This window comes from Bidens hawaiensis, unplaced genomic scaffold (assembly GCF_021521415.1).
Source record: "Bidens hawaiensis isolate Kalapana, Puna unplaced genomic scaffold, B.hawaiensis_p1.1 tig00050938_1, whole genome shotgun sequence".
NCBI classification, from domain to species: domain Eukaryota; kingdom Viridiplantae; phylum Streptophyta; class Magnoliopsida; order Asterales; family Asteraceae; genus Bidens; species Bidens hawaiensis.
In genome coordinates, this window is record NW_027499144.1 from 1 (window position 1) to 72,089 (window position 72,089).

General features: G+C 37.1%; 3 protein-coding genes and 1 pseudogene across 4 annotated transcripts; 1 reads left to right on the top strand and 3 right to left on the bottom strand.

Annotated features, from left to right (window-relative positions):
* Positions 1 to 4,492: 4,492 nt before the first annotated feature.
* On the bottom strand, positions 4,493 to 11,373 carry LOC143598848 (uncharacterized). The gene is made up of 12 exons (XM_077076958.1): positions 11,263 to 11,373; positions 9,952 to 10,080; positions 9,566 to 9,760; positions 9,395 to 9,442; positions 9,181 to 9,309; positions 8,943 to 9,067; positions 8,494 to 8,604; positions 7,656 to 7,764; positions 7,056 to 7,174; positions 6,807 to 6,960; positions 5,616 to 5,760; positions 4,493 to 4,611 (listed from the first exon to the last, which is right to left on the bottom strand). Exons 1-12 carry the CDS (start codon positions 11,371 to 11,373, stop codon positions 4,547 to 4,549), a joined length of 1,440 nt encoding a protein of 479 aa, XP_076933073.1. The 3' UTR covers positions 4,493 to 4,546.
* A 5,725-nt stretch (positions 11,374 to 17,098) lies between these two features.
* Positions 17,099 to 17,632, bottom strand: LOC143598850 (uncharacterized). The gene has a single exon (XM_077076961.1). It carries the CDS (start codon positions 17,630 to 17,632, stop codon positions 17,099 to 17,101), a length of 534 nt encoding a protein of 177 aa, XP_076933076.1.
* Positions 17,633 to 43,524: 25,892 nt separating this feature from the next.
* On the top strand, positions 43,525 to 48,497 carry LOC143598849 (elongator complex protein 3). Its single transcript, XM_077076959.1, has 9 exons — positions 43,525 to 44,015; positions 44,692 to 44,761; positions 44,843 to 45,015; positions 45,148 to 45,322; positions 45,429 to 45,595; positions 46,738 to 46,957; positions 47,738 to 47,842; positions 47,921 to 48,073; positions 48,172 to 48,497. The coding sequence occupies exons 1-9, from the start codon at positions 43,543 to 43,545 to the stop codon at positions 48,328 to 48,330; spliced, it is 1,695 nt and encodes a 564-aa protein (XP_076933074.1). The 5' UTR covers positions 43,525 to 43,542; the 3' UTR covers positions 48,331 to 48,497.
* Positions 48,498 to 52,874: 4,377 nt separating this feature from the next.
* LOC143598852 (phosphopantothenoylcysteine decarboxylase HAL3-like) lies at positions 52,875 to 69,520 on the bottom strand (annotated as a pseudogene). Its single transcript, XR_013147196.1, has 6 exons — positions 69,444 to 69,520; positions 64,432 to 64,763; positions 63,220 to 63,477; positions 60,989 to 61,022; positions 54,416 to 54,723; positions 52,875 to 53,416 (listed from the first exon to the last, which is right to left on the bottom strand). The product of XR_013147196.1 is annotated as a phosphopantothenoylcysteine decarboxylase HAL3-like (transcript).
* Between the last annotated feature and the right edge of the window lie 2,569 nt (positions 69,521 to 72,089).

A 72,089-nucleotide genomic window follows, 5' to 3' on the forward strand; every position in this document is an offset into this window, starting at 1 on the left:
CAATACAATAGTGCAACTTGGTTTTAAGTTATAATCTTAAAAATATCTTTTACATTAGCCAAAATATCAAAAATAGTTAATATATATTACAACATCTCTTATTAAGATGTTTTAATAGTTAAAAAAAAGGAGGATGCCATGTGGTTTGTATATTATTATGACATTTAGACTATAAAGCCATCTTATGATCACACTTGATTCAACACATAGGCGTATATGAATGATTTTGGTTGACATGGAGGGAAAATTCAAGTGTGAGTTTATCAGGGTCAAGTGTGACTGCATGTTACTTTTAGTGTTATCAAAAATAATGACAACCTCGTCGTGTATTAATATGAGTACACTAATGATAATTATAGAGTATGCTTAACCAAATTACATCTTATGACTATGGTAGTTATATAGCAATAAAACCTTTCTAATATATTCTCCTTAAATAGTGTCTAGCATTTATGTGTAATATGTGAAGTGCAATCCCAATCACTACATCAAAAATGCTCTTGTAAATAAAAATTATAGGTCAATCGTGCTAAGCGTATCTTTTTTATGGTTTACAACTTAACTCCCGAAACAAATAATTACAGCACAATTAGTTCTGATCTATTGTTTTGCTGAACTACTACAACTAAGAAAGACTAGAAAGTTTTAAATAGAAATTATAAATACTTAGATTTGTTTAGACAAATGATTGAAGATGAAAACCAAAAACAAAAACTCATAAATCAAAATATAATAATAATAATAATAATAATAATAACATATGCATCATTATAATTATAATATAAGAATAAAGAACTAATTTGCAACCAAATAATGGTACATTGATTTACCCCAAGCACATGATCCATCAATCGAATCCAACTCTAGAAAATAAATGCATAGTTCCAAAAGGGCAGTAAGGTAACTTCACCCCGAAGCATAGTTAGCCTCATTGGCTATATAAACCCATTGGATGCTTTTCCACATGCACTAATACATCGAATCCTCAAATATTTTCGAAAAAAAAAATTAAGGTTTTGAGAAGATGGTTTCAAAGGTAGAGCAAGCAAAGGAAACACAACATAAAGCTAAAAATCACCACCACCGGCAACCAGTGATCCAGAAAGAGATGATAATGCAATATAACAAAGGCAACACCGCAAAGTTCAAGAGAAGCACGTCTCATCTTGAAAATGATGGTGTTTCTTCTGCGATTCTCTTGCTAGCTTGCATTGCGTGTAGCCCGTGATAAGATTATGTGAATTCCAGATAAAATAAAATGTTCAATTTATAGTCCTCCTTCCTTTTGTAGTTACATCATATCTTATAGTTTTATAGAGATTTCATATTATTTGTTATAACAATAAATAAAATTTCACGATAATTGGTTTGCACCTCACTTCTAAGAACGTCAACGTCTAATATTGCGAATATGACTTTATATGTATCTACTTTATTTGTTTTAGAAAACTATATTAAAAACAAGTTATTAAGTTGTATTAAAATCCCAAGTTTTTTTAAAATATTTAAGATAATAAATTATATAAATCCATATTCCATAATCAAACATGCGTGTTTTATTGCTGAATTATATGTTGGCAAATTTGATAATGGTCATAAAAACACTATGATATAGTATTTTCCTTATCTTTTTGGGGGTATATTTGTAAGTAATGTTTATTTAAATAAAATTTTATACTTGCAAACCACGTGAAAACCTTTGCGTATTCAATAGTCAATATGAATGTCTTGGAATGTATAAACTTGCCTCACTTTGTACTTGCAAAATATTCATGTACTTAACAAAAATGTTGTGAACTGTAACAAAAAAAAAGGTTGTTTAGTAAGTATATATAAAAAGAAGGTAAACATGAATTAATCCACGAAAATATAGTAGATACGTGATATTTCTGTGTACAGAAACACAAAGTTAGCGTGGCATGTATAGATATGTTCGAATGACGTGGATGGTTGAGGTCGAGAGGAGTAGGCAAGGGATCGAGTTGGAACAATAGAGGTAATTAGCAAAGTGTAATGATTATAGGGTTCTTGGTAATTAGATCCGAAAATATGTATTTAAACGTATTTCTAGTTTATATTTAACAATAAACCTTTTAAAGTATTGTTGGAACAACGATAATGTGGGACATCAAGATGAGCGGGTGAGGTTTATGTTTCATATTGAATCAATGTTGTGAAAATAGAAAACATGTTCCTTTTTTCTTTAATAGTTCAGATAGGCCAAATACAACGGCACATCTACATGGCCAATACGCAAACATCAAGCTAAGTGGATGTATCTACATTCTATACAAGTCCCACAATATATTATGATGTGATTTTGGCTACGTTATACTGGACTCGTACTCGTATTATGCCACACGTTCCCTTTCAGTTTGTTTCCTTTTTATCAAGAGTATGTGGCTATGCAACTCTCAAACTTTTGTGTTTGATATCAATGTAAAAATACTCATATGGTGTGGATGCTAGTTGTCTAGATAATTTGTTGCGTAGTTGGAATACCGAAAACACATATAAGAATTTTACATGATTAGTTGGTGGTCTAATGGCTTTTCGTGATTGAAGGTTGTATCACTTATGCACATTGTTTTGAAAGACGCACCAGTTATCAAATCGAATGATCTAACGATTCATTGGTTAGACCAGTCGAGCCGGTTGAACTTAAAATTGGATAACATCATAACCAATTTAAAAAAACAAAAAGAAACATAAAGAGTACATATATAAAACAACTTCAAACATCAATATAATAAAAGTAGTCATCATTTAATTAAAGCTAACAACCAAATAATTGCTTAGGGATGTTTATCAGTTTTAGTTTTCCGTTTATTCTGTTCCAGTTATTCGGTTGGAAATATATGTCTGCTTCGGAATTAAAACTGTTTTACAAGTACATTGAATAATTTGGAAAGCAAGGTAGAACATGGGGCACGTGGTGAATCCAGTAACTCACGTGCCACTGTTTTAGGGTAGTGAAAAAACAAACAAACAAACAAACGCACACCTATTGTGGGCTACATGCAATGCATTTAGTAAATGGTCTACATGCATGGTGCATTGGTGCGTCTACAAGTTCGCCATGTGCTCCTGTTTTGAGGAGGCTCAAACCAACAAAACCGTTATGGGCTACATTACCTGCTTTCAATGGACCCTAATCAATGTATCATCATGTGGTTAAAAAATTTAACATGCACAACAATAAATACCTAAATGTTGATCGACAATCAGTACAAGATAAATTGCTATTATGATTTATGAATAAAGGGGCATGGCCCCCTTTCATGCTTCTCTTGAATGGCAGGAGTACCCCAATAGCAGATGAAAAATAGACAACTCCTTTCTTGGTTGACCTTTTTTAGTTGATATAAAAAAAAAGAAAAAAGAACAAAAGGGGACTGAGAATTGAGTGGGGGCCTTTAATTAAATATATAAGGGCCTAATGTTTTTTGGGCCAACTCTTTTACAGAAAGTATATGGTTGGGTTTAGAGGTGTACATGCTGGTTAACCGGTTTTATAAACATTGGTGACAAACTGTAACCAGTTTTGGTCAAATGGTCAAAAGATATTTCCGGTAACCGGTTATGGTTTATAACTGATTTTTGGGTTGAAAATTCTTAACCTATGTAACCGGTTAGGTTAACAGAACCAGTTAACCCCTAGCCGGTTGAAAAACCAGCTTTAAATACCGGCTTTAAATTTTAATAATAATCAGTTAAATTCTAGAAATATAAATAGATACTTTTTTTTTATTTATTTTTGAAATTTAAAATTAACAAAACATAATCTCCAAAAAAAAAATAATAAAAACAAAAAAACATTGCAAATCAAGAATGCTTTTAAATGGTCAAAAATTAAACGGTCATAATTGGGTATATAGCCGTTTCCCACCTGTCAAAAACGGACGCTTCCCATTCTAATGGTAATAACCGGTTTCAAACCTATTATAAAGATCGGTCTCGGTTGGCCAGTTTCAACTTGGTTATTAGGTCAGTTTCAAACCGGTTTCTGGTTGGCTTCGATTCGTTTAACAATTAGGATATATCATCTAGTTGGGTTGATCTAAAGTGGGCATGGCCTCCCCTCTGTGCTTGTCTTGAATGTTGAAACCTACAGGCTACATGTATGACTATTTTAAAGTTCCACAATACCCTTTTTGTTTTGTAAAAGTGCATATTAACCCTCCTACTTCTATTTGAATAATACTAAACCTCAAATTTAAGTTACATAAATCACTTGATCAAAGCTTAATATTTAGTTAATGTATTAGCAAAAGACACCTACAAGTACGACCTCCAAAAATTTATAGACATAAATTCATTTATCAATTATTTATTTATTTTTATCATTTTATATATAAAAAATGTACTGTTTTGACCCGATATTCACTTGTTTCAACTTGTTACAAGAATGACAAGTGACAATATCCTTTTAAACATTAATAAAGAGATCTCCTAAATTTGTTGAAATAAGAACGCAAATACAAAATGTAGCTACAAGGTCACAAATAAATGGTAGGATTATATCATAACCAATTAACCCGTCACTTTACCGCCAAAATACTCTTCTCAAAAACCCACGTTTGCGTCGTTCTCTTGTCTTCATATCCTCAGCTAAAACGAGTATAAACAAGTAACTCGGTGATTAGAGATGACAATTTCAACCCGATTTATAAATAGGCTTATTTGGGTAGTGTTTTATTTATAAGGGTCAAATTAAAAGATTTAATTCCAGAGAAAACATGTCAAAACACATTAAAAGTCACCCAAAGTGTCAGTCAATATTTCTAGACCGGTTTATAAGTTTAGGGGTGTGATCAAGCTGCGCACAAGCTTTGCTCATTTCGAGCTTTATATTTATAGCTTAAGCTCGGCTTGTTTATAACTAATTAATTACTTTAAATATATACATACATATTTGTATAGGGTCGGGATCATTTCAAAATTTCCAAATAATTGAAGAATTTGAAAACTTTTAACCAATCATTTCTTTTATCCATTTTATATATTTAATATTATTTGAGGGTATTTTTGTCATTAATTATATGTAGATTTATGACTGCAATCACACAATTATATATAATAAATGACAAAACTACCCTCAAAATTAAGTACAAAAATAAATAGATAAAATACTTATCACATAGTAATAATAATATTATTTAGTTACATATAAATATATTTTATTATATGATAATTATTTTATATATTAAATAAAAATATAATATATAAATGATAGGCTCGCTTAGCATCGCGAGCCTGCAACCTCGTTCACTAAATGAGCTTCTTATAGGTTGGAGCTTAGACTCGTCTATTAAACGAGCTTCTTTTAGGCTCGGACTCAATCTCGTTTAAGATCGGCTCGATTTGAGCTTTTAGCAAGCTGGTCTTGAGCAGCTAACATGTGGCCCAACTCATTTACACTCCTAGTGTATATAACAGAAAATTAAATGTCAGATTTTAAATATTGTAATTATACTTAACCACTAATTAATTCAAAAATATGGCAAAAAGGTGACAGCGGGTCATCAAAAAGTTACAATTTTGACCCGCATGCGTTCCGGCCCGTTACCCGACCCGCATTATTTGAAAATGATACTTATCAAGAACCGAATCACCTTTTAGTCTGCCAGCAAGATATAAAGCTTCTTCAGCAATGGGTCTCCATTGCTCCGCACACGAATAGTTGATTCCTAAACCCACACTAAGCCCTCTTAATAATTGCACTGTACGGAGAATCGAAAAAAGCTCCTCCGGGAACGTCTACCAAAAGATTTAATAAAATTTAGGACATTGTTTTTAATGTTAAATGAAATCGTGAAAAAAAAATGTGTAACATCATTTATTTGATGTGATGTCTAGAGGTGGTCGCATGGGTGGCTTGGATAACGGGTCAAAATAGTTTTAGAACGGGTCAAAATAGATGTTGAAAAGGGTTGAAGTCTACATTTATTCTATATATATTTATTTGTGATTTTTTGTTTGTAGATAGTTATTTGAGATGGAGGAATAATGTGTTAAAATAAATACAAACTTTGGGCAACTCTCAATCCGTTTGACCCGTTCCCTATTTTCCTAAATTTTCTTTTTATTTGGCCCGCTTGAAATATAAATAAACAACACAAATCAACCCGTCTATAATTAAATGGATCAACATTACCACATCTAAATAAAAATATATATAAAGAGTTTATGCATTAAATTCAGACTGTAAACGACTTCTCAACCCGTTTGACCCGTTCTCCATTTTACCTAGTGTTTTATCTGACCCGGTTGGGATTTAAGAAAACAACCCAAACCAACCCATTTATAAGTAAATGGATCAAGACCACCACTTCTAAATTTATTTATATAAAAAGAGATTTATGCACTGAATACAGACTTTAAACGACTTTTCAACCAGTTTAACTCGTTCTCCACTTTACCTACTTTTTTATTGAGCCCGTTTGGGATTCAAAATCAACCCATATACACCCATCCATAAGTAAATGAATCAAAATGACAACTTCTAAATAATGTATATAAATTTTTTATGCATAACATGCAGATTTTAAACAACTTCTCAAACTTTTTGACCCGTTTGGGATTTTAAAACAACCCAAACCGACCCATCAAGTAAATGAATTAAAATTACAACTTCTAAACGAAACTGTATATAAAAGGTTATGCATTAAATACAAACTTTAAACGACTTCTCAACCTGTTTGACCTGATCTTCATTTGACCCGTTTGGGATTAAAAAGCAACCCAAATCGACCCCATCCGTACATAAACGCATCAAAACTATCACTATTATTAAAAACACATACCTGAACTGCAACTTTCTTGATCGATGAATCTTCTGAAAACGGCTGCAGCACCTTAACGCCAGGTGGCAGCTTTGTATCAAACATCACCTGAGACAGCTTAAACAATTCTGCCTGTTCATCAGAGCACAAGCTTACGGTATCTATTCCAAGTTCCCTGTAATAATTATAAACATCATCACTTTTTGAATCTAATAAAATATTCAAAATCGACTTTAGGATAAATTTATTTAATTTAAATAAAGAAAATACCGGAATCCTTCTGATGCTCTTGCGTGATCATTATCAGCAATAGCAAGAACCAAATTGGCATAGCCAAGCCTCAATGTGTTTGGAAGATCTTTAACTTGTCCATAATCGAGCAGTGCAACCTAATAAGTATTAATCAGGGAAATATTATAACTTCTATATTACTAATTAATTCTAGTGAATGCGAGTAATGATCTACTTGGCTCGTGGAGGTTGCGACTTGCAAACAGATTATAATGTTCAGTAACTATTTTGGGATAATTTTTTCAGGCAACATTTTTTGGCACGGGCATTTTGTATTTTGGTTTAATGTGTATTAAGTATCATGCTTTAACAGTATCAGGCTACCATATTATGGATTGGCTAGCAACCGAGGGTGTGAATTTCTGACACGACATGAAAAATATGACACCAACCTACCACGAAAGTCGTGTGTTGTTTAGGCTGACCGGTTTAATTTTATAATTATTTTTTTAAAAGGTGGTGTGCCGTGTAACTTAACTTACTGTGTATTTTATGTTAAATCTTAGAAGATAAATAAATGAGGATAAAAATTATAATTTAAAGATAATTACTTTATATGCATGTGTATTTTTTGTTTACCTGTGAGCCATTACAAATTAGAATGTTTCCGGGGTGGGGGTCCGCATGAAAGAACCCGCTCTTGAGTATCATTTGTCCATATGCAAGAGTTAGACCTTTTAAAATGTTCCTGCATAGAAATAACTTAAATTATGATAACAGTAAAAGACAATAGCCCTTGACAACTATTTACACAAATGTCACCCAAAATTGTTAGATTAATAATAGTCCCACATAAAAAGTACATCCATTTTATCCAATAAACAATGAACAAACACTCATGAATATAAATGAATGAATGAGACATGTGTTCATGTTCGTTCATTTCACTAAATGAACAAAAAAAAATTTGTTCATGTGCGTTCGTTTATCAAATAAATGAACATAAACGAACTTCTTGCCGAACAGTTCACTGAACGTTCGGTCCATTTACAGCCCTAAAAGTGATTATTTAAGACTAAATAATCTTATAAAACAGCATATTTAAATGTTTCACAAATTCTGATTATTTAAGAAAAATGATAAAATTCACACAAGATTAAAATTTTTTATGAAAAAAGAAAGTAGAGACAGGTCGTAAATTGGAAATAAGAGTCTTGCAAATTACATTTAAAACGGATAACTAAGTAAATTTATTTAATTCAATGATCAATTTGTTGTGGTTGTAGGTGGTATGCAACCCAATATTTATCCCTAAATAATCAAAACCAGAATATGTTTATCCAAACATTAAAAGCTTAAAACAATATATTTTACATAAATAATATTGGGAATTCATCGTTTGGGGATCTGGTTTTAATTATATAAATATAAAGTGACAAATGAAATATTCATACTCTCTAAGTTCTGTGGAGCTTACTGCTTTGCTGCTGCTGCCATCTTACCGTCTGGATTTATTCCTCTATTTTTAATTTCATCTCCAAGATTCAAAATCGGGACACCGTCTATATATTCCATCATCAACACCCTCCTATGCAATTTTAAAGAAATTTAAAAAAGGAGAAAAAAAAAACAGAAACAGTATGGTTGAGTTGAGGGGTATTTTAGACTTTAAAAGTCAAGAGAATTGACTTCAAAAGACAAGAGGGTTGAGTTCAAATATGTCAAGAGATTTGACTTCAAAAGTGTCAAGAGGGTTGACTTTAAAAGTCAAGAGATTTGACTTCAAAGGTATCAAGAGGTTTAACTTCAAAGGTATTAAGAGGTTTCACTTCAAAGGTGCCAAGAGCTTTGACTTTGAAAGTGAAGAGGTTTGACTTGAAAGGTGTCAAGAGGGTTGACCTTAAAGTCAAAATTAACATGACTCACCTGGTGACTGAATTCTGTATGGCGCGTGGCACTTTAACAGGCGCCTTTCGGTTAACTTTTAGTAGAAAAGTTCTTATTCTATCCATGGCATCGGCTTCTCTTGTAAAATCGAATTCATACCCTATCTTGAATGACATGAACAAAAACAAGAATTCAAGATTAACATTTGAATTTACAAAACTACCCCTGACTTTAAACCAAATGATTATCTTATTCTGATTATGATTCTTGAGATCACCTGTTTCTCCATTTCTTTGCACACTGAAAAGAAATCAAATTTTATGTCTGTCTTTTGTACAAATAATGCAAAAGCTTTCAAGTTCCGAAGATCTGTCATCATTAAATCTTGAACACCGGGATGTTGTACCTAAAATATAGATAATATAAATATATAATTACTAAAAGGGTGATAAAAAAGACTAAAACAAAAAAGAGAGAGAATTCCGAGTTACCTTGACAACAATATCATTTTTGTCGCCTTTTAGCCTAGCTCGATGAACCTAAATTTATTATTAGAAAATGTGTAAGGCAAACATGTTAAAGAGAACTTCAAATTGATATATTGTTAGCAAGTTTGGTTCAAAATTTCATTTTTTTCTTATTTTGTGTAATAAGTGAAATACCTGAGCAATTGAAGCAGAGCCAATTGGATCCCAATCGAATCTTTCAAACATTTCATCCACATTTTTACACAATTCTTTCTCAAGAACTAGTCGAACCATGTTAGGCGGGGTTGCAGGAGCATGATCACATAGAGTAACTAACCGTCTCACCCATGCAGCCGGCGCTAAATCGGGCTTCCCGAGAATTTGAGCAATCTAACAAATTCAAACAAGTGGTCATTCAAAAAGACAAGTATTTGATTTTGATTCTTCAAGTCACAATAATCACTTGGAAAATGCAAATACATACAAGCTATTATTAAGATTGATGTAAAATTACTCTACAAAAAAGTATAAATTACAATACTCACTATATAAAGATTCAAAATCTTTAATCAAACACCAACCTTGAGAAAGAAGCCACCCATGTCAGAGCACATGGAATAAACTTTGTCCGCCGCATGTTCATGTTGTCTCTCCCACATTGCTTCCGCCTTCTTCTCATCCTTTTCAAAGTTAACTCGAACTTGAAACACCTAAAAATAGCACATCCGCAAAAGGAAGACATCAAGAAACCAAGAAAACATCAATTGGACAAAATGGACAAGAAAAGACAATGTGTCCGTGTTTGTGATTCCATATTTTAAAGTTTGAACAACTTATGTTTTGAGGGAGATAACCATCTTACTGAAAACAACTTGTTTTTGCCATAAGGGTAAAAACAACTTATTTCATCCTAAAATAAGCAATTAAGTATAATCACATTTTTAATCCAAACACTCCCAAGTGTTTATATGAAATAAGGAAACCCAAACACACACCCACAAATCCACTACAAATAATGTCAAGTAACCAAGAAGAGTTCAATCACTGACAAAGAAAAGCCATCAAGAAACAAAGAAAACCTCAAACTGGGACATGAATGGTCAAGAAAACGCTTACTAAAACATAACAATAAGAGACCAAGAAAACTAACTAAAACATAACATCAAGAAACCAAAAAACATCAAATTCGGGCAAGAATAGTCAACAAAACCCTGTACACCAGCATAACATCAAAAATCCAAGAAAAGCTCAAAATGGGACAACAATGGTCAACGAAATCCAATACACCTGCTAAAACATAACATCAAAGAAATCAAGAAAATTCAAATTGAGATATCGGACGGCCAAGAAAATACACAGGACCCACAAAAGACGAGCATAAAAAACCAAAAAAATCTAGAATTGTGATAAAAATGGGCAAGAAAACACTATACACCCTTTAAGACATAACATCAAGAAACCAAGAAAATCCAAAATTGTGATAAAAATGGTCAAGAAAACACTATGCACCCACTAAAATATAACATCAACAAACCAAGAAAACCTAAAATTGTGATAAGAATGGTCAAGTAAACACTATACACTGACACAAAAACAACATCAATAGCCCAAGAAACCTTTTTGTTTAACAAACCAACAAAAAGATAACATCAACAACCCAAAGGAAAGTTATTGAGTGAGTCAAAATCAGTATGGACGGGTGTCACATACACATACACATACACCTACTAAAAGAAATAGCATTAACAATCCAAGAAAACCCTTTATTAAATACACCTACTAAAACATAACATCAACAAACACCAACATTTCAAATTGGGATAAGAAAAGAAACACAATTCATCCACAATCAAGAAACCAAAAGGAGCCTTCAATTGTCTAATTCAAATTACCTTATAACCAGTGTAGATATCGACAGCTCGAACCCAGAACTGAAACGAGCGTTGCCATGGTCTGAAAGCGGTGGAGAATTTATCTTGAAGGTCTTTGAAATCAGGAGGCATTGTAGCTTGTGGGGGTTCCTGATAATAATAATAATAAAGTTTGGGTTTTTATTATTTTCATTGGAAGTGGATACTCTCTGATTCGATGATTTTGAGACAAACGAAGGTGGTGTGATGTATATCTATCTGCTTACGCAAAGAGTGTGGCTACGGTGGACTTCGACAGATACTGATGGGCCCAAACATTCATGTGGATTTACACATTTAGATTTAGTTAGGGGTTTTGATTATTTAATGGAGTTGTCAAATTTTATAATTAGTTTCTACACAAAGTTGAGTTTTTGGCATTTTTTTAGTTGTTTGGTCCATTATTTTCATGAGTTATGCTTAGTAGGTTATGCGTTAGCAAGTTGTAATTGGGCGTTATCCATAAGCCAAGTAGGCTTGATAACGTCCCACATGCTGAGGTTAAGCCTGTAAATGAACCGAACGTTCAATAAATTATTCGTGAACCGTTCGGCGGAAAGTTCGTTTATGTTTGTTTATTTAATAAACGAACGAACACGAACAAGATATTTGTGTTCGTTTAATTAAATGAACGAACATGAACACATGCTTCGTTCGTTCATTTGTGTTCACGAATGTTCGTTTATGTTCGTTTATTTATGTTCGTTTGTGTCTGTTTATTTATGTTCGTTTAATAATAATAGAAAATAATTAATTACTATCTGGATGAGTCATCTGATTAAAGGTTTTATATTTTTTAATTTGAGTTCATTTAAGTGTTTTCATTTATGTTTGTTTGTGATCATTTACATTTTTTCATCTATGTTCATTTATGTTTGTTTATCTTTGTTCAGTTATGTTCGTTTAGATTATAAACAAATGAACATAAATGAACACAAATGCTCGTTCTTTTTAAATAAAAGAAAATGAACATAAATATTTGTTTGATTAAGTGTCCGTATACGTTTAAAGTTAAATGAGCGAACACATTGATGAATATGTCGGTCTCAATTTCTAGGCTCTGTTGATTTTTATTTGTGTTCGCTTGTGTTCGTGAACCGTTCATGAACACATTCATTTCCTTAATGAACGAACATGAACATAAAATCTTGTTCGGTAAGTGTTCGTGAACACGTTATTTCCTTAACGAACGAACATGAACAAGGTCTTGTTCGTGTTCGTTCGGTTCGTTTACAGCCCTAGCTGAGGCGCCACAGTTAGTAAGGGTGTTATGGAGGAAGGGCATCACCCTAATAACAAGCGTGAGAGAGAGAAAGAGCTGAGACCATCCTATCGACCAATCATCATTTTTTTTATCACTTTATTTTCTTGTGGTTTCATTTAATTTAGTTAACCCACAAAGTAATAGTTAAACGTTGAGTTAGCTAAAGTTAATTGTCTAAGTAGAAGTGATGTGGCAAGATGACATGCACTTTTTAGTTAGCCCACAACATATGGCCTTAAAGAGTGTGATCATTTTTTAAGTAATGGTTATATTCTCTTCTTACCTTAATCAGCTAAACTACTTTGTTATATTTTCTGATACAATAAATAGAGTAAGTTACGCAAGTCGTCGATGTAATTTATCAAAAATTTGGCTTTCGTCTTTTAGTATAAAAAAATTATGGATTTGTCTTTGTTATTCAGTCAAACGTCACATTTATGTTGGCGGTTACCTCAAATGAGTGAAATCAAACGAGCTTCAAATCTCAAACTTTACTTTTTAAAAAAAAAAAACGGTCAAAACCAAGTCACTCGGGTACAGCTATTGATAAAACGCCATCCCGCCCACGATCGTAGATAGCAATGGTTAATAATTGAGGTAATTGAAATTTGCACTTGTGTGGTCAACATCAAAACGCAGCTTGCAACCCTGCTTTCATTTTTGGTATTTGGCACTCCGACGTCTACAAAATGATGCAACTTGAGCCAATTCGTTAAGTAAAACGATGCTTGGCTGTTAAAAAAGTGAGGACAGGGGCAAAGTCGTCTCATAAAGAATGTTCTAGTGAGTTGACAGTTGATTATTCATCATTTGGCTGATGATTTGAGAGGGAACATGTAATATCTTGATATAGTATTTTTATTTATTTATTTATTGTATAGGGTTTGGATATCTTGATGTATAGTTAATTAGAGATTTAGTGAAAACTTACTATCTACATAGTGATATTAAGAAAGTACGTAAGGCTAAATATTTTGTGTGCTTGGTGAATAAGGTTGTCACTTCCTTTAAAGAGTGAAACGATTGTATCGATGATTCATACCGTCTAGGGTGAAGACTAGCGAAGAAAGCCCTCGATCGGTGGATCAGAGAGATGGCGTAGAGTGAATTAATTAACATTCACCTGAAGCTTTATAATTTCGGATGTGTCATCTCTAACCCTTATTTTTTACTTAGCGATCCAAGAGTTTAATGTAACACCCTGGCTAAAGCGGAAACGCCTGAGTGTGACGTACAGATTGCTTAAACACACGTGACACTATTAGATGACCATAATAACATTATTTCGTTTAAATATTCATGTAGCACAAGTTTATCAAATAATACAAGTTGTAAACAGATAAATAAATGAAACGATAAGTTGTTATTTAAATATCCTATAAGCATGCTATGTGTCTTCTAACCTTCATCCTCGTATCTCTATACCTGTAGTTTATGTATAAAATAAAGTCAGCTGTGAACATAGCTGGTGTGGATCCTACAGTTTGATATAATACGTAAAAATCATACAATTCCATGAAACTTGTGAAATGAGCACATAAGGGTTCTTTACACTCGATGCAATGGACCTAAGTGTAAAGAACAAACGAAGGTCCTTTCCAGTTGGGGCTACCAATGTACTCGGATATGAGGTCCCTTTTCCACTCGATACAAATGGACCTGAGTGCAAGGGGGGGGGGGTACGATCATACTTATTGAGGTAACCACTTGAAATCCACGTATTAAACAAATAAGCAAGTAAGCACACAAGTCCATGATATGAATTGTAGTTTGTAAGCAATATTGTAAATCTTGAGGTTTGAATAGGATACATATACTAATCCCAAAATAGTAAAAGCGTTAAAAAGGGGGTGTGAAAACTCACCTTGAAATCAATGACAAACTTGTAATAAAAGCTGAAAGCACAATAACGAAACCAAAGCAACCGAATGTGTGTTAAAGAATCCGAAACGAACGATCCACATGAACTATAAATAAATAAATACAAAATTTAACGACCAATCTATCGGGATTACTATGTCTAATTTTATTGGGGATAATTATTATTTTAAAGCATGGATTAATTTAATATTATTTTTAAGTTTAACGGAATTTTAATGATTTATATCTAACTAATATATTAAAGCAACACAATTTTGTCCACATGTCCTTCACCTAGGTTGTCCACATAGGCTTCCATGTCATCAACCTTCCATAAATCTATTTTCCATGTATTCACAATAAAATTTTAATCAATGATATTGACTTTTATATTTTTGTAACTTATTAATGTGTTACAAAAATATATTACTGAGAAACTCATTAATAACATCTTAGGGCGATTATTGTTCCAAAATGTGCTGTTCCAGACACAGAAACACTGTCCGTAATTGTCCTTGACACGAGCCTCATGCATAATTACATTAATAAGTTACAAGAATATAAAAGTCAATATCATTGATTAAAATTTTATTGTGAATATGTGGAAAATGGATTTATGGAAGGTTGATGACATGGAAGCGTATGTGGACAACCTAGGTGAAGAACATGTGGACCAAATTGTGTTGTTTTAATATATTAGTTAGATTTATTTATAAAGTATTTTCTTTTTATGTTATATACATAGTTTAACATCTTTTGTAATATCTTCTGGTAAAAAACTTATGTCAAATATTTATGTTGATTGAATATGTTTTTTTACATTTGTATTGTTTCTTGATATGTTTTCCACCCGTGTGTAACACGGGTTATTATCCTAGTTATTATAATATTATAACTTTAACATTCATATGAAAATTACGAAAATTTCTAAGTACGGTTTTAAATAGGGATTTTACCTTGAATAATTATAACTATGCTATGCTATTTAATTAAAGTTGACGGAATAAAAGTTAATGAATTGAAGGTTAACTGATTAAGATTAACGAACTAAGGTTTTACAAAAAGAAATTATATTATTAAATATTAATTCAACTAATAACTATGAAAATTTTATGATACTTAGGAAGCACCGGTTTTAACTATGTAACTTTTATTTCGAAAACAATTGTGTTAGCGTTTTATAAATCTTAACGGAATATAGTATTATATTAACGGTTTTTCGCGAAAGTTTAACAAATATGAAAGTTCGGTTCTAGGTGGAGAAAAAGATAAAATTAATTTATGATTAAATTTATTCAAAAAATAATTTTAAATGATTTATAGCTAATTAATATGGTAAAAATAATTAAGGAAAGATGGTTTTAGAAAAATAACAAACAAACCACTATGACCCGGATTCGATCTTGGGTTCCTTGATTTTAAAGGAAGTAACTTAACCACTAAATCAATCCCCCATAATTGATAAATGGAATACCGAAATTAGCCTGATAATTCAGTCTAATGAAGAAGAATTCTCTAATGCTAAAATCTTGTATTATTCCCGCAGACTTATGCTCTATTAGTAATAACAAGGTTTTAGCATTAGAGAATTCTTCTTCATTAGACTGAATTATCAGGCTAATTTCGGTATTCCATTTATCAATTACCTCTTTTCTTTTTTCGAGGTCAAAGATACAGTCAATTTTTATAGTGTCAATGGCAGTAGAGCTTCCATTGTTAGCACTAGGTATTCCCTTATGATATGGCATAGAGAATTCAGCTTTTGCTTTTTTATAGCGTGTTCTACCATAACTAGTACTAGCTTGATGCATTCTAGTATTTTGTTTTGGAATTTCATCTTCTTCTGAAGAATCTTCTTCCTCTTCTGTTTTAGACTCTGGAATAACCATAGCTGTTTCTTTTGGGAAATATTTTTCGTTCAAATTTTTATTTTCAAAAAATTTTTTCTCGCATTCATCTTCACTTAAAGACAAAAGTTGAACGAGTTCATTAATTTGATCCACTGGAAGGGTATCTAATTGCTCATTAAAAACTTGTTCTAATTTTTGCGTAATAGAATTCATTTTGAATTAAGCTGTAGAAAATATAATTTCTTTTTCTTCAAGAACTTGTAAATGGTTCTTAATATCATATAAGGCTGAGAATTCTTTAGCAAGATTGTTAAGCCTTTCATGAGGATCCATATTGATGTCGTTTATCAAGTAATGAATTCTTATTTGTATGGAGTGAATGAGTATTCTATATTCATTCTTTTTAGATTGAATATTTCTAAAGGCTATTTTTAAATAATTTTTTATCATTGCCTTATTTTGACTTTTGAAGGTCTTCTTCATTAGAGTTAAAAGGCCAAGTTAGCGCGTTTGGACTTTTGGAATTTCCTAATGATGGATTTCCCACGTTGAAGTTAGGAAAAGAGTATTTCTGAGATTTTTCAGAAATTTTTTCTTTTTGCCTTACGGATGTTGAAGGCTGTGTTTTTTCGTGATTATTTCTAAGACATCTTTGATAATCTTTGCCGCAATGACTTCTAAATTTTCTTTAGTAGCCATGTTGTCTATTTTATTAATTAATTCTTTAATTAATTCTTCTATTTTTATGAGTGAACTCATATTATTCTTAGAGAATATATGTTTATTTATGCTTCAATTTCTTCTTCTAAAGCGTCTATAGTATTTAAAATTAGTTTTGAGGACATTATATCCCAATAACTTCTTTTAAAATTTCACCGTACTTATCTATCCTTTCAGACATAGACCTCATTAATTGAAGTTCACTGTTACCAGCTTCTCTTAAATGTGAAGAGGTTCCTGCATAACTATGTCTTGGTTTAGACACAAGTATTTGTTTGTTTCGAGCAATATCAATTGCCCAGTTTTCTCGTAACTGTGAAGGTTCTGAAAACTTACTTCCTTCTACGGTTCCGATTTCTGAAAATACATCTTCTATAGTTATATTCTCTTTTTCTTTATACTCAATTGAATGAGTACTATTTGTTAAAGCATATGAGATTAAATAATTAATCGTAAATACTTTATTTCCTGGTTCCATCAGGTCGGTTCTTTCACACTGATGTATGAAACTTAAAGTTTTATCGAAATCTTTTGAATCTCGATGTAAGGCAAATTTAGGATAAACAGTAAACATAAATTTACCATATGCTAAATTTCCTTGTATAGCTCCTAGGAGAGCGTCTTGTCTATTGATAATTCTATTATCAACTAAAGCCATTTTTATTGGAAAATTAATTCCATCTCTAAATTGTGCTTTTAGGAGAATTTTTACAGCTCCTATATGTACCATAGAGAGGGACTTTCTTAAATCTGGTTTTATTTGCAAAAGTCTTTTTGCAATTTCTCCCTTTGTTAGAAGTGGTAAATACACTTCTCCAGATGTATTTCTTATATCCACTGAGATTTCTTCAGTGTTGAAACAATAGAAGATTTTATTTTTTCTAGTAAAAGCTCTTGAAACAAGACTTTGTAAATTATTAGGTTGGTTAAAAACTTGCTTGGAGTTAAGCTTAAATTTAAGCTTGTTAATTTTTGATAATTGATCAGAATTAATCATGTAATCTGATGAAAAACCTTTTTCATTTTCACTGAAATTTATTATTTCAGTTGTTTGTTGTTCTGACTCTTCAGAATCTTTTGAAAACAAAAGTTTGTTTTCCATTTTTAAAGAGTTTCTATTTACTCTTATTTTTTGAAAAAGAGCAACGAGGCTCTGATACCATTATTTGCGGAATGTTTTTTGAAAAATATTTTGTTTAAGGAAAGATATATTTCTTTTGGTAAGGAGAAACATATATAGAATCTTTTGAAGTATAATAACAGCAGAAATAAATTTATACCTTTCAATCTGTAATCAATCTATCTTGCTCTTGTAAATTCTAATCTTCTGCAAGTGACCAATCCAACAACACCATGATTTCCCTAACGCCCTCTTGGCTAAACGGTACTCTCCTTGGAGGCTACATAGGATTCCAGGTTTTACAGGATGAAAACTTATTATGAAGAAGATAAAGGAATAAGATTTAAAAGGATATTTTTATTTCATAACTGTTTTTCCCGAAGGAAAAACTTCTTGATATCTACATTGTTTCTCATTTTAGGAGATTTACTCACACATGCTTCTAGAAAATCAAAAGTAAAAGAAAAGGGGCGAGTGTTGATGCCCTTAAACCTAAATCATACTTCTTTATATAGGAGAAGCAGATTTTTACAAATGACCAAAATGGCCTTCTTCTATCGTCATTGATGACGTTTTTAGTCTATATACCCATGTGTTGGGTCCAGGTCTCTGGTGTCTTCTTCCAAAAAGTAGATTCCTTCTTCAGTGGAAGAGCTGCTTTTTGTTAAAGTTGCTTTGCACCATGTGCATTGGTGGTCTTCAATAATTTCTTTTAACTTTTGGCAAAGTTTTTCTTTGGTGGTGGGGCTGACCTCCACTTTATTTTCAATAATTTGTTGTGTGAAATTATTGATGGCTGCCCGTTCGACTTGTGGAAGAGGCGTTGTGCTATAGCTTGTAATAATGCAATTATTGCTGCAATAATTTACTTTGTTAAAGCTTCCTCTCTTGATTTTATCAAGATTGTGAAAGATCCTAATAAATCTTTCTGTTCTGATTGAACTCCAGTTTTCAATGTCTTAATCATCGTTCATAATTTTTGAAGGATTGACAGTTCTTATTTTGGCTAGGCCAATTTCTAGGTGATGGTAGGCGGGAAAAGTACTTCCTTGATACCAATCGGGAAGAGTGGATGTGCATTTGACAAAGATATTTGCATCCTTTGCAGCTGCAATCTTCTTTCGAAAGTTTTTAATTGCTTTCTTCATTCATTCTGTCAATAAACTGACTTCTAGCAAATTAGACGCAGGATAAATAAACTTGATTAATCCAGCAGAAAATGCTAGAGAAACAAGTTCTGGGCTAGAGCCTGGACAAAAGACAATTAGGCTTTTAGTGGCCTTATCTTCTGTGTAGATATGTTCGGACTCAAAATCGTTTTGACTAAGGGACCTTGCTTTGGACCATATTGTCCTGAATTCATCCAGAGATATGATATCTTTTTCTTCTTTTTCTTCAAAACGTGTCATTTTTGAGAAATTTGTGGGAGCTTCTCTGAACTCTATAATTTTTTCTGGTTTCCTGGGTTTCAAAGGTTCAGGAAAAGTTATTACCTTTAGAGGTATTTCTTTTTTGCCGAATTCTGCCAAAAAACGTGTAGCTTCTTGTTGTGCTTGATACAAGGTTTTGTATTTTCTAAATGGGAAGGGATTTCCCGAGGTGTATTTGGAGACTAGAGACCAGTCTTCATAAATACCTCTGTGATCACCGTCAAAAATGACATAGAACCTAGAAGTATCTTTTTCTGGTTTGTTAGCCATTTCTGAGTAACTTGGTCTGAGAGAGACCTTTTCAGTTTTTGGCAAACTGTCAGCCATCAACGGATTTGTTGTGTCTTTACCAGAGCCGTTTGCTTCTGGACTAGATGAAGATTGTGGTTCTTCATTTACCTTATTTTTGCTTTTTTCCAAAGCAACAGGAGTTAACGGACTTGAGTGTTCTTTACCCTTAGCCGTTTGTAAGGGAATAGATTCAGATTGTATCCTTTCGGATTCCTGTTCTGAATTAACAGTTGTTGCTTTTAGACTTTTGTCATATAAAGCTATTTTTTCTTGAATGGCTTTAAGCTCAATAATCAAGAATTTTTCTTTAAGGCGTAATGCCTTTAATTCATCCATGAGAGGATTAAAAAATTTTCTTTTTATTTTCTAAATCCGAACCCCCTTTACTTAAAATTTATAAAAAGAGATATTGAATTTTGAGATGATAAATATGAGCTTGTGTGGTCCATATTTATAACCGGGTAAATAGTGATTTCAATTATTTTGAAAATCACGTGTAAGGCAATCAGCCAAGACATTTTTTGGCCCCTCAAGGTGCTCAATATCAAAAGCATATCTTGAGAACCACATTTGCCATCTGACGAGGCGTCCTTGTTTATTATCTCCAGAAATTTTTGTTTAAAGGAAATAAGTAAAATTTTTGTTATCTGTCCTGACTAGGAATTTTACAGGAGTGAGATAAATGGAAAATTTTGAGATAGTATTTTTTACCGCTAGTAATTCTTTTTCATTACTGTGATAATTTCGTTCAGCTGGTTTAAAGCTTCCCGAAGTGTATCTGCATATCTCTTCTTTTTCGGCTGTTTTAGCCTTTAGAACTCCTCCCCAAAAATCGTTTGAGGCATCTGTTTCTATAATAAGAAAATCTTTTTCTTTTGGGAGATAAAGTTTTGGAAAATCTGTTAATTTTTTCTTTATCTTTTTTATGTAATCAGTATCAGATTGTTTCCATTCCCAAACATAATCTTTCTTTAATTTTACCTGTAACGGTTTTCTAAGCTCTGCAAGCTTTGGAATATAACTTTCTGCATAAGTTAAAACGCCCAAAAATCTTTGAAGATGTTTCTTGTCTTCTAAGATATTAGGAAATTTATGCAAATTTTCTAAAATGTGTTTTTGAGGACAATGAGTCCCTTGATCAATTTCTAAGCCTAAGAAATTTATTTTTGTTTTAAAAAGATTTGCTTTCTTTTTAGATAAAATTATCCCATATTTTTCAATTGTTTTTAGAACTGAAAAAACATGAAAATAGTGCTTTTCTTCGGAGTTTGAGAAAACTATTATATCGTCAACATAGACGGTACAATATTCTTCTAATCCTCTTAAAGCGTTTTGCATATGTCGTTGAAATATGCTGGGTGCTTGTTTTAAACCAAAAGGAACTACCTTCCATTGATAATGTCCGTCTGGGCATGTAAATGCAGTTAATAACTGCGATTCTTCATCTAATAGTACCTGCCAGAAACCACTTTTGCAATCGAAACTTGAAAAAATGGTTTTGCCTCTTAAGAGGGTTAGTAGCTCTTGCATACACGGGAGATTATGGCTATCACCTTTAGTAGCTGCATTGATTGCTTTATAATTTACAACCATTCGCTTTTTTCCTCTTCTTTTTTCTGCCTCATTTTCAACTAAAAATGCAGGAGACATGTGAGGAGATTTACTTGGGACTATTAATTTAAGATCTAATAGTTCTTTGATTTGTTTTTTAAACTCTTCCCTATCCTGGGGACTATATTTCATAGGTTTTACCCTGATTACAGTTTTTGGATCAATTAACTCTATTGATGCTTTCATCCATTTTTTGGATTTTTCAGGATCTATAGGGTTTTCTGAGCATACTTTCTCAAGTATTTCTTCAATTTTTTGATACTTTCTTATTTCTAGAAAATATTTTTCTTCAGGTTTTATAACTTCTTGAGTTATATTAGTACCTGGTATTTGTTTTGTTTTTGAATCTTTTTTCATAGATTCAAGAAATCCGGGCTTTCCTAATTGAAAGGCTTTTGTTACTTTTTTAATCAAAATCATTTCCTGATTAAGATGAAAAGATATTCTATCAAGCCATTGGGTAAATGGACCATATAACTGACAGAAATTGTTTCCTAAGAGTATATCAATACCTGATTCCTGTTGATAGATTGTTGGAATAATAAAAGGTTCTCCTGAGAAATAGACAATCAGATTTCTACAGACTTTATCCAACTTAATTGTTTCTTGATTGGCGATAGTTACATCAATGCTTCTGGGAGTATTTTCCCATAATTCATCGGGTATAACATGCTTGCTTGCGAGACATAGACTTGCCCCTGTGTCTATATAATAGTGTAGAGTTATAATTTTATATCCTTTTAGGGAAATTTTTCCCTTGATATAAATTGAGTTAGGATTAGTTATGTTTGAATATACTAACTCATTTTTCTTTTGAGGAAAAAAAATGTAAAATATCTTCTTCCCAATTGATAATTATATTTTTATTCATCCTGATTCTTCGGAAGAGAAATCTTCAGAGGATGAATCACTAATTATTTTTAATGAATATACTTGCATATAATCATCAAAACTATCTTCAGAGGGAAAATATCCATCTGTTTTTGCTATAGAGATAAGCTTTGCTTTCTCTGGAAATTTTTATCTATTAGGACATTCGTTAGCATAATGCCCTTCCTCAGAGCATATCCAACATCTACATTTCTTTTTTCCTTGAGGACAAACCTTAGGTTTTTCTTTTGAGAAGTATTTACCAGGAGTAAATTTTCTCTTTTTATTTTTCCAGAATCTTTTCTTTGGTTTATACTTTTTTTTTATATTTCTTTTTGAAATATTTTTTATCTTTTGTTTGCTCACAGCCGAAAGATAACTGTGGAATTTCTGCTAATTTTCTGCAACAGTTTTTGTTGAATCTTTTTAACTGTTTTTGTTTCTTAGAGAAATCACAATATGTAGCAATTTCTTCTTTAACAATTTTAGTAGCAAACCCTAGAGAATGCATTGTTAAACCGTTTTTCTCTTTATTCCATCTTTCTTTGGCTTTTTCACCCACGATTGGAATTTTCATTAAGTAGACTTCTACCCAAGAGTGGTATTCTCCTGTACTTAATTTATATAAATTTGTATCGAATAAACAGGTGAATTCGTCTAAAAGACAGATGTCACATAACTGTGCTCTTGTTAAGTTTTGTCTTGCTTTTTCAAGCAATTTCTGGTTTTCTAGATCTTTATTAGAAAAAAAATCAAGGCCTAAAAACATAGTGTATAAGGCGTTAATAATTTGTTCAAAAAGATCAATACCATCTAAATCCTCATTCCAGGCGTTAATAATTAAAGGAAGTAACTTAACCACTAAATCAATCCCATTATTGTGTTTTATAACAAAAAAAAATATTATATATATCTATATCTATTACTCAAACTTCATCTTCCTCATCAAAAAACACCCTAGATTACAATATGTTAAATTGATCCTTGTTTGCTCAAACTATGTTAGGGGTTTTGTTACTTGGCTTGAAAGGATTCAAAAGCATGTAAATATTACCTGATATCGTTATGATTTGACGGAGAACCACGGCTCGCCGGAAAACGAAACTCGCCGGATTATTTCGCGATAAGGAACGTATGTTTGATTGATTTGGGGACTGGTACGAGTTTAGATGAAGAATTATATGTTATTTATAGGTTCAGTTGGAGCATGTTGCGTTTAATTACTCGTTAATGAATTTAGCATAAAGTCCGGCGTTTAAGTTGTAATTTACGCGAGGATTAAACGTTAATTGAACGTTTTGGACGATGATTTACGTTTGATATAACAGTATGAAGCCATTACAACAAGTCAATTGAGTTTTAAACGTGATTTGGACGAGTTGTTTGGTCGCCGGAAAAGCTTGCCTTCGCCGGAATCCCACCGGCCGGGAAAACGAGGGTGAGGGTGGCTGGGGGGGGGTTGGGTTTATTATTAAAATAATATATTTTAAACTAGTTTGAGACCCGTGTATTACACGGGGAATTAATGAAAATTCCAATATTTAAACGTTATACAAAATACAATAAATAACATAATTATCATATATTGTTAATATAATTACAACTTTCATTAAAATTACAGGAATTTCAAAGAAAAAACATTACGCCATGAGTTTACAAATAAGAAAAAATTTCCTTGTACACTATATTTGTGGTTGTATTGTTCAGATTACCTTGTTTATCAAAAATCAGAATCTTGAGCCCAAACCTGCTTGTAACTCTTGACAAGGCGACGTATAGCTGTCCATGTGGGAACACAGGTTCTTTCAAGTACAAACCAACCCTAGCTTATATGCCCGTGCGGCACACGGGTTGAAAAAATAATTTTTTAAACATTATTAAATAGAATCTATGAAATTTTAAAAATCAAAATGATATGTAACCAAGTAACTTAAACATAGCATAAAAGAAGGAAAAAATATAAAAATTTATTGCAATATTCTAGTTACTTGTATACAACATTTGATGTTGTATTTGATAAATTACCATCACTATCTAGAATAATATCTTTGAGATCGTCTTGTCTTGTGGCTCTTGATAATGCGACGTACAATTGACATTGTGTAAAAACTGGTTTTTAAAAAATAAACCAACTCCTGATACAGATTATCCTTGACTTTTGTTTATGGTCATTAGAACATACGCCAAGCACCAATTGTCTTCTTTTTAACTTAAGAGTGAAGTTTTTTTTGCCTTTTGTGTATCAAACCAATTATAGGAATATAATGACGATCACCAATGTTACTTCCCGATACAATCTCTGCTTGTAATACATCTATTCGATTTTTCAATATAATCTCTACAAACTAAGGCTAAACCAACCATCAAGAATATGGCATGCATTGGGGCTCATCATTGGCTGCAAAGTCGGGATAAGAAAACATCAGATTTTATTCTTTTAAGTAAAGAGAAAAAACATAGAATCTGAATCTGATTGGTGGTTGGAAGGAATGTTTTGGTTACCTTAACACAAAATGTGCCTAGACATGAAAATAGGGAACGCTCCTATGAATGAAATCTAGACATAAAACCATTTCCTTTAGTATAACACTAAATTAATAATTAGGTTAGTGTAACGTGGAGTGTACCTGAATTCCAAGTTATCAGTTGTTGTAGCCATGGAGATGAAGCGATGAAAGAGTAAAACTGTAATTTTGATTTCGAATTGACCAAAAGTCTTAAAATGCCCATTTGTAAAAATTTGGCACGTATCAAAATACTAACATTAAATTGCTTCTTTTAGACTCGTACCCAATATAATACTTGATCTGTTACAATGTTGAGTTATACCAAAATTGCCCTTCCGGTCAAAAACCGCAATTTGGCAAAAATAAACAGATTGCAACAAAATCTGACCCGTTAAAAAGCAATGGAAGAATTCGATCTGTGATCCTATAACTACCAATCGATCTGTAGACGTTTTCATAACATTTTCATTGCTAGATATATTTATGTATATTACTGAAGAGGTAGGTCCCAGCAGAGCCCAGTTGGACCCGCAAGACTCACCTTGAAGAGGGACGTCTGCGCAAGGACCAACTGTTTCCGCAGGACCCACCATGCTCAGAGAAGACCTTACGCGCAGTACGCCAGCTGTTCCCGCAGGGAAAGCCTCCCAATGGTGAAGTACCCCGCTTGTTCCCGCAGCTGCGGATACAAGCCATCAGGGAAGGCTACCCGCACTGATAGCAAGGCTACACGCACAAGGCACTAACTCGATACTTCGGTAATGTCACCTGAAGGAATGAGCAAGGCGGGAATACTCCCGCCCAAATTAGCCAGTCCGTATGCTTCTGGAAGATCTTTTGTACTATACCTGCCAAGGTATGGGCAAAATAGACGATCTGACCAAAACAGCCCATGAGCCAATCACAGGGTGACAGCTCACCGACAACAGTACGAGGAGGAGCACCCTCTAGTACTGTTTGTCACTATTAGCCGCTGCCTACTCACCAACCCTCACTGTGGGACGTGCGTAGCCTACAGTTGGTGGAACAGTGCAGCCGGCCTTGTCACTATCGGCCGCAGCTTATCCACCAACCAGCATGGCTTGTGCGTAACCCACTGTTGGTAGAACAGGGATACTATTCAGCCGGCTGTACCTTCTTGGAAACCTACCTTCGGCTATAAATACTCCAACACCTTGGAATGGTAAGGACATCATCTGATATCTCATTATCTTATCTTCTCTAGCAATCTCTTAATATACACTTATATTCAGAGCAATCTAGTCTGATTCTCACGCCGGAGGGTGGTCACAAGGAGGAACCCCCCCCCCTTCTCAGTGACGAGCCTACGGTGTCTGTTTTGCAGGTCACCTGAAGAACAACCTTCTTTGCTGGACCTCATCCTCGTGGGAAACATTACTTAACCCCCAGATTATCCGTAATCTGCCCAGGGTCACTTAGTGTTTCTTCATTGGCGCCATCCGTGCATAAAAGCTAGAACTAATTCTTAGTTTTTTTTCAAAATTTCTGAAGAAATGGTTAACGTTACTCCGGTCCCAAGGCCAGTAAGCGACCAAGAAACCCCGGTAACCACAGCCCCAGCAACTGGGGGGAACACCGGCGGTTATACAAATTTTACGAACACTACCCCGGTTACCCAAGCCGGGACAAGTGCAGTAAACAATATTTCACTGGGGTTCACTGATGCCCAGTTGGATAAACGGACGAGGGTCCCTCGCCAAACACTCGATCAAGTTAAGGCGTGGGCCGAAGCACGTCAGAAAGAGTTCCAAGCTGAGTTGGATGAACGCTTGCGTTCACTTCAACAGGCTGACGAATTCGGCAGTACTCGCCAACATCTCAACATGAACAGTGAGTGCGAGTACTCGGACGATGAGCGGGAAGAATCCGATACCGACGCAAACCCTCGCCATAAGGCAAAAGGGAAGCGTAAGGAAGCGGACTTCCAACCGACAAGGAATTTTGGAGAAACCTTTAAACCAACGAACGCGGGGAGAAACCCACGTGACTTCTCCAAAACCTTTAGACCAACTGCTGCAAATACAGGAAAGTCCAAGTTTGCAAGGGACATTGCGGAAGCAATCGCCCCGAGAAGTGCCAAACAAATGTCCAACATCGGCACTTACGATGGTCTATCCGACCCAGACGACCACTTGAACAGATTCATTGCGGGGGGAACCGTCAGTAACTGGAACCCACGTGGTGTTATATGTTCCAGATGACTTTGGTTGGAGCGGCCAGGGCATGGTTCGATCGTTTACCGGTCCACCACATCTATGATTGGGCGGACTTTCAGAATAAGTTCAGCCAACACTTCAGCCAACAGAGGAAATATACTGAAGAACAGTGGACGATCCTCAACTGCATTAGAGAGGAGGATGAATCTTTACTAGACTTCATCACTCGCTTCAACTCCAAAAAGCTGAGTCTGGGCAACATAAGTGAAGATCTTGTTCGCGCCGCTTTCATCCAGGGCGCCGAATACCCAGAGCTTATCCGCACATTGACGGGTAAGGACGGCATGCCGTCCACATGGGATGCCATCATGACGGCGGCCAAGCGCTTTGCCGAGACGGAGAAGCAACTGGGAAGGGATCTTCCCCAGAGTACACACCTCTACACGCAAAGGACTAGAGAAAACAATGTTCGGATCGCCCGGCAGAACAAAAAGAGGAAGCTAGGTATTTGGCAGTCAAGGGTAAACTTTGACACCTCATCCAGCTCTAGCCCTCTTGTTGGCGGAAGGGATAACACACACCCTTCAAGCCGAAAACACCGGTGGACGCCACTCACCAAAAGCGTCACGGAGATATTTGCCACCGAAAAACTACCATGGCCAAAAGCTCCAATGATCCGGCAGCGACCTAATGCGGATCAAGGAAAATCCTGTGACTTCCACGGGACAAAAAGTCATAGTACGGAGGAGTGTACATCCTTGAAGGATATTGTTGAAACATTCGTTAAGGATGGAAGACTTGCACACCTTGTGGCATCAATCAAGAAGGGATGAAGGAATGATAACCGGTACACGGGCAATGGACGAAAGCCCGTTAACATCAGCATCAACATGGTTCATGGCAACATCAGAGGAAGAAAAAGGCGAGCGACAGAACCATGCGCGTGGAAGGAAGCTGAGGTGCGCTTCCCGCGAGTGCCAGGAGGACCCAGCAAAGAAGGCCCTATTGTCATCAAAAGCCAGCTGGGGCACTACATCACTTCTCGCACTCTTGCTGATAACGGCGCCTCGTCAACGGTGATGTACAGGCAGTTCTTCGACAAGCTAGATGACGAAGACAAGGAACGCCTGGAAACGATCTACGCCTCGATGGAAGGGTTCGACGGCAGCACCAACACCCCCTGGGTATCCTATCTTTCCCCGTCACTCTTACGGACGGGAATCACTCACGCACTGAAGACGTGGATTTTGTCGTGATGAGGAAGCCACACCACACATACGACATTCTCTTCGGAAGAGACGGGATGGCAAGATTCAACGCCGTGGTATCTTCAGTCCACGGCATGATGGGATGGCCAACAGCTGAGGGTGTAGCGATGATCACCGGCATTCCCCAGGTATGCATCGCATCTGTCTCATCTAAACCCAAACCAAAGATGGCTAAACCAACCATCACCGAACCAGAAAGATGGGCCTTCAACGGCAAATACCCTGACCAGGCCGTTACCATTGGCCCAACAGTTGTTGATCCCACACGCACCTTACTCAAACGCTTACTACAGAAAAATGCTGACATCTTCGCGTGGACACCAGCTGACATGACTGGTGTACCCCGAAGTAAGGCAGAGCATAAGCTCAAGTGCGATCCGGCTGTTACGCCAGTCGTACAAAAGCGCAGAGTAATGGGGCCAGAACAAACTAACGCGTGTAGAACCCAAGTCAAGGAACTCCTTGACGCAGGCATCGTACGCGTTAGCAGATATCAAACATGGGTTGCAAATCCCGTTATGGTACCGAAGAATAACAAACAATGGCGCATGTGCATAGATTTCAAGAACTTAAACAAAGCATGCCCCAAAGATTGTTATCCGTTACCCGAAATTGATCTTAAGGTGGATTCGTTAGCACCGTTTCGCCTTAAATGCTTCTTGGATGCGTATAAGGGGTACCACCAAATCCACATGGCCATTGATGACCAGGACAAAACCGCTTTTCGGACGCCCGATGGTACATTTTGTTATCAAATGATGCCATTTGGACTTAAGAATGCCGGGTCCACATACCAACGCCTGATGGACAACCAGTTTCATGCCCAAATTGGGAGGAACTTGGAAGTCTACATGGATGACTTGGTCATCAAAAGCCCTGACGCAGAAGCGATGCTGAAAGACATCGAAGAAACTTTCAACACGCTCAGGAAGATAAACATGAAGCTCAACCCGAGCAAGTGTGCCTTTGGAATGGAAGAAGGGAAGTTCTTGGGGGTCATCGTCACTAAAGATGGCTTCAGAGCGAACCCTGAAAAGGTCGAAGCCATTATCAAAATGGAATCACCTACTACCATCAAACAGGCTTAGACACTGAATGGACGACTAGTCGCACTTAATCGCTTTTTGGCAAACCACGCGGATAAGTCGTTTCCTTTCGTGTCAACGTTGAGAAACTGTTTAAAGAAAACGCACTTCCGCTGGACACCAGAAGCGGAAGCAGCTTTTCAGGAGATTCGGTCACGCTTGATCGAACTCCCAACGCTCACGGCACCAGAAGCGGGGGAGGGGTTAATCCTGTACCTTTTCGCAACAGATAGAGCAACCGGGGCGGTCCTGCTAGTTGAACGGAAAGGCACCCAGATGCCAATCTATTATGTCAGCCGTATCCTAACAGACGTAGAAACCCGGTACTCTACCCTCGAAAAATTAGTCTTAGCACTTATACACGCTTCACGTAGGTTAAGACGATATTTCCAGGGTCACCCAATCACCATTCTCTCCAACTTCAAACTTGCAAACGTTCTACGCAAACCCGAGTTATCGGGACGCCTAGCCGAATGGGCAATTGAGTTGGGGGAATACGCGATAAAGTATAAGCCAAGACCAGCCATAAAAGGCCAGGTTTTGGCCGACTTTATTGCGGAAGTGCCTGCATCGCGGGAAAAAGAGTGCCAGGAAGAGGCTCAACCCTCTCCAGCACAGGACATCAATGATGTCTGGCGACTCTACACTGATGGAGCAGCCAGTAACGAGGGTTCAGGCGCAGGGCTGAAACTAACCAACCCAGCAGGCCAAGAATACACTTACGCTATTCGACTGGATTTTCCAAGTACGAATAACGAAGCCGAGTATGAAGCATTCTTGGCCGGGCTGAGAATTGCGCGTAAGATGGGAGTGAAACACTTGGAAGCCCACGTGGATTCCATGTTAGTAGCCAATCAAATCAACGGGACGTACACGGCCGTGAACGACAAAATGGCCCTGTACCTCGCACAAGCAAAAACCCTTATGCGCGATTTTAACGATTGCAAAGTCATACACGTCAAGCGTAGTGAAAACAAATCTGCGGATGCGTTAAGCAAGCTTGCATCATTAGCCTTCACCCACTTGGGAAAGGACATCCGCATTGAACTCCTCGAGGCACCTTCGGTCCCGCACAAGGAAATTTGTGTCATCCAAACCGGCACAGAAACGTGGATGACACCAATAATAAAATACCTTGCGGCAGGTACACTACCAGAGTCAAAAACACAGGCAAGAAAACTACGCTGTAAAGCACTGAATTATCAACTCATCGATGACATCCTTTACAGACGTAACTTTTTTGGCCCACTCTTAAGATGCGTGGACAACCAAGATGCTGACTACCTCCTATGGGAAGTACACGAAGGCATCTGTGGAGTACACGCAGGTCCACGCGCTGTTGTAGCTAAGCTAAATAACGCGGGATACTTTTGGCCGGGGATGCATACGGATGCGCTGGCATACATCAGAAAATGCAGGTCTTGTCAGCTCTACGCACCCAACACGCACCGCCCGAAGAATGAACTTGTTCCAGTCACCTCTTCATGGCCATTTCAGAAGTGGGCCATCGATGTGACAGGCCCATTTCCCACAGCAGCAGGAAATGTTCAGTTCCTAGTGGTAGCCATCGACTACTTCACCAAGTGGATAGAAGCAAAACCCTTAGCCCAAACAACCGCGAAACATATCAAAAAATTTATTTGGGAATTTATTATTTGTCGTTTTGGACTTCCACAGAATTTGGCGAGCGATAACGGCACCAACTTTGCTGACTAGAAGCTACAAAAGTGGCTGGAAGAACCTCAAATCACCCACACTTTTACCTCAGTGGCGCACCCGCAGGGTAATGGTGAGGTAGAAAGAGCAAATAAGAGCATCGTCGAAGGCATAAAGAAAAGACTCTTGGAACACAGATCCGGCTGGGTGGACGAGCTTCCGCACGTCCTTTGGGCAAATAGAACGCTGAAAAAGGCCAGTATGGGAGAAACCCCGTTCAGTCTCACTTATGGCACTGAAGCCATGGTCCCGGTCGAAATTGGTTTACCCTCACCAAGGGTCTTGATTCAGCCAGAAGACAATGATGCGGAAAGACGGTTAGACCTTATGCTAACCGAGGAACGCAGAGACTTAGCCGCAGTGCGTGAAGAGAACTACAAGCGACAAATGCAAAAGTACTACAACACGCGGGTAAAACTCTGCAACTTCAATGTAGGAGACTACATACTGCGTAACAACGAGGCTTCGAACCAACAACGCCCAGGAAAACTGGCCCCGGTCTGGGAAGGGCCATACATTATCAAAGAAGTTCTGGGAAAGGGCGCATACCGGCTCGAAAGGCTCGATGGCACTCCCATCCCAAGAACATGGAATGGAGCTCAATTACGCAAATGTTATATGTAGATCAATTCCAAACTTGTAAAGAAAAGGCCTAGAGCCACTTCTAATGGAAATGATTCTCCTTTCACAATGTGTTGATAGCCTTACCCTTATACTTATGAACTTTCCACACTGATGTGCCGGTATTCACCGCATAAATATGGGAAGAAGTAAGTCGTTACGTGTGGAAGGCGGCAAAACCCGCATAAACACAAAACGGTAAAAATTTCAAAAGTTTTAAGGAAAACCTCCACGCAGGCCAGATGTAGGCAAAGTTTAGCCATCCTACTAAGTGCAAGTGACGGTCTTACCCGCACAATCACGAACAAGGAGGCAAAACTTCAACCTATTATCTACCACGTTCAAAGGTTAACTTATTCTAAACACTTAGAAAATTTCAAAGGAAAAGATGAGGAAAACTTCCACGCAGGTCAGATATAAGTAAAGTTAAGCCATCCTACTAAGTGTAAGTGACGGTCATACCCGCACAATCATGAAGAAGGAAGCGAAACAAACTTATAATTTGCCACGTTAAAAAGTTAACTTATCTAAGTACTAAAGAAATTGCTAAGTTAAATCAAAATATGCGTAAAATAAACAAGGCAAGGAATTAACACAATCTTTATTCCATCAAAATTCAAATATTACAAAGATTGCTGGGTGCATACCCGCATAAAAAAGAAGCTATACAAAAACAAAAATCTACGCTAATGGTGGAAAGGGATCTTCAGGATCAAGCTTCAGGACCACTTCCACTTGGACCCGCACCATCAGTAGAGCGTGGCGGTTCAAGGAAAGCTTTAAGGATAGCTAGCCCATCATCAGCAGCAGCAACTTCGTTCACCATCTCCACCACCGGATGCGGGAAGGCGGCATACTGGTTCACTACTTGGTCATAAACAGCTTCAGTATCCACATCGTACAAAGGGAAGTTGGAAGGCGGGATGCCTTTCTTAACGAACCCTAGACCAAGCAGGAAGCCGGCCTTTTCCCCATCCTCATGAGAAGCGTTGAGGGCTGCGCTCATGGCATCGTCGTATGATGTGTCCGTGAAGACTCGATGCACAACCTACAAGAAAAAATACAAGTATCAAAACCTTTTCTATTTAAAAAGAAAAGCGTAAAGACATTATGAAGTTAAGCTTACCTGAGACAACGCTTCTCGAAGAAGCCATTCCTTGGTAACCAGAGCTTCCTGGAGGGTAGCTTGAGCTTGGGTACGGGCGCGTTCGGCTTCACTTTTGTTGAGGTTGGCAAGCAACACTTCTTTAGCCGCAGCCTCTTCAACGCCCTTTAGCTTCCGCTCAGTCTGGTCAAGCACCCCCCTCTGGTCCAGGATCTCTTGGAGCTTCTTCGCGTCTTCCATCGCCAAGGCATCATGAGCCTGTTGGAGCGCCTCTAGTTTGGCTTTAAGTTCCTCATTCTCGAGGCGTAGAGGCTCAGCAACAGCTTCAGCCTTGGTGGCCCTTTCAGTTGCGTTCCGAGCAGTTTCCTTAGCCAGCCGAAGTTGTTCGTTAACAGCTTGGGCAGCCTTGGAACGGGCCTCGAGACGGGCCTGAACTTCAACTTCAAGGGCCTTGAACGCCTTCTCCTTCTCCGCAGCAGCGGCGGAGAGCCTCCTATTCTCCTCCCGGACAACCCGCGCCTGAGCTACTTCTTGGATACGAGCTGCTTTTAACTTGTCGTTTTCACGACAAAGCAGCTCGACGCGCGGCTGCATCCGGGCCAGGAGAACCCGAAGCTCATTGGTTAGCCTACCCTCCTGGTAGCTAGCCATGGCTTCCCCCAACGCACCACTGGGAGCTGCGTGACGAGCCCACTCCACGCACTCCACAGGTGTGCGAAGGGTTGTTCCTCGACGGATGTTCCATCGTGGAACATACACTTCATTGGAATCCGAAACTGCAAAAAACAAAAAGCAGTTAGGAAAAGATGATATATATAAAAAAAAAGGCCAAAAGAACCCTACGCACCTGTAGGGTCAACAACAGGCCGATAGCCGCCAAACCCATCACCTGAACCCAAGGGAAATCCGTCCAAGAGGTCAGGTAGATGGGAAGGAGGCAGAGGTTGGCGAGAAGTCCCATGCATACCTGAAGGATCGGCCGTCGTTGCCGATGACGGAGGAGGCATGGTGAAGGCCGCCGCGGTAGTAGAAACCAACGGAGGTGAACTCACAACCGTGGTCGCCGCTGCGGAGTCCGCAGAAAAAGTAACCGCCGGCTCAGTGAAAGATGCGGTAAATATGGCACTGACAGCCGGCGGTGATGTCATCACAGTTGGAACAGTTGGCTCAACTGGGTGAGCAACTGAACCAACTGAAACAGGCGCAGCCGCCTGAGTCGTCGCCTCAGGTAGGCTGACCAAGCCTACCGTCATGGATCCGGAGGTACTCCTCCCCGCTCCACCCTGGAATGCGGTAGCATCCACGCCTGCACAAGGAAGATAAGTATTAATGATGGAAAGCTATGAAGTTAAAAATAAAGTTTGTACTTACGGGTTTTCTTGAGCCTAAAAGTGCGGACAGGCGGGGATGATCCCGATGGAGCCGGCCTCTTTGCGCCGCTCACCGTCGTCATCCGGGGCTCTCCGGAGGTGACAGACGTCGCAGCCTCCGGAGCAGTGGTCTTATCACCACCAGGGTTCCCCGCCACCTCCTCGCTCTCGGTCTCTGAATCAGACCGAGGCGTCGGATCGGCAGTGGAGGCTACCTTCGCTTTCCCCTTCCCGCCGGCAGCCTTCTTCTTCCGCACCAACGGAGGACCATCTGCGGATTCCTCATCAGAACACAAGATTAGAGGAATTCCTGCAGAGGTTTCAGCATTGAGGGGTCGAGGGTTGAATAACGCCTTACCTGGCCGCCTGGCACTCAGGATCTTGTGGCCTAGCGGGTAGACCTCCACGAACCGTTCCGCCGTCTGTTCAAGGATGGGCAACTCGTTCTCATCTAGAGCACGAGTACCCATCCGAGCGGGACTATCAGCCTCCCGCGGATACAGGAGCGACTGCAAGTCGTTCCCCTCTGAAATAGAAGAAAAACAGTTAGAAGACAAACCTATATAAACAAAAAAGACAGAGCATACCGTAAGGAACCGAGTTCAAACCGTATTCAAGGACAATCGGGATCTTTTGCGCCTCCGCATCCTTCCACACCCGGCTCATCCCGAGCATCACCATCCCGGACTCCGCAAAGCGGTAAACCGGAGATTGGACTCGGGATATCTTTGAGAACCATTCCGCCTCCTGGTAGTTGGAGGCGTGAAGGCTGGGGAGTGCTTGCTCATTCTTGAACTTCATGGCAAGGGGGATGGCGCGAGCGGAGATAAAAAAGAACTCTCGCTTCCATGAACGAAGACTGCGCTCGGTTGCGCAAATTTTCAAACCCTTGATCCGGTTTATCAGAGTATACCACCCCTGGATGCATCTCCAAGAGTAGAAGGTCATCAGGCGGTCGACGAAGGGCTCAACGCCCAGAATCCGGCACACCCACTCGAAGTGGCGAATCTTCGCGATCGCCATCGGGTGCACCTCGGTCAGGTGTACACCGTGCCTCTCTAGGACACGGTACACAAACTTTGTCAAAGGGAACCTAAGATTCCCATAAACAAAGAATGCGGCATATACCCCGATCTTGCCTCTGGGGGCATCATACACCGTTTGATGAGGTTCAGGAAACTCAGGCTCGAGAGACTCGAGCATGAACTTCCTGACGATGTACTGATATAGATCGACAGGCAGAGCACACTGGCACTCGCCAGCAGTACTCTTGTCATCCTTGTCGGACGTGGATGACGGGTGCTCGGCGTACACCCCAGCCTCCTGGGCTGTAGCCTCAAGATCGTGAGCATAAGACATCTTGCAGGTATGAAAAAGAGAACGATTTCAAGAGAATGCTCGACTGAAAAGATGAGTATTCGCCGGAAATCGTTTTGAAGATGAAGAGAAAAGTGAAAGTGTGGATTACAAAGGACCCTCTCCCCCTTTATATACTAATCGCAATTAATGCGATGAATTTAATGCGGAAGAGAGAGAAATCGCAGGTGCAATGAAACTATGACACGTGGCAAAAAGCAAGCTGGCAACAGCTGTTGAAAGGACGCGTGCCAGTAATTTCGCGGCCACGCGCCCGAAAAGTCGCGCCCACGCGCCTGAAAAAGCGCTTGGAATGACCATATACTGTCACGTCGCCATAACTTCCTGCACGTCCTGACACTGTCAGAAGAAACCGTCGGACGACGTTTCAATAGTTTGGACTGTTCTTATCCTTTCACCAACTCTTCGAATTTCAAAATTTCAAAAAGATTCAAAAGCGGGAAAATACCTCTTACCTTGGCAACCAAGTAACTGTAAGACGAGTGCGGGTACAGTGTCAAAGCAAAACCCTTCACATACTTAGCACCCGCAGGGAATTGACGCCAGGAATACCTTGGAAGTAAAGTAACCGTAAGACGAGTGCGGGTACAGTGTCAAGGCAAAACCCTTCACATACTTAGCGCTTCGCGGGGAATTCAAACCAAGTAGGATCTTCTGGGCCATGCTTGCGGAAACGGGAATAACATCCCCGCATAGCGGGAACGTCGAGAACTATATTGTTGGAAACTCCAAGATGGAATTGGTGGTTTTAACATAATTGATCACTATGTTCAAAACTACCAAAACCCCATGGAGAATCCTCACAAGTGGGACTCAACGCTCCTGACTTGCGAGGAGGTTACAGACCTACCCGCTTCATACCCAAAGATCAAGCAGAAAAGTCGGGAATTTCTGCGTGACATTAGGAAAACCGCGGGAAGAATCCCCACGGAAAACCTTAAAACTAAACCCTTTTCAAAACCCATTGCTAGTCCAAAAGTTCACCTCACTTATTAATAATTCATGAGAAGAACATTGGACTGGGGGGACTTGAAGAGGTAGGTCCCAGCAGAGCCCAGTTGGACCCGCAAGACTCACCTTGAAGAGGGACGTCTGCGCAAGGACCAACTGCTTCCGCAGGACCCACCATGCTCAGAGAAGACCTTACGCGCAGTACGCCAGCTGTTCCCGCAGGGAAAGCCTTCCAATGGTGAAGTACCCTGCTTGTTCCCGCAGCTGCGGATACAAGCCATCAGGGAAGGCTACCCGCACTGATAGCAAGGTTACACGCACAAGGCACTAACTCGATACTTCGGTAATGTCACCTGAAGGAATGAGTAAGGCGGGAATACTCCCGCCCAAATGAGCCAGTCCGTATGCTTCTGGAAGATCTTTTGTACTATACCTGCCAAGGTATGGGCAAAATAGACGATCTGACCAAAACAGCCCATGAGCCAATCACAGGGTGACATCTCACCGACAACAGTACGAGGAGGAGCACCCTCTAGTACTGTTTGTCACTATTAGCCGCTGCCTACTCACCAACCCTCACTGTGGGACGTGCGTAGCCTACAGTTGGTGGAACAGTGCAGCCGGCCTTGTCACTATCGGCCGCAGCTTATCCACCAACCAGCATGGCTTGTGCGTAACCCACTGTTGGTAGAACAGGGATACTATTCAGCCGGCTGTACCTTCTTGGAAACCTACCTTCGGCTATAAATACTCCAACACCTTGGAATGGTAAGGACATCATCTGATATCTCATTATCTTATCTTCTCTAGCAATCTCTTAATATACACTTATATTCAGAGCAATCTAGTCTGATTCTCACGCCGGAGGGTGGTCACAAGGAGGAACCCCCCCTTCTCAGTGACGAGCTTACGGTGTCTGTTTTGCAGGTCACCTGAAGAACAACCTTCTTTGCTGGACCTCATCCTCGTGGGAAACATTACTTAACCCCCAGATTATCCGTAATCTGCCCAGGGTCACTTAGTGTTTCTTCAATTACCATAATAATATACAGATATAAAAAGATTTGAGAGGGTGTGTGCATTAAAAATAGATTTTAAGTTTGACTCATATAACCTGTTTGTAATAAAACAAAACCCAAACCTACCTATTCAAAACCAAATGGTTTGAATTGCCACATCATTATCAAGATTTCAAGAATTCGTTACCTGAAATCTGAATTTGAAGAAGCAAAGGTAGACAAAAATTGGTTAACCGATACACTCACTTTAAGATTCCACTGTGGAACCGAAAATACAAGCTTGCGCATACCTGCCATTGTAGTAATCTCAAAGTACTTGAAACAGTCTTCATATTTTAGGTATTTCATCAAAGTTCCAGTTTTGCAATGCATGATCCCTTGTAACTTGAATAAATTAATAAATAATTAGATAATTACAATGAGAAAGTGAAGATATAATATAATCAATTAATCTGAAGTTCACCTTGGCAACTATACTTGCTCCACTAACAGCTTCGGCTTTCTTTGCAACCACAAACTTAGTTGACGGTAATCTCTCGGTGAGCATCAGAAGCATTCCAAAAATCAAAAAACAAATAAGACTATGTTTGGAAATCATGGTTCCACATTATGATGCTCATATATGAACAAACCTTAATGTAAAATCAAAAATTTTACTCCTCATGGCAAATCAAGATTTGAGATTCATATAACTAACAGCTGACCAAATCATATGGATAACCCCACAATCCCAAAAGCGGCTTGAAATTTGAGAATTTTAAATCATCGTAATTTGCAAAATGCAAAGTCTAGAATCATTACCTTAGAGTTCCGTTTTTAACCCGCTTGTCTATGTCGCCACTCGCCCTGCACATAAATTTGTATACATGGTAGAACAAAATCACACATATATATCAACTAAACTTGTAGCTTAATCCAATAATGTTCAAACCTGCTGGAATAGATTTATCGGTTGTAATGCAACTATGATTACTTAAATGAATATACTAAAAAAGAAACATAAACTTGAAGTAACCAATGGTGGTCGATTGAGCTTCGGTGATGGCTAATTGAGCAGCAACGACGATCAATTGAGCAGCGGTCAGATAAGAAGGGGCAGAGTATTAGGGTTTTATTGAATGCTCCTAAAGCGTTTGAAATTTGAATGCTGAAGAAAGAGAAAACTGAAGATAAACCGCCTATTTTATGGCTTGAAACTTTCATAGGAAGTTTTGTGACGTGGATGCTCTATTTGTTTGACACAATAGCAAATTGAATGTGGTGGCGATGAAGGAGGCGATGGAGGTGGCGATGAAGGAGGATACGCCGGCGGCGATGGCGTAGGTGCTATCGGAACAGAGGAACGGCGATTGCGATGGCGATGGCGTGGCTGGCTGGTGGCGATGAAGGAGACGATGGGGGTGGATCATGGCGTAGGTGACGGCGTATATGCTAGAGAGAGATTAACCAACTGGAATTAGGGTTGACGAAAACAAAAAAAGAATGAAAAAACTGGATTTGGTTATTTCTATCGGAGCGGGCTGTATTAGAGCGGGTTGAACCGAATTAGACACTATTTTATGAAAATGGGTTAAAATTGGTGAGAGTGGCTAAGAAGATGACAAGTGGCATCACCTAGTACTTATTTATTAGTATAGATAGATTATAGTTTCAGTTTTGGCCCTTCACCTTTCAAGTTTTATTAAGACAGAAATTAAAATAAAGTTACAATTCCAACCTTGTACTTTGAATGTTTTAAGATTAGAAAATTGAAGGTAATTTATGATTCGAATCCTGAGCTTTGATATTGTTTGAATTATACTTGAATGGTTTGCAATTCGTTTAAATCTTTACAGTTTTAAACTTTTGAATCCCGTAGTTACGTTTATTAAATAAAATGAAAAGAAAGCGAACAGATGCTAAAGGTAAATTATCGTGAATATAATATTAACGATTAATAATGAGCGCGTAACGATAAATCGGGTCGATTTAACGAATTCACAAAAATCGACGAATATACAATACATTAAACGAAACTTTGAGATATATATACAAATAAATATCTTTATAAACAAAGCCGAAAATTTTAAAATGGGTCGGGTTTTCGGGTTTGAAAAATAACGAATGTTACATTTAACAAAGTAATTAGTTCACTGAATTAAAATGAATGGAAAAAACTATTCACTCCCCATGTAGTTTTCTACATACACCGATGAATCTCCTTTGGTCAAGTCGACGACTAGTTCAAGAACTCGATGGGGGTGAAATTCCCCCTTTTAATTTCTTCGATTTGATTGATATGAATTTCAACCTTTTTGGTATCTAAGAATGGTAATCGTTAACAAACTCTATCCTCCACTCCCCACCCCTCTTTTATTGAGACGAGTTTAAACCACTTTCTAATTCTTTAACGTTTGTGAATCACCTCCATCTCAACCCTCTGCCCCTTTCATATCTTTTATCCGATTCTAAACTTCCCTTCACCGTCATTGTTTAATTCCTATACACACGACATATGACTTTTGATTGATTATGAATTCTCACATTATCATCATTAGGGTTTTAAGGGGGTGTTTGGGATTCCTTATTTTACCTCCCTATAACTTTTCATTAAGTTAATAAGTTACAAAACTGTAACTTATAGAACTTTTCCTCTCACAATATAAGCAATCCCAAACACCTTATTACTTTTCAAAAAGTTAATAAGTTATAAGTTGGTGAAAATAAGCAATCCCAAACACCCCCTAAGTTCGTAAAAAGGGACTCAGAACATAGCCACACACGAGGGATTAGTTATATTTGTTTTTTTTCATTTTAGCAAATTACATAAATATTTCATAACTGGAGGACAATTATAGATGTGTTCGAGAAAAGATTGGCTTTATGGAAGGCGCACACATTGTCTATTGGTGGACGGGTGGTTCTAATTAAATCGGTTTTAGAAAGTTTACCGGTTTATTATTTTTCATTGTTCAAAGCTCCGAGCAAAGTGGTGGAAAAATTGGAAGGAATTATAAGAAGATTTCTTTGGAGCGGGTCTAACAGTACTAATAAAATACATTGGGTGGCGTGGGAGAGGGTCACTCTTCCTAAAAATAAAAGGGGGCTCGGAATATCGAGAATTAGAGATATTAATAATTCTTTTATAGCTAAATGGAGTTGGCGGCATAAAACTGAAAGAGGGGGCCTTTGGTACAAAGTGGTAGAGGCGATTCATTGGAAAAAGGTGTGCTGGGATCTGATTCTCGTTAATAAAAATTATAGTGGAGCTTGGAAGAATATTGCAAAGGTAGTTAACTCTTTAAAAGTGGATGGAAGGAAATTGGAAGATTTTATTAAAGGTAAACTTGGGGATGGTAAGGGTTTGAGTTTTTGGACTGATATATGTGTTGGGAGCTGCACCCTAAGGTCAGCTCTTCCAAATTTGTTTAAATTGGAAAAAAATAAGAATTGTTGTGTTAGTGATCGGTTTTGGAGGCAAGATTACAACTTCAGTTGGACGTGGGAGTGGATTAGAAATCCCTCTTTGAATGAGGAAAAGATTGAATGGGAACGGTGTTTTCAACTCATGGTCACTGCTAGTTGGGTAGATGGTTCGGACTCGTGGGAGTGGCTTGGAGATAGGGTTGGAATTTTTTTTGTGAACTCGGTTAAAAAGTTAATAGCAAAGAATAGAGATGCGGGTTGTAACTATGTTATGAAGTGGTGTAAGTGGATCCCGGATAAATGTAACATACATGTTGGAGGGCGGAGATAAACCATGTTCCAACTTGGGAAACGTTGGTCAAAAGGAACATTCAAGGGGTGAGTAGGTTATGCCCTTTGTGCGAAGAAGGGTTGGATACAATCGATCATATTACAACAGGGTATTTGGTGGCGGCAGTAGTGTGGGATCATTTAAGTCATTGGTGTAAGGTCCCGGCTATCTTTGGGTTCTCAGTTAGGGACGTCTTGGAGCTTCATAAGACGGTGGGGCTCCCGGATAAGAAAAACAAAGTTTTTTATGGTATTGTGGTTATAGCGTGTTGGAGCCTTTGAAAAGCGAGGAATGAAAGATTTTTCGAAAGGAAAGAGGTTAAGATAGATTCAATTATAGGCGAAATTAAATTGTTAGGATTTATTTGGTACAATCATAGATCCAAAAGGGGTCCTATAAATTGAACAAATTGGTGTAAGTTTAATCTCATGTAATAGCTGGTTAGTGGTGTTTTGGCTGTCCTCCGGCTTGTGGAGGGGGCTTGTTTTGGCTTTTTTGCTGGTTGTTTATAAAAGTTTACATTTCAAAAAAAAAAAAACATAAATGACCTTATTTAAAAAATGTAAAAGGTTACCTTGGTCGATGTGTACAAACTTAAAAGAGAAGTCAACAAAAGTTAATGCTAATATCCTTTATTCTATAATTATGTGAGATGAATCTCTAAATTTTTATAGATGGTTGTAAATTATTGTGAGTGGATGAGAGATTTTTTTTTTTAAAATATGAGTATTTGGAAGAACACTATTCATCATTTATTATTTTTTTAATATATTTGAAAGTGATTGTGAGCGAAGCAAAGAGAAAAAGAAAATATAATAATAAATATGAAAAAATATTATTTAATTGTATACGAGAGAGAAAATGTAGTGTATTTTAGTGAAATTATAGAGATAGAGAAACAATCGGGAATATGCTCTTAGATAATTCTCAGCAGGTCATCCATATTATTGTGAGTGATTTCCTTATATAGAGTAGTTGCGAGTGCCAGAGATAGAGAATTTTTTGTTGATTAGTAATTTGGAGAAACATTTTAACCCTATATAAGTTTTTAATGTTTATTGAAAGTGATTGTGAGTAAAAAAGAGATAAAATGTAACGATAATATTTAATTAAAAAAATGAGATAAAATACACTGATTTTAATATTAATTAGAGAAAATTACTTTTTGCGTCTCTGTGGTTTTAGTGTAGAGACACAATGAGTCCTCAAAAATTTTTTGAACTGGTTGAGTCCCCATGGTTTCAGAAACGAACAATTTGAGTCCCTGTGGTTTCAGAAACGAACAATTTGAGTCATTGTGATTTCAGTAAAATGAAAGTTTTACCCTGAAAGTTAAGTAAGGGCAGGGATTCAAATAGTTCGTTTCTGAAACCACAAGGACTCAACCAATTTAAAAAAATTTTCGAGGACTCATTGTGTCTATGCACTCAAACCACAGGGACGCAAAAAGTAATTTTCTCTATTAATTATTATAAAATTAAGACAAAAATTATAGAAAGAAAAAATTACTGTTTGAGTCCCTGTGGTTTTAAGGCGGAGACACAGTGAGTCCCTGAAAATTTTTTTAAACTGGTTGAGTCCCCGTGGTTTTAGAAACGAACCATTTGAGCCCCTGCCCTTACTTAACTTTCAGGGTAAAACTTTCATTTTACTGAAACCACAGGGACTCAAATTGTTCGTTTCTCAAACCACAGGGACTCAAATTGTTCATTTCTGAAACCACGGGGACTCAACCAGTTCAAAAATTTTTTCAGAGACTCACTATGCCTTCGTCCTAAAACCACAGGGATGCAAAAAGTAATTTTCTCTTATAGAAATTATAAAAATTAAGATAGAGACATGATGGAACGATTTTACTAATTGAAACCAAAAGCCCAAACCTAACCCGAGTTTATTTATGAAAAGAAAGGAAAGAAAAAGAAAATTTTATCTTCTTATCTTTTCTTTTGACGTCAACTCTTTCTTTTTAATTTTCTTTCCTTCATAATCTTTCTAATTTGGAATGACACAATTTTTCTTATTTTACTCCTTATTTTTTCTCCCCTCCCCTTTTTTTCTTTCCTTTAATGAAACTCAAAAACACTCTTTTTATGTTTTTTTTTCCTTCCTTAAATGAAACTCGGGAACATAATAATTTTTTTCCATCCCTCGTTTTTCTTCCTTTTCGATAAATGAAACTCTTAACACAGTGTTAACGAAACTTACGACACCGTTTCAGGAGTCTATACGTGATTCGCAAACCGCAGTTCCTTGTTACATTCCCAGTCGTAAAACCCTCAACCCACTCCTTCTCAGCCGCCACACCTCCGTCACCATGGCGTCAGCAATGGTCGCCACCGAAACCCGAAAACTCCCATGCCCTGGCCGCGGCGGCGTCATATCCCAAAACCTCACCGAAGAAGAATCCCGAGTCCGAGCCATCGCCGAGATCGTCAACAACATGGTCGAACTCTCTCGTTCTGGCCAAACCGTCGACCTAAACGCCATCAAATCCGCCGCCTGCCGCAAATACGGCCTCGCACGTGCTCCCAAGCTCGTTGAAATGATCGCCGCTTTGCCTGATACCGAGCGTGAGGCTCTGCTGCCCAAGCTCAGAGCCAAGCCGGTTAGGACGGCCTCCGGTATTGCGGTTGTGGCGGTTATGTCGAAGCCGCACCGGTGTCCGCATATTGCGACGACTGGGAATATATGTGTGTATTGTCCTGGTGGACCGGATTCGGATTTCGAGTATAGTACGCAGTCTTATACGGGGTACGAGCCCACCAGTATGCGGGCGATTCGTGCTAGGTCAGTTTTTCTAGTTGCTGGTTGGTTTGAATTCTAGTAATATTATTATTAGCAGAAAATACACCTAAGACACCCTGCATTACATCTAGGTTTATGTGGCTCACAGATTGAATTTGGAATTACATATAAATGTTCACATAAATGCTTTAAACACAAACAATTAAACGTAAATATAACAAATCAATGAGAAAACCAAGGTATGATTGCCTTTCAAAAAATAAAAAAATATATTTTTTTAAAAGATTTTTTTTTTTACTGATTTGGACCGATTTTTGACCAAGTTGACCCATTGATTACCGATTTGACCGACGGCAGGCTAATGTCCACCGACTAGACTAGCCGCCGGCTACTTCTGATTTTTACAATACTGATCAATTTACAAATTCCAGAATTCTTCACACATTTATGATTAACTGATTAGCCTGATATTTTGTACTAACCAACTGAATTGAAAAACACGTCATTTATTTTGGTAAATTATACTATGCATGTTACATCCTGAATGGTTATATTCATGATGACAAGTGTTACTGTGATTTTATCTAATAGTCTATGATCCAGAGATATACTATTATGAGCTCTTATTTTTTATGCTATACTTATCAAGTCCTCATAATAATTAAGTTATATTGCGATATACTAAAAAAGTTTTTGCATTTACTGTTTACTTTGCTAGATATAACCCGTATGTTCAAGCCAGGAGCAGGATTGATCAGTTGAAGCGATTGGGTCATAGTGTAGATAAGGTTTGACACAATGCTATTATGCAATTAAGTAATATGACTATATTTTTTTACTTATTGGGAAGTTTCATCGGGTTGTTTCAGGTTGAATTTATTTTAATGGGTGGCACGTTTATGTCATTGCCTGCTGAATACCGGGACTACTTTATAAGGAATCTTCATGATGCTTTATCAGGGCACACATCTGCAAATGTTGAAGAAGCAGTTGCTTATTCTGAACACAGTGCAACAAAATGTATAGGAATGACTATTGAGACGTAAGTTAATTCTTATAAATTTCGTATCATATTTTGGTAACAAACCAAAATGATACATTAACGTCGAGCATCTACCCTATGTTATTGTATGGGATAATGAATGATTTAATTCTTGACTGCTTTTCTTTCTAGGAGGCCAGATTACTGTCTTGGGCCTCATTTGAGGCAAATGCTTTCTTATGGTTGTACACGCTTGGAAATTGGGGTTCAGAGTACATATGAAGATGTTGCTCGTGACACTAATAGAGGGCACACGGTAGCAGCTGTTGCTGATTGCTTTTCTTTGGCAAAAGATGCTGGTTTCAAGGTGATTATGTTTCTTATTTGTGCTGATGAATTCCAATCAAACATCACTAGGTTGATTTTGTCTTTGTTAAATCAATTTTTTTTCTATTGTTTTATTATGGTTTTAGGTGGTTGCTCACATGATGCCTGATCTTCCAAATGTTGGTGTGGAACGTGATATGGAAAGCTTCAAGGAGTTCTTTGAAAATCCCGCCTTTAGAGCTGATGGGCTTAAAATTTATCCAACACTTGTCATTCGTGGAACTGGTCTTTATGAGCTCTGGAAAACTGGCAGGTATCATCTTCTTCACTTGACATAGCACTCTGTTATAGGGATGAAACTGTAAGGTTAATAATCATGGAACTGAGAAGCGGACTGATCTAAACACACTTGGTATCAGTCTGGTTTTGGTTTAGAATTGGTTCAAAGCCGTCCATAAATAGACTAGACACTTGCAGTTTTGTACTCCAATTAAACAAAACACAATTTAAATTCTAAGATCTGTATACTTAGTGCATATTTTAACTAGTAGAGTGCCAATTTTACCCTCAATGCATTTAAGAACAATCAAGATTCATTGATATAGATAATTAAGAGGATAAAATGGAAAAAAGTTGGTAAATAATGATTACTTGGGGCACAATAGAATTGAAATGCGGACAGTAATCTTGGTACAGAGGGAGTAGTCTGAAGAGTATATATATACATTGATAGAGATTATTAAGAGGACAAAATGCACAATATGAATGAACTCATTCAAATCATCTATTAATGGCAACCCAAAAATTTAAAGCAGACCCAAACCCATTCCATGATGACCCTGCTTATAGTTTAACAACTATAATGAACAACTCTATTCTAATTGGACTCTAATCTTAACAAATAGATACATTAGTCGCAGGGAATTACACTATAGCTTTAGGACCTGACCTGTAATAGGTGGTGCAAATGCCCTTATTTATTATAGGATGAAGATGATTCACTCCCAATAAGACCGTCTATTCGAGCAGTAAGTGTTAGATTAACATAAACATAGACAAATAAATAAAACCCAAATAAAACTCTTAACAAACTCAATTAATTAAATTTACTAACCAATCCATAATAACCAAAAGACTAAAATGTCTCTGAACTATTACACTTATGACAAGATTTGTCTTAACACTTTCATGTTTGAATTTTTTTCAAAGAAAAAAGCAGTTCGGTTCCGGATGAATCCAAACCAATAAAACGATTATTTAAATAATGTCCAACCCGAAATAAATTTCTTTAAAAACTTTATACCGGATAATCATAAATTCATGTCCAATGGTACCACCTGCTATTTTAGTTTTGTCTGCCAGGTCTGATTTATGTCCACCTCTATAATCTGAACGTGACATCAGCACCAATGGTTTGTATGCCATTCGCCTCAAATTATGTCTTTTGTATATCAGGTATAGAAATTATCCTCCAGAGCAGCTTGTTGACATTGTGGCTAGGATTCTTGCCATGGTGCCCCCATGGACCCGTGTTTACAGGGTTCAGAGGGATATCCCCATGCCTTTAGTTACGTCTGGCGTTGAAAAAGGGAATCTTCGTGAACTTGCTTTGGCACGTATGGATGATTTAGGTTTAAAATGCAGGGATGTGCGTACACGTGAAGCTGGAATTCAAGTAAGCAATTTTGAATTATTTTATACACATAATCAAACTTTGCCATTTTTTAAATGAATTTATAATCTGTTACAAACAAACTGAACTAGAGGTAGCCCAACCCATATTGCATTTTGTGCCAATGGTAGTACTTTTATGTATGGGCAGTATGGGTTGGGTAGGCTCAAATCCCTTTTTGGCCAAAATTTTATGTAAATAGTTGGTGCCAATTGTGATTATTAAAGTTAAAGAGCTCAACTAGCCATTTATTAACATTTGCCATTTATTGACATCTTTTTAATTTAAAATGGGTGATTTTCTATGCTTGAAATATATTTGTTTAGCTTATCTAAATTTTCAAACATGATCAATAAATTATGATGCTTTATTAATAATGAAATTTTTGAATGAAATGATTTAGGAGGGTTGGGTAATGTGTCTAACTGGGTATTTTTCTGTACGAGTTGAAAAGCTGAAATGGTTTATAATCTTTTAATAATAATGTTAAGTCCTACATATATAATTGGTGTCAAATATGATTACTAATTCATATTATCAAGTAGTAATCTATTATTTTGAATAACGAAGATTTAGGAAAATTTTACATTAAAATACAATTTGGCCATATTCTGCCTGTTTGATCTATCACCCATTTTTGTTTTGGTTTTATTTACCGACCTATTAGAGATATATAAAATACACTATCCAATTTGACCCATTCAAAAGTAACGGGTCGAAATGCTCGGCTTATCTACAATGGTTGAATCCACACATAACCCGTCTCTGTTATAATACATTTAGGATATTCACCACAAGATTAGGCCAGATGAGGTCCAGCTTGTACGGCGGGATTATACTGCAAATCAGGGATGGGAAACTTTTCTATCCTATGAAGACACGAGACAGGTAAAATTGAATTAATTTTATTTTTTTAGTTTTACCTCCAAAGAATTTGTTTTTAAACCTTATTTTTAATGAACATAGGATATTCTTGTTGGATTATTGCGTCTGCGAAAATGTGGCAAAAACGTCACTTGCCCAGAACTTGTTGGAAGATGCTCGATCGTTCGTGAACTTCATGTTTATGGAACCGCTGTTCCAGTACACGGTCGTGATGCTGATAAACTGCAACATCAGGTACTCTTTATGGGTTGGGTAATGGGTATCGTCAAAGTGGGTTGGGTTGACCCGAAATGTTTATTGTTTTGATTTACTTGTGGTGTTGGATATGGTAGGGGTATGGGACTCTGCTTATGGAGGAAGCTGAGCGGATTGCTAGTAGGGAGCACAGGTCAACGAAGATAGCTGTTATTTCGGGTGTCGGGACAAGGCATTATTATAGGAAGCTGGGTTACGAGCTTGAAGGGCCATATATGGTGAAGTACCTTGTATAAGTTTTTACATAAAATGCAGTTTTATAAGATATTAGTATTTGTATTCGACCAGTTTTTTGTTTGAAATTATTTTTTAGAATGATTCAGGAAATTAGATAGATCTGCAGGAATGGAAGCTATATGTATGATATGATTACAAAAATTACTTTTTAAGAGTTCAGGTGAGTTTTCAAGCCATTTTTCCAATGTCACAACCCATTAGACCAAAAATCACTTAGAAATACGAAAGTAACTATAAAAAATACGAAAATATGTTAAAGCATTTATGAGCTTATGTTTTAAGGATGTTTTATGGGTATGTATTTGTGCAAAGAATTGCGTAGCTTTCTTACATATTTTAAAACAGGATAGAGATGAAGGTAACGTGTGTGTACCCACCTTAAGTGTTGTATTAAGTTATTACCAGGCTTGTTGATGGCCTAGGTGTGGTCCGACTTGAATGATTGCTGACATGTGGATACGATGAACTTTAACACGTGGAGGTTCGTGGCTCCACAATTAGTGGGAGATAGGATCAGCTGAAAGAGATCATAACACTAGTTATGTTCATGGTTTCAGGCAGGCATCACTTATTGAATTATTGGTATAATGATATTTTGTTGGTCAGTCTTTGTCTGTTGTTAAATGTTTTTTTATTAATGTCTCATGCCACAACATGTAGTAAACTCGGTAGAGGGGACATTCTTAGAAGACCAAAGCAAGTCTTTTGAACCAAGATACAGATATCAAATAGATATAGCATGTAAATAGGAAATGATAAATCAACATAAATACAATCGGATTTTTTGTAGGTTCTTTTTCAAAAAGCACGCATAAAGTTTTAACATATTGCATACGCTGTAATATGAACACATACGTATTGCTTAAAAAGAAAAGACCAATACGGATCCAAGTCAAGCTTTATATTTATTATATTGATTGTTATATATTTTCAAACCTGATAAAGTTGGAGCTCGCTTATAGTATAACATTTTTGACTCGTTTGCACTTAGTAGCCCTAATACATATTCAAATTAAAAACTCGAATCTCACATTGTCTCAAATAAACATTAATCAATATTTGAAAAGCTATCATAAAAACCGTATTTGCAATATAATGTTCAAAAAATTCAATATTTAAAAAATACAGACCTTAATCTCATACATACATAATTGACAACTTATACTTTTTGAGAGGCAAAACACACTCGCTACTCTACATATACCTTACTCCTTCACCGCATCTACACTCCACAAGGTTGGCACCTATCACCTGGTTGAGGAGTACACCACTTTACCATCAGAATGTCCCACTTAATAAAATTTGACAACTTAAGAGAATAAGGAGTCAAGCCACATCAAATTCGAAAATGATTTCAAATTAAACTCGTGCCCTATCTAGCTTAAGCTCAACACGAGATGGCCTTAGTAGTAGTAGCAGCAGTTATTATTATTTTTTGTCAAACGAGTACTTAGAGTTTCCCCTTGAATTTAATTCAACAACAATTGTGGCAAAACACATATAGTTGAAGGGCTGAATTGTTATTTGTGGTTTTCTTTTAAGCCCTGTAAGTAACGCCGTCGTCGCATTGGCACCAGTCAAACTCCGATGGCGTTAACGAATTTGATACTGACGGTGGCGGGAGTAAGCGCGGTGATACTACTGATGAGGAGCGACGTGAAACAGTCTGCTTCCATATTCAAACGCAACGTCCGTCAGATTCGTCACTGGCTCGAAGAAGAATCTGCATCCGCCGCTAAGTACGTTTTCAATTCATGTATAACACTTCCCGTTTGCCATAGAAATTAAGCAATTCTTCTTCTGTTTTGCGGTTAGGATTCACTTTGTAGAAAGCCAGGGTTCCAAATTCTGCTAGTTGTTTAGATGACAGAGTGATATATAAAAAGTTAAATCTGAATGAATTGATGTAGGGATGAGGTCGGAATTTTCCAAAAACTTAATGATACCGGTACTGTAGGCAAAAATTTGTAAATACACCCCTACAGTTCCTGAAACCTAAAATAGTTGGTATAAATTGAAGCCTATTGTACTTGATGTAACAACTTTGGTAGAACTGCATCTCATGATGTTTTATCTACATCCATTTGTATATACGAGTGATTGCAGTAGCAGCATTGTTGCAGGATTTCTGATTAACACAAAGTTCACATTATTCATCCAAAATGCACTTTATAAGGTACTAGTGTGCATGAAAGCTGTCGCTTCTTGCGCCTAGGCCCATTTTTCATGCGAGGCTCAATAAACGCGCTTTTAGTTCCTAGGCGAGCACTTCAACATTGTCTATGCCAAGAACATGAGAAGATAAAAGCCGAGCAAAAGAAACGCAAGGAGTGCTATTAAAACTTAGATCTAGGAGAGGTCAAAGGCAATATATTGATACATTTTGTTATTCAAGTTCTGGAATTATATTTGAATCTTGACTATTTTAGAACTTTTGGCACTAATTAGATGATATTAAATGCTATATAATAGCTCTTGTTTATTTTATTTGAAGAATAGTATTATTTTTCATATTCATAATATATTTAACAATTTTTTATTCGAGTGCCCTTTTTTTTCTTCAGGCCCTTGCTTTTTTTGCGCCTTGCGCCTAGGCCCTAGGCGAGGCCAATGCGCCTTGAGTGCGTCTAGCGCATTTGATAACTATGCTAGTGTGTTGGGTTTTAGGTGATTCTATGTATCAACCGTACAACATCAACATGGTTTATTTGCAAAACAGTTTCTATTTGTCATTTGAAAGAAATAAAAAACTCATTTAGATTTTAGGCAGTGTAACATACTGATGAAGGATAAGAAATTATATAAATTGGTAAAATGGTATAATACTAGTGCCCCATTGAAAAACCTATGGTCTCACATTACTCCAAGATGCTTGCGTGTAATTTGAGTATAACTGGATGAAATCTTTTTATTTAATTATATTTTATATTTAGTAAATGACATTGAGATCACAACTCTATTCATGAAGAGTGAAGGTACAGATAACAATTGGATTTTGGAAAATACCTGATGATTAAACTACCCATGAAACATTGAGATCACAACTCTAATCACAATCCAACCATACCTCTACTTGATTTTTTAAATTTAAATTTTTTATTTTTGTATTATGTGTCATTTAATTCAGATTGCATCATGCATACTTTTGTTCTAAAACAGAAAAGTATTAAGCTGTTTTATCCTACTTTGTTCATATGCCATAGTTTTAATGTTTCATCTTAACCGAGCTTGGTCAAACTTGTTTTATATTTACAGGGAAGTAGAGAAGGCAAAACCCAAGGAGCTACCAAAGAAAGATATTCCCAAGGATAATTAAGCTGAGGTACAACACATAATGGCTAGGGTTAGAATAAAGAATTCAAATATATGTACGTGTACGTAAAACCCCGTATTCTGGCTTGTTTTTTTTACGTATGCTTGTCTTTTTGGTAGTAAGAACATATAAATGTGTTTTTTCTTTGTATTGGTTAAATTTTCCTCTTTGGCTCAATTTCCCATAGTTGCTACTTGCTAGCACCTTTATTCTTGTACTTCATGATTAGAGGTGAGCATTTGAGCCGCTTTGGTTTGTTGGGGTGAACGGGTTAGAGGCTGAACGGCTTTTAAAGAGCACAGGTTTCTAGCATCACGCACTCAAAATTTTGATATAAATAATTTATGTTTACAATTTAATGTATAATTTTTTTGTACAACATAAGCTGTTATAAACTAAATTTCCTGGAATTTTAAACCTATGCAAGTTGCCAACTCCATCACAAAGAAAGAAATTCTGTTCAGTTAATTAGATGCACAAACACGAAGACATGCCTTGTTTGTTTGCTCAATTGTGTTGGCGAACGTTCAGTGGTATGTTTGTTAGCTTAAGGTTTTTAATAAAAAAAAGTTATGCCAATATAATTAGATCCGCTTTCAGTATTAATGATAAAAATGTTTAATAAAAAAATGAATATATATGTATTATGTGATCTGTATATATTCCAAACTGATGTATGGTTGTAAGTTAAAAAAATTTAAAAACAAAACTACTAGTACTCAACTTATCACTTATAAATACATATACTGAAATAAGAGAAGAGTTCTCCTGAGTGTGAAATGCATGTAACCATGGTGTTGGCCGTGGGAAGATCTGTTCAATTACAGCAGATTTATTTGCAATTGGATGCTTATTTTTATTTTTCAATATAACACATGTTTATATTTGTTTATGCTTCTTTAAAAAATTAACAAACAGACACGAACACACTCATTTACTCAATAAACGAACATGAACAAGAAATTTCGTTCGATTATGTGTTTGTGAACGATCCGTTTGTCTGATAAAAGCTAAACAAACAAACAAACAAACATGAAGCCATGGACAAGACTTTCTTCGGTTCCAGCCCTAATCATAAAGGTTTGATTAAGGCAATTATGCATAAATCTCAATCTAGATCATAGACGCCTTGCTTTGTTTTACCTACGAGTCACCGCTGTTGTCACCTACACAGCTGTGACTTTTGTTTGTCGTCGTCACCGGTAAGCAATAAAAAGGAATATAGCAGGTTAGGTGAACCATTTTGATAACTTTTTTTTAACAAATATGTTTCAGCCCGAGTCTATTTTGATTCAAACCAAACTGATAATTTTAAAACTATCCATTATCAATCACATGTTTTGAGGCTTACTCTACAAATACTTTGAAGTTTGAACATCCATATTTTCAAATCTTTAAAGAACATAACCTAGATCCTTAAACAAGGATTAGAATAAAGCCATTAAACTCATTTCAACATACAGAAACCGACACCAAACTCATTGTATTCCACTGCCACTTGCATTTTGTCGGGACTCCATGAAGAGTCTTACAGTAGAGTGAATAAGTGAAGGCTCAGCCATTGCACCAGTCCCATAGTCCCCACAAGCAAGCCTTTTCGCCACTGGGGGTATAAGAGTAATTCCAAGTTCATCAACGGTCATAAGATGCCTTTCGGTAAAAGGATTGGTCCACATATACGTGTTCATAGCGGGGGCCACAAATATCGGTTTTTCATAATCCCATGCTCGAATTATACTTGTCAACAAGTTGTCACATAGTCCACCTGCAATCTGGTTCACCATTTCAAATGGGTTGATTCAGATCATGTTGTTAAATGGGCACAAACGAGCTAAAATCCGAAAATGTATTCAAATGCATAAAAGTATAAAACTTCTACAAACTAATAACATATATAAAGAATATAAATGTGTTTATAGGTAAGCCTAAGTCGACCCATTTTGACTAGGCTTGTCAACGAACCAAACGAACATGAACAGAGCATGTTTGTTAAACTTTAACCGAAAAACGACCCAACACGAACAAACAAGATTTCTAGTTCGTGTTCTACGTTAAAAAAATGAACATGTTCGTGTTTGGTTGTTAAAATATAAAAATGAACGTAACCTGACGAACATAGATGAATGAACATAACGTTAAAAGCAATGTTTTGGGCCTAAAAAGTTATTAAAACTAGACTAAGTGTAACGGGCCAAAAAATTTATAATGAATAAGTTAAAGGACATAAATAAATGAACTTAAACAAATGTAAACTAAACAAACATATATGAACGAATGAGGCTTGTGTCATGTCCGTTCCTTTATTAAACAAATGAACATGAACGAAGTTCCCGCCAAACTATTCACTGAACGTTCTTTTACGTTTGTTTCCATTCTTCCGTTTATTAAATAAATGAACTTCCCGCCAAACTGTTCACTAAATGTTCGTTAGTTTATGTTTGTTTTCATGCGTTTGTTAATATATCCTTTTCTAAACATTGGCCCATTATAACTTAGTCTAGTTTTAATAACCTTTTAAGCCTAACACATTGTTATTAACATTACTTTTAAATGATTTTAGCTCAGTAACGATCTATGTTTACTTATGCTCGTTTGTTTACGTTTGTGGATCGTTTGTCTGTAATAAACGACCAAACATATACAAACACACATGTTCATTTTCTTAACGAGTACAAGAAAACCCCGTTAGTTTACTTGTTTGTGTTCGATCGTCTGTTCGACTAACATGGAACCTTCAGAAAAAAAGGGTAAAACTTGCAACTACATATTACCTTGCCGAGTGTATTTGCTGACAACGGTGCAATAACCATAATATCGGCCCACTGACGAAGCTCAATGTGAAGCACAGTATCTCCAATCTTTGACCAAGTCGACCATTCATGTTCATCTGTATAAAGAACCACATCTTTTGGTAAAGTGGGTCTATCAATAAAATGTAGAGCCGCTTGTGTTGCAACCGCTTTGACTTCCGCCCAATCTGTAAAACACTTGCAGAGGTTCCCAAATTTTATGGCAGCCACACTTCCGCTTGCAGCAAGCAGAATTCTAGGTTTCCTGGGAGCATCACCCACTTGCATTGCTTCCATTAAGTCAAAACAGATTGATAAACTAAAACAAAGAATAAGTAAATTGGATTATAAACAGTTCAAATTTATGTCTAATTGAACAAATCTGACAAGAAATAATAAGAATATTTAAGTTAGGTTTCTGAAATCTATATTATTTAGCCTACGGTTAGTGGCATGCTATTTGGTAGGCTAAATACGACCGAAAATTGAAGCTTAAACCCTAGATTTGACAAAATGAAAACCGATACCTGGAATGAATAAGTTCTGTTCACTATTTGTTTCCGGCCGCCAATATTCGCCGTCGCCGGTGAGCTGAAAATTGAATCAATACGAAGGAAGAAAGTGAATTAAAATGAAAACAATCTTTGACTTTTTCCTTTCTTTTTGGGGCTTTTAGTTTCACCAAATCACAACATCTACCCTTACCCTTGGATTGCAAACTTTATTTATTTACTTTTGGTATATTAATCCCAACTATTGCCTTTTGATCGCTGCCGGCTCCAACTAATGAATTGGCTACTAACGGTCCCAACTTTTAACGTATTTGTTACCAATGGTCCGCGACTAACAGAATCCTAACGATGTTAGTTTCAGGTCGCCGGAAAAACGTTTTTGGGCCGGAAAAGTCAATTTTTTTGCAGGAAAACAACACCTGAACGCCGCAACAACCACCAATTGACTCACCGCCAACCAACTACCACCACTTGAGCACCATCAACCGATTCCGACGATGGTTCTAGGGTTTTCGGCTACCTTAATAATTGGGACTTTTACTAGAAAAAGGTTCCTAAAGGTCCGATACAAAGTTACCAAGATGTTCGGGATGAAAATGTTGAGTTTTCGGGAAAAAAATTTTAGTTTTCATGCCAAAAACGTTTTTCCGGAAACCTGAAACTAACGACGTCAGGATTCTGTTAGTCACAGACCGTTAAGAACAAATACGTTAAAAGTTAGGACCGTTAGCAGCCAATTCGTTAGTTGGGACCGGTAGTGACCAAAAGACGATAGTTAGGATTAATAAACCCAATATACCTTTATTTTTGAACAACTTTCTATTCAAACCAAGCCCGAACCCTTCCTAGCAAGAAGATAGAAAAGGGGTGGCAACACAACACACAACAAAGTTTAATTAGATAGTCAACCATTTCCACCTATTCCATTCTTTATTCAAACTAGTAGCCTTACTTTTAATCCATAAGAAGCTCCACACATTTATCTATCAAACCGCTTTATCAATCTTGAGTGTTTAATTTTCTAAAATAACATCGTTTCGGGCTTTCCATAAACACCAAAGGTCATCATAACAATGGAATGCACTGATTTTCTTTTGTGACCTACCTCCGGGACCTGTTTAATCGCCTCCAAAATATCGTGTATCTCATTACCATCGAACAACTGCAAATTACACCAACTTCTTATTCTGTCCCCACACCAGAGTTGCAACGTAACATGACAAACACAAATAATTCCCCGACGCTCCTGTCGCCAAGCAATTACTACATATCTCCGGGCTTAAAAGAATTTTCTTTGTATCAAATTATCACAGGTGGGAAGCTTATTTTGAATGGCTCGTCACACGACCACATTTGCCTTTAACGGTACCCAATTGTTCCATTCTAGAACACTTCTCAGCAAACAGGATCGGTTTCATATATCCTTTTATTCACAGACGCAATAGAGAACAATCTCCCATACCCAATTGTCTACACCATCTTTAAATTTGAAATAATACAATAGTTCAAGCAATCCCATCAACTCGGTTACAGCTCTATGACAATCAGGTTGCCTTTTCCACTTCCAATTCATTGTGTAAATCCCTCCATTAACATCACGTCGGTCTTCCATTCCACACGACTTGCTTGATTCTAACGAAGAACCGGTTTTTCAAACTGTCTCTTATCAACCACTCGTCCAACCAAAAACGAATAACACACCCGTTTCCCACCTGCTCTCTTGACAATTTTTTCCCAAGTGCCCTTCAAGCGTTTATTATAAGGCATAACTGGCCATAATCCGTTATAACTTTTCTCCACAAACTACCCTCTTCCACCTTAAAACGCCACCACCATTTAGATAAAAGGGCTAGGTTTGAGTCTTTTGAAGAACACAAGCCCAACCCCCCATCTTCTTTAGCCAAAGTAACTCTAATCCAAGCAACCCGACATGTTTTTGATTTATCTCAATTCCTCCCCAAAGAAACCTGCTTCGTTTAGCTTCTAAAGTTTCTATCACCTTGACCGGGGCTTGGTATAAAGAGAAATTGTAACTTGGGAGACATTCTAACACCGGCTTGATCAACGTTAAACGACCACCCATTGAGAGCGTATGAGCTTTCCACAATGCAAGTCTTTTGTCAAACACTTCCACAACCTGCTGCCAATTATTAATTTTGTTCGTATTTGCTCCCACTTTTTTTTCGAGATACACAAACGGTAATTCCCCGGCCTTGCAATGAATGATATCCGGTCATATCCTTAACCTCTTGATAATTAACTTTCACCCAAACAAAATGGATTTACTCAAATTTATATGAAGTCCTGAAAGAAGTTTAAAAACCCTCAACAATCTGCCTATCGCTTTAACATTATCAACCGACCACTCTCCCACAATAAGCACATCATTAGTGAACAAAAGATGAGATAAGAGTGGACCTTCCTTAGGTCTTTGGAAGCCTTGAAAAACTCCATTATTACACCCGTTTTTAAACAACATCGATATAAAGCTTCCATTGCCATAATAACAAGTTATGGAAAGATCAGATCCCCTTGTCTGATGCCTTTGGAATATTTAAACTCAAACGTAGGTGACCCGTTTACCAAAATGGACGACTGAGCCGAGGAGACCACCCTTTACCCTTAAAATTAATCCATTTTCTCCACAACATTGGATATCCTATTTTGTCAGTTCCCTACAAATATGTGAGGGAATTTTTAAAAGAGAGAAAATTTATATGAGAAAATTAAATTTGGGGTTTCATTGTAGATACTGTATAATTTTTTAATATTTTCATAAAGTAGTTATGAGTGAAAGAGAGAGAAAATATGATGATAAATGTATAAAATATATTATTTAATTAAACAGGAGAGAGAAAATACAGTGTTTTTAGTGTAATTATATGATATATATGGATATAGGGTAGGGAACGAGCAGAGAATGCTCTCAAACACACTAAAATTTCCAACTTAAGTGATCATAAATAGGGGTGAGCAAGATAAGGGTCATACCCTTGAAACCCTTTTACTCGACTCGTAAAACCCTTAATTAGACCCGAATATATAATATGGGTCGGGTAAAGGTTATTTAAATTTCATCTTAAAGGGTAAAAGGGTTTCAAGGGTCCGACCCTTTTTCAAACTCTTGACCCGTTTACTAGTTTCTAGATAGATATACATCAGATTCGCGATTAATCTGAAATGTAGAAGAGGTTTGTATTTTATATATGATTCATCATAAATTTCTCAACTATTAAGAAAAATAAAAATAAAAGGCCATACTACTGATTGGAAACACACACATATATATATGGGCTAAGTATAAAATGAAAACCCACTTGAGTTGTGAAAACTCTAGAAACTCATTCTCAACCACATGTTCTTAATTAATGTTTAAATCTTGTGGTTCACAATTAAAGTGAATAAAAAATGTAAATATAAATATAACTTTTTCTCTCTCTTGAAAACATATATAAAAATTAGTAAAAAAAATGTTAAAAAATAGCAAAACATTTTTTTTCCGATGTTTCGATGTTTTGTATTAAATGTTACAATATATATTACATGTAACAAAAAAAAAACGATGTTACATAGGGTTTTCGCGGGTTTTCACAACTCAAGTGGGTTTTCATTTTAACCTTACCATATATATATATAGGGTTAGGTTAAAATAAAAACCCATTTGAGTTGTGAAAACTCTAGAAACCCATTCTCAACCACATGTTTTTAATTAAGGTTTAAATCTTGTGGTTCACAATTATAGTGAATAAAAAATGTAAATATAAAAATAATTTTTTCTCTCTCTCCTGAAAACATATATAAAAATTAGCAAAAAAATGTTAAAAAATAGCAAAACAATTTTTTTTTTGATTTTTTGATGTTTCGTATTAAATGTTACAACATATATTACGTGTGCAAAAAAACAAAAAAGATGTTACATAGGGTTTTCACAACTCAAATGAGTTTTCATTCTATACTCCCCTATATTAATTTGTGAATGCGAATATTATTTGCATCGGTTCAAATGGTTGATAAACTTTCAAAGTTAGAGTTTACTGTGTTATTAAATAAAAATATAATTGTTCTAGGATTCATATATTAAAGTCAATATGAGATATGCAATTAGTAAATGCCGAAAATGAGCTGTGATTACTGCTTTAAAGGGTAAAGGGTTGGACCCTTGAAACCTTTATTTATACCCGACCCTTTTATTGTTTAGAGGGCAGGCTCTCAGGTCCATATTTCTTTCTAAAAGGGTAAAGGGCCCGGGTAGGATATTAGGTAAAAGGGTAGGGTCTTATCCTTTGAACAGTCCTAATCATAAGACTTTCCAAAGTCAACTTTCAATAACATGTCCTGTTTTTCTTCTTTTTCCACCACACGACAATTTCGTTTATGATTAGCGGCCCATCTAATATGGATCTTTCACCACTTAGAGAACGAAATGGCAAGCTGTAGTTAAGGATGGCAATGAAACCCGAACCTGATAGGAAAACCAGAAATCTGACATAAATGGGACGGGTAATACCCGACCCGTTAGGGTTTGGGAATAGTTTTGAAATCTTTCGCGGGTTTGGGATTTCTAATATACCCGATTACCCAACCCGATTACCCGATAACATAGACCCATTTACCCGATTATATACCCGATGTACTTGATATAGCTTATTATATTATACATATACTATATTCCAAATATATTATTTGTCGAAACTTGTTTATGTCAATTATTTGAGATATTTTACCTTTATGGTAACCATCTTTGTAATCGATTAATTATATTTTGTCAAAACCCCGGTAGAAACCCGACAGGTTTTGAGCCGAGTATACCTGACGAGTATTTTGTCAAAACCCGATAGGAAACCCGAAACTCAATGGGAAAACCCGAAACCCGACGGGTAATTACCCGATTAAAACATGACAGTTTTAGGACAGGTTTGGGATGGACTTTTATAACCGGGTGTGGGTTTGGGAATACCTAAACCCGACACAAGCCCGACCCATTGCCATCGCCTGTAAATAATGGTTTGAACCCATCACTGTTCAATGTAGGTCTCGAATTAAAGGATTCCCTGTAAATTTAGTTACTTTGGGTAATTTGTTACAAAGTTTAATGAAAATCACAATATCGTATCAAACTGGCATTGGACGGCTTCGATCCTAAATTTTCCTAAGCAAACAAAATAAAGCGCGGTAAAGAATTAACTGGGCGGTTGGATATTCGAGAGAGAAAAACTCTAATTTAAAGAATTTGAAGAGTTAAATTAATTTGAATAATTTACCGGTGCCGGTGCCGAAATGCTTGTTTAAGTACCAGTTCTGTACTGGTACCCAGTACCATATGCTCATCCCTATCTATGATTATGTGTGTACACGAATCATTGTTAAAATATAATAAGATTGTAGATGAGTTGAGTAACTCGTGAATTATTCAAGAAAGGTTCAGTTAAGTTTGAAATGAGCTAAGTTTAAACGAACTTGAACGTAAACAGGAGATCATTTGATATTTATACAAAGTTCAAGCGTTACATGTTGAGTTTGACTAGGTTTGTGATCCTGATTAATAAATATGTTATATATATAATATATTTATTTTATATGACAAACATATTAATAACTATTATTATATATAAATTTATAGTTTAACTAATTAAGAAATAATATTTTATATATACAAATACAACAATAAGATATATACAAAACAGTTTTATGTATAAATTATTTCATAAACGAGTCGATTCGACTTTGAAAAATTATGAACAACATTTCTAGCATTACATTTATTTTCTAACAAAGGACAAACTTGAATAGACATCCATATTTTCCCACACCATCTATCTGCAATAATCCGCCATGGTAATCTTTTTCTGCCAGTCAGATTTCTTAGTTGTCATCTGGTCATTAGAGAATATTTTCTAAATGCAGCATAGAAAATATCAATCCCCAATTTAACCACCCAATCTTGGTTACCAGTTGAGGTTTCTTCTTCTTCTTCTTCTTCTTCATCCAAAGCCCATTGTATCATCATCTTATCTTGTTCAGTATATATTCAAGACTGGTCCACATATCATTAGAAGTTCCAAATTCTTTCCCCATTGCTCTTGTTGCATCATTAATCTCAATATAATCTGCAAATAACGTACGCTTATGAGCCGATTCAAGAAATATTTTGGTAAGAGTAAGGAATAAGGGCAAACCTTTCCTTTATCCCATAAGTCCCACCAACTCATATTCGACATGCTAATAAATGTGTAAAAATAAAAATATTGGAGAAAACATTTTATGGGTCAAACCGACATGTTTGCTATAGTAAAGTTGCACCTTGATGATACAGGATAGCATACAAACTCCACCAGCGGATTAGAGCTCTTGCTCAACCTCACGAGCAAGCTCAAGGCAAAGAACACGCGCTATTTGAAATGTGTTCGTGTCCCTCATACACGGTCTTTGTTTTCCAAATTTGTGAAGCGCGTGCTATCTCATCAAAGCAATGATGCTGAACTTTCTAAGGTTCAGCTTACACTCACAAATTTGGCTACAACAAAAGATTAAGCTGTTAGTGTAATCAAACAAGACCATATATTAGGCAAAGTTAAAACACTTACCGTTTTAAAGCCCGGAAAAACGTCAACAGTGTTGTGGATTCGAAGTTTATAAAGACATCAAAGGCCATGGCCCACAGACGAAGTTTAAGGGTTAGTCCACACAACCACCTGCCATATTAGAACAAATAAACATAATCGTCTTACATACATACATATACATATGCATATACATACACATCTCATACGTACACTTCTCATACATACACATACACCTACACAAATTAAGTTTTTAGCAAATATATGGGGTCAGTTTGATGAAGTTTTTGCACCCGCAGCTTGTTTGGAAATAATTCTCTAGCTTATCTATGTAGCCGCAAGTGATGGTTGGGAACTTTATCACCTTCACATAAAATCAATATAATTTGTGGAGGGTTGAAAGAAGTTGCATATCTTGTGAATTTTAGTGCAAGGCAGCCCCAACAACAACACAACAAATATCTGGTAGCATGGGTGACTTTGTGAGATTACCGGATCAGGATGGAAGCACGAAAGGTAAGGTCAGTTATAACAATCATGAAGAATCTAGTGTTCCATAGTAGAAGCAAGCATATTGAAACTAGGCACCATTTTATCTGGCAATGTGATGTAAGTGGACCAACAGGTGTATATTATGACAAAGGCAACAGGAAGTATGAAGATGAGGATAGCTTGAAATTTGAATTGGGTCAATAAATATTAATTTACTTGTATTTGAATTCCTTGTTTAAAGAGTAAAGATTTTGAGTCTAGTTTTCTAACTTGGGTAGCAAGCTTGCATAGTATATAAACCAAGTCACGAGTCATTATTATTTGGTGGCAGTTTTTGTCGGTGGGTGCCAAAAATTCAACCAAGAACGGGCCAAGTCTAACTAAAAACGCGTCAAACCAAAATGAGTTGGGTCAAACCAAAATGGGGTGGTCAAAAAAATTACATAATAAACTACGTATATTTGTAAGTTCAGTTTTTACAAAAACATAAAACCAAACCGTCGGTTTTTGTTTCAGTGTCGTTCCTTCCGATTTGGATGTTTAGGATTTTTCGGTTTCAAATTGGTTTTTTGGTTTCTTGCAACACCCAAACAGTTTCATTCATAACACTTGCAAGTGCTTCTTTTTCAACACTTCATTGAATAACTTAATTGTTATTTTCCAAAACAAAAATAAACTTGGGCTCAAAAAGTTGGGTTCGAGGCATTAAAAAGATTATGGATGGGCACTTGATCTTCGAGCTTAAAATATTTGAGGGGTGCCTACGTCCTCCGCCTCAACAATGAATCCGCACAAGTTATTATCAACCCTTGATTGATGATAATTTTACAATAAAGTTCAAATTTATCAGATCTAGTTGGACTCAAGCTAGACATTTCATCTTATAAAAAATATAGATGGACACAATCTAAAATTTCAAATTTATCAATTGTATATGTGTTTAATGTTTATGGAATTCTAGATCACATTGTACACCAATTTTATTGTTTTCCGTTTCAAGTACTCCAAGAAACAAGCACATATCATCTTCCTGAAATGGATGAAACTTTATTGCACACAGTATTATAATAATTTGTTTCTCATTTGCTATGTGGAGAAACTTTAATTTAACATATAAAATAATTCATTTTAGTTTTTATCTTAGGTAATATTAATAAGGAAAGAAAATTCACAATTTATTTGTTCCATATCAACTTCCAACTCACATAATTCACTACTTCACAAGTGAAGGCTCCATGAAATACCTTACAGTAGAGTGAATAAGTGAAGGCTCAGCCATTGCACCAGTCCCATAAGCAAGCCTTTTCGCCACTGGGGGTATAAGAGTAATTCCAAGTTCATCAACGGTCATAAGATGCCTTTCAGTAAGAGGATTGGTCCACATATACGTGTTCATAGCAGGGGCCACAAATATCGGTTTTTCATAATCCCATGCTCGAATTATACTTGTCAACAAGTTGTCACATAGTCCACCTGCAATCTGGTTCACCATTTCAAACGGGCTTATTTAGATCATGTTGTTAAATGGGGCCAAATGAGTAAAAACCCGAAAATGTGTTTAAATGCATAAAAACTTTTAATAATTAATATCAATAAAATATATAAACGTGCTTACAGGTCAGCCCAAGTCGACCCATTTTAATTAGGCTTGTAAACGAAGTGAATGAGCCTAAACGGAGCATATTCATGTTTGTTCGATTAACTTCAACGGAACAAACATATATGTGCTAAAACCAGTTAAAAGTAATGTGAAGAACATTGTTTTGGGCCTAAAAGTTATTAAAACTAGACTTAGTTGTAATGAGCCAAATTAAATGAATATGTTGAATATATTAACGAACGTAAACGAACGAACTTAAACAAACGTAAATGAACTAACATAAACGAATTTACTGTTCAATCCAACCCGTAACAAAAACAACCTGTTACCCAACCTGCCTAGGCCTGTGTACGAACCAAACGTTCAGTGAACAGTTCGTAAACCTTTCAGCAAAAAGTTCGTTACTTTCAGTAAACGAACAAACATGAACAAAAAAAAATGTTTATCTACTTCAATGAATGAGCAGGAATACATGTCTCGTTCATTTCATTTATGTCCGTGAGCGTTCACTTACGTTCGTTCATTTAAGTCGTTTATGTTCGTTAGTTTACGTTTGCTTAAGTTCGTTCGTTTATGTTCCATAATGTATTACTTTAAATAGCTTTAGCTTAGTTATAATCGTTCATCTATGTTCAGGCATGCTTGTTTACGCTCATGGACCATTTGTTTATACTGTTAACGACCAAACATAAACAAGCACGAACACGCACAAGAAAATCCCGTTCGTTTAAATGTCTGTGTTCGATTGTCCGTTCACTTAACCTTAAATGAACGAACACGAACATGCTACCTTTAGAAAAAAGGGTAAAAGTTGCAACTCCAACAATATATTACCTTGCCGAGTGTATTTGCTGACAACGGTGCAATAACCATAATATCAGCCTATTGGCGAAGCTCGATGTGAAGAACAGTATCTCCAATGTTTGACCAAGTTGACATTCATGTTCATCAGTATAAAGAATCACATCATTTGGTAATGTTGCTCTATCAATAAAATGTAGAGCCGCCTGTGTTGCAACCGCTTTGACATCCGGCCAATCTGTAAAACACTTGCACAGGTTCCCAAATTTTATGGCAGCCACACTTCCGCTTGCAGCAAGCAGAATTCTAGGTTTTCTAGGAGAATCACTCACTTGCATTGCCTCCATTAAGTCAAAATAGATAAACTAAAACAAAGAGTAACTAAAATGGATTATAAACAGTTCAAATTTATGTGCTGAGTCCTGAGTTTTTCAACTCTGATTGAACAAATTAGACCATTTATTGAAAAAATGCGTAGGCTAATTTAGATATTTAGCCCACGCTTTTCCAAAACCGTAGGTTAAGCAGCGTGTTATTTAGTAGGCTAATTTTGCCTACTGACCTACATGGCAGCGTGGGCCATAGTTGTTAATAGCAAGAACAGCGCTCGCTATAGCGTGCTTCATAGCGAAGTGGTGCATTCCCGCAATCTGATGTATAGCGCCTCAATAATGTGATATAGCGATAATTAATTTTTTTTTGGAAATATCAAAACCGAATTTTTAGGGATTAAAATCAATTAAACAGCACCAAACTCAGCCTGCTCCACCGTAAAAACTCAATTTTGTGAATGAAACCCCCTTTTATAATTTTTTTTTCTAATACCTTATCGAGTAAACATCAAATGGCGCCCACTATTTCATCGCTGTGGATACATAGTGTATAGGTAGGGTTGTCGCTATTGACCACTATTCGCTATTGAAAACTTTGGTGTGGGCTAATGAAGTGGACTGGTAGGTTAAATTAGTCTACGGGTGCATATGTGTCACTCTCTCAGTGATCAGAAAGTGAGGCACACTGTACTTTTCATGGGCTTCAGTGCAAAAAGTGCCGGCTAATTGTTCTTGATATTGGTTTATAATGACGAGGCTAAAAAAGTGAACTCTGATTTCTAGGCTAAATATGACTAGGGGCGTCAATCGTGTTGGGTTAACAGGTTGCGGGTTGACAAGTTGAAATGTGCAACCCGAACCCGACCCATATTATTATTCGTGTCAAAAACTTCAACCCTAACCCGCACACACATGAATACGGGTTGACCCGAACTCGACCCGTTTAACCAGTCTTTAAAAAAATAAATAAATAAATTGATATAATTTAGAGTCGGTAGAGTAATTGAGTGATTAATATTTTTTTTAAAATTATTAAACATCTTGAAAATGAATTGGAAATAACAAGTGTATCTTAAGAAAAATGGAAAATGGGAAAAACACAAATAAAAATATAATTATAAAAGTTTTTTAAATAGTTAAACGGGTTAACGAGTCAACCCGTTTTTATACGTGTCAACCTGAACCCGACCCGTTTATTAAACGGGTTGTGTTAGTCAACCCGAGCCCGATCCACTTTTTAAAACGGGTCGTGTTAGTCAACCCAAAACCTGTCTTTTTTCGTGTCAGGTTCGAGTCGGGTCAACAATTACCGCCTATAAATATGATTGAAAAGTGAAACTTAAACCCTAGATTTGACAATTGTACTCCAGATTATAATCCTAAACCTCAGGTAAAGTAATTTGAAGAAAAGCTTTGAACTTGACGAGTAATTATATAACTAAACATATTTAGCTCTTAATTCTAGATCCGATGTAACAATTAACAACCTAAACAAAATTATACAAATCGAAGTGTTATACTAAGCTGAAATGAAAACCGATACCTCGAATCAAGAAGTTCCGCTCACTATTTGCTTCCGGCCAGTGAGCTGAAAATTGAATCAAAAAGGAGGGAGACTGGTTCGGTTTGTTTGCAGGCCTAGCAAATAGTATCTACATAATTAAAGTTCCAGACCTAGCAACATAAGCAACATTAAACAACACTTTACTCCCCTCCCTCACCTCACTACTAGAAAAGGGCGTATCATGCTTAATATATACGGATTTTATACTTAATCATACAACATCTCCATGACAACCAACGTTCAAACTAAAAGACTAAAAGCCCCTCTTTTTTTGTACATCCTTTTACAAAACAGCTTCTTAACATCCCGGTCTTGCAGCTGTGACGGTTAAACTTAGATGCAAACCAGATGTAGGTTCTCGAGTGGATCTCACAACTTGTATCGGATCAATCATCAAAAAGGTCCTTAAATTGATCATCAATATACTTTTGTTTCAGCTCATCTTCACGAAGTTGCTCCTGAGTCATCCGATCTTCAATGCTAAAGTAATGATTACCATTGCCATTTGGATTTTCAGATTCAGTATTGCCACCTTGGTTCCCTACGCCTCCACCAGTATTATCATCTCCATCATTACTGTCGTCATCAGTTTCCTCATCCTCTTCCTCTTCTTCAACAACCTTCTCCTCTTCAGTAACACCTTTTTCTTTCTCAACTTCTTTACCAACAGTACCAATGTCAGGATTATCTTTACGACTATGACCTGCACCTTTATCCCCACCAAAACTACTAACCTTCTTTGATGGCATATCATCCTCAACATCCCTTTCCAAACCTTTGAAAATAACACGTAGCTTTGTTTTTAAGGATTTCAACTCCTTATCTTGATCATCAGTTATTTTACCGTAGAATTCATTCATAGTCTTGAGATTTTCTTTCAGATCTTCGATCAGTTTGTATTGAATTTCTTTAGCTTTTTCAAGTTTTTCAATATTTGTCTTCAAATCATGAATAACAGTCTTCTGAATGTCAATGGTCAACTGTTGATTGCTGATAGTCATTTGTTGAGTCTCAATAACTGAATGTTGCTTAATGGATTTCTTATCAAGACTTATGGCTTTCATTTGCTGATCAGCTGTTTGCTGTTGTAAAATTTTCACTTCAGCTTCAAGTTCTGCAACCTTTTGTCGTTGTGTTTTTGCATCAGCCTCAAGTTCTGCAACTCTTTGTTTAAGAGTCTTGATGAATTCAACCAACTTTGCATCTCTATCAATTCTCTTTCTGTTAGCCTCTTCCAATGCAACAATTCTTCTCAACAAAGGATCGGTAGTGACAGGGGATCTTACAGGCATGCTAACAGATAGTGGATTAGGGTATAGAACAAGTTGAGTGGTGGGGATGATGTGTAGGCTAGAGGATTCTAATGTAGGTAACGGAGGTGGTATGGCTTGTTTAGGTGGTGAAGCAGGTTTGACTTGTTTGGGAGGCGGTGGAAGAGGAGATTTTGTGGATAAGGTAGGCTGGGTGGGAAACTGTTTGCTAGTGGTGTCGGTAGGGATATCCCTCTTGCGTTTCTTCCCATTCTCAACAACATGTTGCTTCATAGATTTTGAGGAGGCAGGAGGTGGCTGAGGTTTAGTAGGAGACGTGGCGCATAAAGAGGTATCGGTGGGAGAAACAGTTGATGCATCGGTCGTTTGAGTGGATTGAGTTACTTTCTGTGTCCTGGTGTTATACTTTATTTTAGGGAGACCATGTTGACTCCCAACTTTTCTTATTCTCTTCAATTGTTGCATTGGTTCGTCAACTGCCAATCTAGAGGTAGCACTTGTTTTCATCTTAAAACTTTCAAGCAAAGGAACTTCTACTTCAGACTCAGTAGCATCAGATTCAGGAGCTACCGGTTCAAAAACATTTGCGGGTTCATCTTTGTCACTTGGAGGTTCAGTTTCAGCAAATCTCCCAAGTTTCATCCATGGCACCTTGTTTTGATACCTGTAACTTCTGCCAACAGGATTTAGTAGTGAGTTAAACACAGACCTTTTGATTAACCCTGCATGGTGTGGTTCTTTGGGCACGTCTTTATCATCACTAGGTTCTTGAACGGGCTTGGCAACATCGGGCAGCTTATCATCAAGCAACAGCTGAACAAATCTTGGATATAATGCCCATTTGTTGTCGATAGACAATGCATGCGTATGCATGATGTTGAAAAAGAAACGTGAAAAATTGTAATCCACCATGTCAACCAATGATACCATGATACCAACCCAATCAAGTCTTAGACTGTCAAAACCACCTTTCAAATTAGACAAGCCTTGAGCGATAATGTGGAAAAGGTACTTCCAATACGGTGGCATGAATTTCTTATCAAATGTTGCGAGTTGTGTTTCATATCCCATGTTTGTAACCCGGGGACCCAGTATCTCTTTCCTAAACTTGTAGGCCAAAGAAGCAGGACTGTCTTTAATCTGCAACACTCTTCTTATATCCTCTTCGGTAATACTGACATCCTTTCCAGCAACCTTTGAGGTGATTATAGGATTACCCTCTTGATCAACGGCGGTTTTTGAGTTTTCCCAGAATTCGTTTACCCAAGAGGAATAGATGGGTGGATTGGCAGAGATAGCGTAAGCGAGTGGGCATTCTCGCAGCCCCTTGATCATTGAGATGAAAATCTTGTGTCTTGGATTTGTAGGAATCTCCAATGTCGCATACATATTGTGACTTTCAGTTCCCCTGTACGACATCTTCTGAAAAGAAACAGTCGATAAATTTCAACTTTCATAAAACATGAGATCCAAAATTCAATTCCTTTTAGATTCAAGGAAGGTCGCCTAGGTATCATCGACAATGTGAACCCTCAATGAGTTGTAGCAAAACATCCTAGAAAACCCGATGCAGTTCAAATTAAACAGATATGTGGCTTGGTATCACTACACCAGCTAAATCATAAATCAAATCCCTATGCTCGGGTTTAACAAACAACTAATAAGCTAAAGTTAAGTCTTTCTCATTAAAATCAAAACGATTACCATAAAGTGGCAGGCACATATGACTCGATATCAAGTAAGGATGATCTCAAGAGTAGTCATTATACGACACTCCTGATAATAATTATATATATAATTAAATTCAGCATCAACAGTCATTAATTAATAACCTAAACAAAATTACACAAATCCAAGTGTTGAAGTGTAAACCGATACCTGGAATCAACAACTTCCGTTCACTATTTGCTTCCGGCCGTCAATATTCTTCGCCGTCGCCGGTGAGCTGAATTAAAATGAAATCGAGTGAGTGTGTAACTTTTTATTTTGGGGCTTTTAGTTTTACAATAACACAAAATCTACCCTTGGGTTTTCATTAACGAAAATCACAGCATCTACGACTAGGTGTGTAAACCAGCTGGGTCACCGGTTCAGTTAAGTTTAAATGACCACCTGGAGATCACTGGCGGATCTTTATTCAGGCCGAACCGGGCCACGGCCCCATCACGTATTTCGTTCGGTAGTGTCTTTTTTTTGAAAAAAAATTAAGAAAATATATATATATATGTATTGAGTTCGGCCCAGCCAAGTTATTAGAGTCCGGCCCATCCATATTATTTGAGTCCAGGCCAGGCTTGAATTTTTATAAATGTAAAGTTTGTTTAAAGCCGAAGATCAGAAATCGTTTATGAAATAAACGTAAAGATAAAGAAAGAAAGGCTAAGAAATAAAACTCCATAAGACCAACCCCAAACCCAAATAAACTTTACTTAAGCCCAAAATCCAACCCTAACATGTGGTTGATGTTTGAACACAACAACAAATGGAGGTTCCATTGTGCGATGGCCATTGTGTGAATTACTGACTTCTGAGGTTTGGCACAGAAGTCAAAACAGAAGCTGAGAAGCAAACAAGTGAATTGATGAAATCGTTTGGATGTGATATCGATTGATAGATTCGGCATTGTCGTTGTCTACTGAGGCCTGAGGTTCAGAACTGACTTGTATGGGAGTGAAATCGATTAATCAAAATAGTCAACAGAAGCAAGTAGAGACCAGGTTCGGTAATTCGCATTTCACCATTTTGTATTTCTTTCAATTTGGTATGTTATGGTTTGGAATTATTGTTTAACCCGATCCGAACCGAATTGCCAACCCAATACTTAGAAGTAGGAAAAAATATATTTGATTGTCGTGACTTTCGACCCATCCATACTAAATGTTCAAGATCCGCCACTGCTAGAGATCATTTAATATGTAAGCTTAAACATGAGCTTTTACATGCCAACTTTGACTAGTTTTGTGATCTTAAATGAATATGCTATATGTGTTACTAGCTTTTAGACCCAGTATTATTTATTTTTCTTATATTTGTTGACTGTCGTTTTTAATATTGTGAATATATATTTTTAAATTTTAATTTAATTTAGTGTAACGAAGCAGGGACAGACCTACCCCTATGTTACGGGGGTCGGCCGACCCCTATGAAAAAAATATTTAATGTTGTTATAGTATTGAAATTCTAGCCGACCCCTGTAAAATTTTGACACCGACTCCTGTGGATTTCGAAATCCAGTGGGTGATGAAGGAAAAATAGAAGAAAGAAGTAGAAATTCTTTAGCCAGTGTGGCTGCCTTTTCACCATCCTTTGATAATGTTGCGGTTGTTTGAGGGGGTGTTTGTTTTTTCTTCAAACATCTTCAAGGGAGCTAATGTCTGCAGGCGCGCAGACATTACCCTTGAAGACTGTTTGTTTTTTTTCTTAAAACAGATCTGAAGTTATCTTCTTTCATCTTAAAAGAAAAGCAAGGAAATCTTGCTTAAAACATCTTCACAAAAAAACCCTACTCTTCTCCCTTTGCAGCCACCCTCTCATCCACTGCTCCTACCACCGTCCGCCAACACCACCACCCACCGTACGCCGCCACCACCACCCCCGTACCCCGCCGCCACCGTCCACCACCATCCACCGCCACCACCACCGTCCACCACCCACCATCCATCACCACCACCGTCCACCACCCACCATCCATCACCACCACCGTCCGCCACCACCACCACCATCCATCACCACCACCGTCCACCACCCAGCATCCACCACCGCCACCACCACCACCATCCATCACCGCCACCACCACCGTCCACCACCCACCATCCATCACCACCACCGTCCACCACCCACCATCCATCACCACCACCGTCCGCCACCACCACCACCATCCATCACCACCACCGTCCACCACCCACCATCCATCACCACCACCATCCATCACCACCACCACCATCCATCACCGCCACCACCACCACCACCATCCATCACCCACCACCACCACCATCCATCACCACCACCGTCCACCACCAACCAAAACCATCCATCACCACCACCCATTGTCCACCACCACCATCCACCGCCACTACCCACCGTCCGCCGCCACTACCACCATCCACCACCACCACCTTCCACCACCCACCAAAACCAAATCGGCATGGCAAGCAAAGACTAAAAACTAGATGTAACTTGAATAAATGACTTCTATCTTGTGAGATAAGTTTGACAGTTATGCAGACAGTATCAGCTTATAAAAACAAACAGTCTTATATTTTCAGCTTGCAGATCTTCAGACCACATCTTCAGTTGCAGACATGAAAACAGATGAAATCAGCTTGCAGACAGTTTATGTCTGCAAAAACAAACAGCACCTGAATGATGGATAAGAAAGAGGCAAGAGTACACCCGATGCCCTATTTCATTTTTTATTTGGGCTTTTTAAACAGACTTTGTGGGCTATAGCCTGGTTAAAAAGTCTACATATTGTGCAAGCTTAAAAATTATATAAGAAAAGAAAATATATATAAGAAATATGTG

Bases quoted from the DNA above. Each gene is read 5' to 3' on its own strand.
- LOC143598848 (XM_077076958.1), bottom strand. From the start codon at position 11,373: ATGCCTCCTGATTTCAAAGACCTTCAAGATAAATTCTCCACCGCTTTC. The intron at 9,310-9,394 runs GTAACTCGGAAT...TCTATATTTTAG, and splicing joins AAAATGATATTGTTGTCAAG to GTACAACATCCCGGTGTTCA. The intron at 4,612-5,615 runs GTGATTCGGTTC...TACTCGTTTTAG, and splicing joins TCTTGCTGGCAGACTAAAAG to CTGAGGATATGAAGACAAGA.
- LOC143598850 (XM_077076961.1), bottom strand. From the start codon at position 17,632: ATGGCTTTAGTTGATAATAGAATTATCAATAGACAAGACGCTCTCCTA.
- LOC143598849 (XM_077076959.1), top strand. From the start codon at position 43,543: ATGGCGTCAGCAATGGTCGCCACCGAAACCCGAAAACTCCCATGCCCT. The intron at 44,762-44,842 runs GTTTGACACAAT...GGGTTGTTTCAG, and splicing joins TGGGTCATAGTGTAGATAAG to GTTGAATTTATTTTAATGGG. The intron at 45,016-45,147 runs GTAAGTTAATTC...TTTTCTTTCTAG, and splicing joins ATAGGAATGACTATTGAGAC to GAGGCCAGATTACTGTCTTG.